This window comes from Silene latifolia, chromosome Y (assembly GCF_048544455.1).
Source record: "Silene latifolia isolate original U9 population chromosome Y, ASM4854445v1, whole genome shotgun sequence".
Lineage (NCBI taxonomy): Eukaryota > Viridiplantae > Streptophyta > Magnoliopsida > Caryophyllales > Caryophyllaceae > Silene > Silene latifolia.
Window position 1 is genome coordinate 395,104,292 of NC_133538.1, and position 54,132 is coordinate 395,158,423.

Here is a 54,132-nt window from a genome sequence, read left to right on the forward strand (position 1 = left end):
ACTCTAACTAGAATGTTTACAAGACCAAGTTTCCTCAAACTGATTCTTTAAAAGAATTCAGAAGGACAACTTATTGGTTCAAAAGATTCTAGATGAGAGAGTATAATACAATGAAGCAACAGTGGTTACGACTGTGACACTCGAAGACTTAGAAGATTTTTGCAAAGGAAAAGCTTTGAGTTCTTAAAAACTGATTTTGCAAAAACACTTTGATTTTTCAGGAAAAGTCTTACTTTCAAAATGAAGGGAAGTGTTCCTTTTAAAGAGGGAGCAAACAAGAGGAAGCAAGCTAGGGTTTGAAGTCAAGACTTTTGGTCATGTGACAAAAAGTGTTGACCTTCCCAAACTAGCACCAAAAGGGCTTCCTTCTAAGAAGCAAAAAGGAGAAAAGAAGACTTGTAATTATCCTTAAAAGGTCTTTGTATTTTTCAGAAACAAAGTGAAGAAAACATTCACAAGAGGACAACTCTTGAGTTTAGAAGGAAAAGGCCAAACTTTGTTTCACAAAAGCTAAAGGAAAGTTTTAGCATGAATGAGGAAAACTTTTGAAGTGCAAATTACAATATCTAAGACCAACCCTTCATATTTGCAAAAGATTAATCTGAAAACCTTCTTTCAAAACCAACGCAAGAAAATACCATTTTGAATAAAAAGGAGGATTTCGAAATTGAAAGATTTCTTCAAGTGTTACAGACCAAAAGTGACAGTCAATCATACTGTTACCAGCGAGTATAACAGTAGGCTTGACTGTTACCATTGCAAGTATTTTACTCTAACCTTTACATTAGTTGTCACAAACGACTCTAAATCTTAGGTATCAAACGTTCGAAGATTCTTGATTAAGACTTGGAATTGATCGATTAATCCTGAAATGGGAAACTAAGAAAACACATGTTACATGGGCATGTCATCATCAATTAAGTGAACCCAACAAAAATCAACCTCAATATAAACAAAGATTTCGCCCAGCAATAATACCATTACGAAAACCCAATTAAAGCTATTCACCATCCATCAATCAAAATCGCACAACTCTAAACCCTAATTTCAATTTACCAACCCATTTAGTCCTCAATTTATCAAATTTTACCAAAGTTGAACACTACCCAAATTACAAAATCTACCAAGTACTCCTCAATTTACTAAACGACCAACCAAGAACAGCCCTAATTTTTTGAAATCATTGCCAAACTTCTATGAACCACTTATTGGTAGTCGAAAAGGAGGTGTAGATCTAGGCCAGCATGTGGTTTTTGGAGGGTTTTGTCCACTTGTTGGTGGTCGAAAAGGTGGTGTCGGTGGCTGTGAGTACTCGTAAAGAGGAGAATGTGAGTGTTGGTGGTGGACTCGCATTGTCAATGGCGATGGTTTAGTGCAGTGTTCGTGTCGGTGGTGTAGCTTGTTGGTTGTGGGATCGAGAAGAGGTTGGGTGGTATGTGTACTGGTTTTTTTTAGGGAATATATGTTTTTTGTTAGTAAAAGTAATAATTATAATATCTTTTTTCCATTTATTTTTTAAAAAAGAGAGTAATAAATAACCTGATTATCAGGTAGCAGGATAAGTAGTCTAATTTAAGAACATCATAGTTAAAGTTAGGTTTATTATCAGTTAAAACATTGTTCAGATTATTATGAGAAAGGGAGACCTAATTTGGATTATTCATGTGAAATAACCCTAATATTACCACTAAACTTAGTTATTTTCTTGAGAAAGTCATTGTTGACATAAATGAGCTTATCCATACAAGAAGAAAATCATCAATCTTAACAAGGTATTATGCTCCTCCACTTTTGATTATTTTTTCCACATATTTAATGTAAAAGTTAAAACAAAAAGAATGGTTCTTCACATGACATTTGTATTTTAATAAGCTTGTATCATCATCTGATTGTTATGTTGGGTAAGTCTTTTTCACCACCTTTTAATTTAACCGTAGCTTATAAAAAGCAATCAAATCAATACATATATATAAAGCAGAAACTTTTCAAGCGATATTAGAGAGTCCAACTTTTTTAGAAATCCTATAATTTAAAAAAAAAATTAATAAATTATCCTAACAAGAGTAAATTTCTAAAAAAAATATTAAAATTATAAAATTATCCTAATAAGACTAGATTTATTAAAAACAAAACAAATTGTATTTAATTTTATATCCTTATATAAGTAAATCAAATTTATTAAATCACACGCATATATATAGAGTTTAGTGAGTATAAATTAAGTAATTGTAAGTAACAACTTCTCATTCTATCTTAAGTTAAAAATGACTAACATGTTATTAAATGTATCCTAATAATAGTAAGATTTCTAAAAAATATACTTCCTCCATTCAAATCCACACTACCTATTTGTGTTTTGCACAAATATTAAGAAGCGTGGGGTTGGGTGGAATATATTGTAAATAAGTAATGAGGTATGGTGTAAATAAGTGGGGTATGAGTGGAAAATGGTGGAGTTTGATGTAAAAGTAGTGGGGTATGATTGACAAATATTGTAAATAAGTAATGAGGTAGGAGGACAAAATGGTCATTTGTCATTTTTTTTTTAGGAAATAGGTAGAGTGGAGTTGAATGGATGAAAAAGGAAATATGGTAGAGTGGAGTTGAATGGAGGAAGTATAACTTAATAAAAGTAGATTTCTTAAGAACAAAACAAATTTAATTTAATTTTATCTTAATCTAACTAGATTAAATTTATTAAATCACATACATATATATATAGAGTTTAGTGAGTATAAATTTATAAGTAATTTTAACTTTAACTTCACATTCTATCTTAAGTTGAAAATGAACTAGACCCCCATAACTTTGTGCAATTGTAAAATTAACCCCCGTAACTTTCCATTGGAGTGATTAAGCCCCATAACTTGCATAATAAGTGAAATTAAACCTTTATTAAATCTCACGAGAAATTGAATTTATCATATCACAAAAGTAAAAATGGTTACGTTCTTATGAAAAATACGAAATAAAAGTTTAAAAAAATTAATCAAAAATCTCACCAAAATATCATTATATACCAACAACTATACCAACAAGTATACATACTCCCTCCATACCACACCAATGGTAACATTGTCTTTTTCACATTTGTCGAGACACGTTTTGCAACGTAAATATATTTTGTTACACGTTATTAAAAATAATAAAAATTTGACATTCTTATAGCATTCATGACGATAAATAAAACAAGATCTCACATGACTATATTTTGTCTTATAGATTTAGAATAAGATCGAAGATTTCCTACGAATATGAATAGTGGCAAAACGGTCAATGTTACCATTGGTCTGGTATGGAGGGAGTATAACATACTAAAATCATACTTATTACATACTAAACCATTTTTTACATATGTATGTAAATCAGTATGATTTTTTTAGGAAAAAAACAATTAACAACTTTATGTGTAAACTTTTTTTAATTGTTGAAAAATAGAAAAATTTGAATACTTTTTAACCCTTTTATTATATTTTTTTATATTTTTTTGTCATGAAAATCTTTTATTTCGACCTCTGATTTTAACACAACTACTTAACAAAATATTTTGCAATTGAAATTTTTTTACAAAAATTTGAAAAATATGTACTTTATATAAAAATAATAAATTGTTTGCTTTTCGTAAAATATTTTTAATTTTATTTAATTTAATTTATGCTATTTTTTTTATTAATTTTAGAAATTTTATTTCGTATTTTTCATAAGAACCTAAGTATTTTTCCTTTTATGATATGATAAATTGAATTTCTGATTTTGATAAAGGGGTTTACTTTCACTTACGATGTAAGTTAATGGGCCTAATCACTCCAATTGAAAGTTATGGGGTTAATTTCACAATTGCATAAAGTTATGGGGGGTCAATCACCACTTCTCTTGAAAATTTCACAATAAAGTGCATACACAATGAAGTTAATATAACTCATATTGCCAGTTAATTAATCCTATAATCAATTTTTTTAATAATATTAATCTAGATCTAATCGGATTTACAAGTAGTGCCTACTATCCATTCTAAACTCTAAAAACATTTACTCCCTCCCTGGTCAATAGTTTACATTATCCTTTTTTGAGTGTTCCGGTCAATAGTTTACATTTCTATTTTGGGTATGTTTTATACTCTCTACTTTCTTTAAAAAATATTAAAATCAATTCCCCTCTCTTTGTACCTTGGTCTTTGTGTATTTATATGAAACATATGTAAACATTTTATTGAGACAAATGTAATATTTAGTTATTGGAGTATTTGGTTATTCTCTAAGATATAAAGATACATCTATGTACTAGACATGCAACTTTAATGACTCATATCTTCATACATGTACACGGGGATAGTGATGGGTTCTCAGATACAAAATTTATTTCGTGTTTAAGCGAGACAATATCCATTGATGTAAAACTTCGCCATGACGATAAATAGAGGCAAAGGAGCAGTTACTTAAACATGTTGAAATTTATATGTTGGAACTCGGATTTTAGTCATGGTTAGCTTTAAGTAACAACGTCAAAAACAACATCACCAAGGGATGAATGCTCTACATTGATGATAGGAAACAAGTATACCTGTGCCACGCGAAAGATATTGTTTACAAAGAAATTTTCACATATCTACCAATTAGGTGTCATATTATATATTTTGCATGAAGTTTATAGGGAATTACCAGTCTTAATTGTAAATTATGAAAACAAATTTTATTGGTTAAAGATATAACAAATTCTCCAAACATGCTACATATATGATTGGGATACATGTTGTTTTGTGTACCACCATTCAGCTTTTACACCGTCTTATGCTTACAGAGTCGAATATATGGGTAGATGTTGTAGGTTAATCTAATTTGCGAATCACATAAAGGTTAACTTTAGTTATCACATATTTATTTTGGAGGAACTAAACCACATTTTTGGCAATACCGTTTTATGTTAACTAAAAACAGATGGTGTCTACAACAATAAAAATAGGTAACTACATAATTGAATAATACAACTGTCTCTTTGGATGTTATACAACTGATATAATTAATACCAAAGAGAGTACCTTTTACGTTATAGGGACTGAAGATCCACCAGTCTAAACCAACCCAAAGTTTTGTGCGTTCGAATTTTTTACATAGTTCGACTTTTTTTTTATTAATCAATTTAGTTGACTTTTGCTACCAAACCATGACAATGTAAACCAACGTTTACAATATGTTGTTCAACAAATTCTTGGAACATTCAACATGCATATTGTTAAAGATAATCCTATTGGGAGCCCCGTGCATCGCACGGGCTTTCCAACTAGTTTACATAATATGTATGCTTAGTAATTAAGTTGGCGAATCAATTATTTAGGCAATAGGTAGCATCGTAGCAGGTATAACACATAAATAGCATAACATACCGTTGAATTTGGACTTCTATTAGTCGGTTTTCTTATTTATGAAAACGGGTTAAATGCGACCTGTAAAGCCCACTACAGTTATATGATCCATTGGGCCTAGGTCTGTCTCAGTCAGTACGGTTAAGTACATAGTATGATGGTACTCATAAGTGTAGGGCCGCATTTATTATACGATGGGCGGCTGATTGGGGGGGGGGCAAATACGGTTCAAATACGATTCTATTATGGCATTTGGTCTCTCTTCCTGTCTAGAATACCTCTAACCTATATAAATAGGTTATTGGGTTGACATGCCCCATTGATTGTCAACATAAGGAAAACCTAGAAGAGGGAGGAGAAGATCCTAGTATACTAATCATCTTATTACTTATTATTATTATACGCTCCAGGCGATCTGACTGTTGCTTCCGCTAAAAGTATATACCCTGTACAATGATCCTATTAATTTATCTTACATGTGGTATCAGAGCAGGATTGTATTAGGGTTTATACAAACAATATTTTTCATCGGATTAACGATAAGAAAAGTACCGTCATGATCTGATATTACATTCGCTATCATATGTCCATGTTTTGCTGCGTCCATGTTTTGCTAGAAACAATGATTGACTTTATTACGGCTTGATGATGTGCTATCTACCTTGCTTGACTTTATGAAAGAAACAATCATTGGCTTTATTGTTTTATGGAGTATTTTAGTTTTTTGTCTTTTACTAAAAGGTTGAGATATTGATTAAGCAATTTTGATCAAGGTTTTTTCCTTTTGACGTGCTTGACAATCATGTTGACCGCGTGAAGGGATTCTGCATATTCATGTTCACAGTTCATTAAGTTCTAAACGTAGTGCACCCATTGTCAATTTTCAAGCAACATATATATAACCAGACAGTAGTTGTTTTAAACATTCGTATGTTGTTAGTATGAAGGTGAACATATGCATTGTTTGATGGTCCATGGCTTATAGCAACGCTATTGTTTATTATAATGGTATACTAGTATGTCAGCAAGAAACTAAACAAAATTGTAAATAGCATGGGTATAATATAGGGTTATTTTACAGGAATAATCCAAACTATCGCTCACCTGCTTATAATAATCCGAACTACATTTTAACTCAAAATAATCCCATATATAAGTACCTTATTCTTAAAATAGACTAAGTAACACAATGGTAAAATTGTTTTGTTGGGAGCAAATAAGTGCGGATCCAATAGTATCCTTGTTGCGGAAGCACTTGCTTTAAAAGAAGGTATTTTAGCAGCTAAATACTTAGGAATCTCGAAGTTAATTGTGGAGGGTGACAACTTATGTGTTATTAACTCGATTCGAGGTACTTGGCAAATTCCGTGGGAAATTTCTAGTATTATCAAGGATGTGAAATTAGACCTTCATTTTTTCGATGAAGTGATAATTAAACATTGCTTTCGTGAAGCCAACAAGGTTGCTGACTTCATGGCTTCGGTTGGACATTCATGTCCAACTCTTTCGAGGTGGTTTGATAGCCGGTGGCTTCAACTTACCTCCCTCATTCGAAAGGATGAGATAGGTTGGTCCTACTCTAGAGGATCAACCTAGTTTTCTTACCTAATCAAAAAAAAAAAAAAAAAAAAAAAAAAAAAAAAAAAGGTAATTTTTTTTCTTTTTTCTTTTTTTTAACACTCATATAATAACCTCCCCTTATTTCCATCAATTCATATATCATATCATCCTCTTCAATTTACAGCACCAATCTCTTCCCTCCATTAACACTACATAATAAACCACCACATAAACCCCTCAGGCGGCTTCACCTCCACCAATCTCACCACCAAGCTCTTCCCGTCAACTCCAGCAAGTCAATAGCTACAACCAACTCTCACATAAAATAAAAGAAACAATGGAAAAGGAAGCATTTTTCTCATGGTCGATAAATGACGATGTACTGATTGTTGTTGTGAATTGCAAGGGTAGTATGGTCAGAAGACAAGTATCCCCATTCCCTGAAAATTAATCTACTATACCAAACCATCATATGTATATATTATGACGATTGGGATAATAATTCATCTATCTATCCATAACCCCAACTTGATTCTCCTACCTTTTTATTTAATTTCCTCACTTCCACTATTTCTAGACAATTCATAACAAAAACACCTCCAATTTCTTTTATCAAACATACCTCCAATGATGTCGAAAATGAGCAAAAGTTTTGTGTAGCACAGTTGCGTAGGGCTTTGAGGTGGTATAAAATGGAGGTGATTTAATTTGGGTGATTAAGAAAAAAAAAAGCAGTAAAAAAAAAGGTGTTTTAATGGTGAATGTAAATTTGAGGAAGAAGGAGCCTTCATTATTTAAGAACGAGGAAAAAAATTAAGAAATAGAACTTTGAAAATGGAGAAAGAAAAAAAAGGAGGAACTTAAAAGGACGTTAAAAAATGGTGAAGGAAGAAGAAGATTTGGGAGAATTTACAGTAGATCTATAGGATGGAAAAGAAACAAAAAATGGGGTCCAGTACATTATCACCTGATGTATTACCGGTTGTATCAGGTACAAATTAGGCCGAGTTCAATGTAGGACACATGTGGCAATACTTGAGATTTTTCTGAGTTAATTATTAGTATGAATTAATATGAGAAGTTGGGGTATAGTTTGAATTATTCTCATAAAATAATCCTATAATATATGGATACTGTTCCGGTTAATTATTTTAATTTGAGGTGGTTGGTTTGGCCAAAGCGGGCTATCTACTAATATTTAAAATAACTCATAAGGATTTCGGAATGTTTGTGCTTCTTAAATTAGTTTCTATAATTTCCTGCCCAAAGGGGAAAGTTGTATAAGTTAATTTAAGTAAGTGGTTGAGTAAATACAAATGTAATAATTTGATTTCCTTGAAATTTATCTGCCCAAAGGTGATTTATTTTTGAGAAATTTCTTTGTCTATTTATTTAAAGGTAGTTATTATGTCTTGTGTATTCTGCCCAAAGGGGAATGCATAAGGTATAATATGATTCCTGTTGGAGGTAGTTATTGTGTTTTGTGTATTCTGCCCAAAGGTGAATGCATAAAATATAATATGAATTCCTGTGAGAATATTGCGACTCCCCTAGCATATTCTTGTATAAAGTTATAAAGAAAGTATACCTATATCATGCTAATATTAGCCTTGATCTATTATTTCAGTCAACAAATTTTCTTTGAGCAATGAAATTTGTGCTATTAAGAGTATAAATGAGAATATTTTTGTTAAGTGGAAAGTGATATTAAGTTGGTCATTGGTTTATTTGATTAATATATGTATATATCGACTTAACTGGGCACAAACCTCTTGCACTCGTACATGAGAGTACTCAAACTTAAAATGACTATCACCTTTATAGGTGGGAATTGCTACATGAATTGTGTATGTTGATATTGAAGAATTCGATGTCTGGGAATTTCAAGGTTTTCTAATGGGATTCAATCTGTTTTGATGCTAAAGAATTTAAAAAAAAAAAAAAAAAGTCTGAAAATTGGGGAATTGATGGACTGTCTCATTAATTTAAATCATGTATGATGTGATTAGTAGTATTGAAGTGCATATCATCTTACTAAAGACAAAGTACCCGTTGTTAAGTTTATTCCTTGTCGGTTAAATTCTTAATTCTCTTCCCGGAAAGGAGTCACTTCAAAATAGCTTACTGCCCCAAACTGATACATGGACCGACAAGGACTTATTGTATATGAGTGAGTATTGAAAAAGAAAAGGAGGTAAAGTAAGAAATAGTGAACTTATTCATTAAGCAACTTTTTTCGAAGGGGAAGTCAGATAACATTTATACAAGAATACTTGTAAAAGGTCTTGAGGTTAAGACTTAAGAGTAATAAAGAATCTAGTATTACTACTGGAGTTACTTGTTGGTTTTGCGACCAGACGGACCATAAATTGAGAAAGTGTTTAAAATACAAAATCTAGTTAGCAAGGATAATAAAGACATGTAATTTATTGGCCTCAGTTTGTTTTGAATCGTGTTTAGTAGATGTGTCACCTCATTCTTGATGGTTAGATAGTGGTTCATTTGTTTATGAAAAGTATTTTTCTTAAAGGGTTCCAAAACAAATAAACATCACGTGAGGTTATAGTCAGCGTGTTTGAAATGAATGGAGGGAAACTTGATGTGGATTTCATAAGAACCATTATCTTAAAGCTTAGTTCAAGTTTTTTATTTGACTCTAGAAAATATTATTTATGTGTCGTTTATGAGACGAAATTTGATTTCTATTTCGTAATTTGACATGTGTGGATTTCGTTTGGTCACTTAAAATTAAAAGGTTGAATTATTTTATAACTCTCATATGATTGGAAATTCTTTCTTTTGTGATGATTTGTATTAACTGGATTGGACTTGATTCTGGTGATGTTTTCTTGAATGTTGAGAGTCTTGGAACCAAAAGAATATTGACCTACAAAAATTTATAATTTTATAGCATAAGAGACTTAGTTAGATATCTAAAGAGCGTATTCATGGACTTGTCAAATGTGACTGAAAGATGAGACCGAGTTGGAAAGTTGTTATGTCAAATTAAAAATGGTGATTCGTGGTTGTATATGAGTTTTTTTGTTTTATACTTATTGTTGGACAATATATGATTCCTACTCTTCTTGAACAAAACGATGTGACTTAGCGTTGTAATTTTACTTATAAAGATATGGTGAGGAGTTTGATTCGAGATACAAATTAACAGTTTATAGCTAAAGTAAAGCTTTTATATCTGCCTTATATTATCTTGAACCCAATACCTACCTGGCAACTTTAACTTGTTTTTTTTTAGTGTCATTTGAATTATGGATGAAAAAAAAATCGAGTTTGAACAGTTTAGGGTGTGGGATTGTCAGTTAAGTTGAGAATCTATAGTCATAATCCTTCTGGAAAATTTTGATCCCAAAACCACTCCTAAAATTCTGTGTTACTTATCCTATATAGATTTTAAAGATTAAGATTTGTAGAGTATATAACAGTTAAATTTTCTAGAGAATGGTTTAGAAACTTGTTGTTGTAATAGAAGACCCGTTTGTCTCATCATGAGTTTGTTAGTCTTTTATTTATGCATTAGAAAAATATATATTCTTCTTTTTCTAATGGGGGAAATATGATGACAATAATGTTATTTCACAATAATGCTATTTCACACAACCCGTATGTTGTTGTATATTTTAAAGTGTTTTCAAAAAGGCATTAAGCATTTAACTATGGTAATTTTGTTGCCTATATCGGGGAAGTTGATTATGACTTGAGTGAAATATTTAAGATTATAACATAAAAACAAGGTATTTATTTTGTGCAAGCAGATAAATGAAAAGAGGTTATATATGTATGATGAGATGCAATCGATAAGACACATAATAAATTTTAGGAGTTAATTGTTACTCCAATGAGTTTTGTTTTTTAATCCATTCGGGTGTAAAGTGAATCTCTAAAATAAAGTTGGACTTTGAAGGTGTTGTTAAGAAACCTAAGGAGAGATTTGTGACAAAGGGTTATACTAAAAGAGAAGGTGTGAATTTCAATGAAACAGTTTCACCTATTACTTCAAATGATTCTTAGGTCTTTCATTGTTCATGAATCATGATTTAACGTTATACTAAAATGGATATTCTCATTGTTCTTTTTTGAATGATTTTGTTGAGAAGGTTAAAGAACATATGGTATGTAAATTGAAGAAATCAATTTATGAATTGAAACAAGTTTCTTGTCAGTGGTATATGAAGTTTTATAAGTTTGTGAAGTCTTATAGACTTGTTGAAAATATTAATGATATTTGCATATATTACAAGATCAGTGGGAGGATATTGAATTGATATTCCTTGTTTTTTATGTTGATGATCTTTCCCTTTGTAGTAATGATCTTGGTTTGTTGCATGACACAAAAGCAAATCTTTTCATTGTCTTCGTCATGAACGATTTGGGGGAAGAATGTTTTGTGCATGGTATTAAGATTGTGTGTGACATGTCTAACAGAATGTTAGGATTATCTCAAGGGAGAAATGTTGAGTAAACCTGGTGTAACTCTCATGTCTGAAAGTGATAATTTAAGGAAGAATGAATGTCATCCTTAAAGTAGACTTGATGAGAACACTATGTAGGATATTCCTTATGATAGTGTTGTTGGTAATTTGATGTATGCTTGGAGGTTATGTTTGATGATATGAAATCCGGTATAGGATTCAGTTTTATGTTAGCTGTTGGTGCTATATCTTGAAAGTGTGTCAAACATAATGTGATGTCCAGCTGTCCACCTATATTAAGGAGACAAAGATTATAGCTTGCTATATTATATAACTGCTCATTATGCTAAGGATATGAGATATTGTGAAATATGACAAATCTAAGTTTTTGATTTGAAAATTCACAAAGTTAAAGAATGGGTAGAACTTGGAAATATCGAGTTTGTATCTCTTTTAATAAGCAGATGATTGCGGACCCATTGACTAAAGCACTAATGGTTATTGAGTTTTGAAAAGTATGTTAAAGATATGAGTTTTATGATGCATTGAATTAGTGGGAGTTGTAATTGAGATATTTTGGTACTTAAGGTACTACATGCTTTCAGTGATAAGGTTGGTGTTTTAATTCTCAATAAGTGTATGCATGTTAAATAAAGCTTAATGCATGTATGATTATTATTATTATTCAATTTGTGTCTCGTTAAGAGATGTTCTTCATTAAAGCTTTTGCCCTTTAGTGGGTGGATTTATCCTGAAATGGATATTGGCTGTTGAGCCATTGCCAGTTGTGGTTTATTTGCCCATTAGTGGGTGGAGTTATCCTTTAATGGATGTTGGCTGTTTAGCCATTGCCTGTTTTGGTGTATTTACCCTTTAATGGGTGATTTAATCTCTAATGAGTATAAATATACCTTTAAGTGATATTTACTTTTTAAGGTAATTAAGGGGAATACTTCTTTAGAAGTGGGTCTCAATTGAGACTGTGACCGAATGTGGTTAAGCATGCTCATCTTAAAGTTTGGATCTATTATGCTAAAACCACACTACACTTTGTCACACTTGGGACTCATGTCGGTAAGCTTTTGGTGTTATGATCATGGAAGGTCTTGTATGACTTTAATTGTACTATGTCCGCTATGATTCACATTAAATTGCTTATTGGACCGAGTTCTGTTGATTGAGATGTTTTTAATGGCCATGTTGTTCAACCCGAGAGTCGTTTTACAAAATAAAAGTTTTCGAAATATTTTTGAAACAAAACGTTCTTAATAAAACCAACTAATGTCGCCCAAGTGGGAGAATGTTGGATTTGGACTTCCATTAGTCGGTTTTCTTATTTATGAAAACGGGTTGAATGCGACCGATAAAGCCCACTACAGTTATATGATCCATTGGGTCTAGGTTTGTCTCAGTCAGTACGGTTAAGTACATAGTATGATGGTACTGATAAGTGTAGGGCCTGTTTATTATACAGTGGGCAGCCTGATTGGGGGGGGGGGGGCAAATACAGTTCTATTATGGCTAGGTGTCTCTTCCTGTCTAGAATACCTCTAACCTATATAAATAGGTTATTTGGTTGACATGCCCCATTGATTGTCAACATAAGGAAAACCTAGAAGAGGGAGGAGGAGATCCTAGTATACTAATCATCTTATTACTTATTATTATTATACGCTCCAGGCGATCTGACTGTACTGTAGGCACGAAAAATTTATTAAAGTGCCGAATAAATAAAATAAATTAATTATTTTTAGTTAATACCAAATTTTAACTTAATTTAATTAATTTGTCCCGATTAAATGAAATGTCGGTCGATTCAGATTACAAAAAGAGTTATTCGGATCACTAAACCCGGAAAGAATCAAACTTGGGCCAAGGTTGCTAATAAACCCACAAATGGGTCTGTGACCACCAAAGTCCAACAAGGAGATTTGAAACTCTATAAATAGAGCTCTCCTCATTCATTCAAAGGGTTGAAAAATTCATAATTGCAAAGGAGCTAGAGAGAACAAGGTACAAATTCCTACAAATCCTCTCTGTCAAAAATCATTGCAAGCAGTCAACAAGCACATCAAATCGTGCCGCCTGCGTTAAAGATTCAATCACAAATTCAAAACTTCAAGAGAGATTCAAGTCATCGCGACCGTCTCAAGAAATCAAATCTACATCGCGTGTAGAGCAATAAAATTTGTCTACACGCGCACCCTCACGTGTACCCCGTACACGTACCCCTTACGGCATAATAGAATCAAAGGATACATTAGAGATTGTACACGTACTTTTGATATTTATTAATAAAATTTAATTATTTCCTTGTTTTGTATTTCAGTTATCGCAATACAAAATTTGCTGTTACAAATTTTGGTGAACCCGACGTGAAAATCTCTACCTCTCATCTCTACTGCTGTTTTATTCAAGTCTACCAAAACAAGAAGATGTCTACCAAGCAAAGCATCTCCTCCAGTCCATCGAAGAAGACCTACGCAGATATCCTGCAGGGTACCCCCATTGCTGCTACCTCCCCTGCTACGCAGTCAATTGGCATCTCCACAAGAGGAATGGCGAAGAAGGTCACTGTCAATGCTTCGCTTGCCGCGTCTACGCTCTGCACACGTCCCAACTAGGCCGCGCAAGTTCTCTGTCGCCTCCATAGCTGCTGCCGCTACAGCGCTCCTGGCCGCCTCTTCTCCTTCACGCGAAGAGACTAGAAGTGTTAAGGTTGACAAGAAGGCTTCTCCTTGCAAACCCAAAGCATCGCCGAAGAAGAAAGAAACCTCAACTCCTAACGTTGCTTCAGACATGATGATAAGTGGCGATACTCTTGAGGATCGAATGCAGAAAATGAATGATCTCCTTGAAAAGATGATGAAGGAGAATGAAGAAAAGAACAAGAAAATTGATGAGCTCCAAAAAGAGGTGGTGACACTCCGTGACAGGAAGGCCGAGAGCGAGCATGGTGACACCGATAGGGATGTTGATAGCGATAGAGAAGTTGGCGAGGATAGGGAAAATCCAAAGAATGAGATCAGCAACTTCACTGAAGAGAAGCTGCAGGAGTTAATAGCCAAGACGATCAAGTGTCAGTTGGATGATAGCTCGACAAGTAGTGGACGCTACATCAAGCCTTACACTAAGAGGATTGACAGTCTGCGCATGCCATCTGGTTATCAGCCTCCAAAATTTCAACAGTTCGACGGGAAGGGGAACCCAAAGCAACACATCGCCCACTTCGTCGAGACATGCAACAATGCTTTGGAACGAGAAGGTGATCGTTTGGTGAAGCGATTCGTTCGTTCGCTCAAAGGGATCGCGTTCGACGGTACACGATCTGGACTCGAGTCAATTGACAGCTGGGGTCACATGGAAGATGAATTCCTCAACAGATTCTACAAAGACACCGGGCGTGTCGTCGGCATGAGCGAATTGACAAAGACAACTCAATAGCAAGATGAGTCCGTCGTCGATTACATCAACAGTGGCGTGCGCCGAGTCCGAATGCAAGGATCACTTAAGTGAAGCGTCGGCGATTGAAATGTGCGTCAACGGGATGAAATGGGACATTCTTTACATCCTGAAAGGGATCATGCCAAAGAGCTTCCAAGACCTGGCTACCCGCGCCCATGACATGGAGATCACAATCAAAGAACATGGTAGTGCTCGACCAAGTTCTTCTAAGGTGCCAAGTGAAAAGAAGGAGTTCAAGAAAACTGATAAGAACTCCAAATCGTCGACAAAGGAAACAATGGTCGTCGAAACCAGCAGTGCACCTGTGAAAATATCGTCAAAGCCTAACTATGAAAAGAAGAAAGAGTCATTCTCTTACAACTACCAAAACGAGACAAGCCTACATTAAAAGAGTTGCAGGTTAAGAAATACCCATTCCCAGATTCTGACTTGTCTGGAATGTTCGATGACCTCTTAGAGAAGAAGGTTGTACAATTGCCAGAGTCCAAGCGCCCTGAGCAAGCAAACAAGACAAACGATCCCAACTACTATCGTTATCACAGGCTGGTGAGTCACCCTATTGAAAAGTGTATAACACTCAAGGAGAAGATCATGAAGCTCTCCAAGGAAGGGAAGATCATTCTTGACTTGGATGACACAGTAAGCACAAATCAAACTACTGTAGTCTTGGAGCAACATGACGAGCCAATTATACGACAAAGACAGTGTGTCTATATATTGCAGTTCGGGAGTTTTGAGCCTGTGGCATTACGGATCCAAGGGTCATTGTCGTCACTACCTCCATTGCCATTGGAAGAAAGACTACCTCCTCAGGATAAGAATGAGGAAAAGAAGCATGAAGATGACGATGAAGGTTGGACTTTGGTTACGCGCAAGAAGTCAAAGAAACAAACAAGGCAGACAGTGCAACCTGTTCATCGTCGAAGAAAACAATCAAAGAAGACGAAACCTCGCAAGACGAAAGGAAAGAGAAAGTCCAAAACAGTGGTCAAACCACATGTCTTGCCTATCGATATACTTGAGCAAGAACCACCGAGTCCCGTCACCTTAAAAGAATTCTTCCCACAAGACTTCTTAAACAAGGTTACCGTGTGCACCGTCTCAGCTATGGAAGGTGGTGATGATAAAAAGAAGATAGAGGAAGGAGGCCCAAATGATGCGGTATTGCCACAACAGTTGCATTCTGAAAAGGAGAACGAAATAGTGGCTGCTCTTGACGCCCTTCCTACAAACATGGGATGGAAGCAAATCTTTCATCTACCTAAAGAGAAGCGTCATCTGATAATTCAAGGACTTGAGAAGCCCGAGTTGTATGCGGGCAAGATGAAAAAAAAAATTGAGCCTCTTGAGCAATCAACTGGATGTGTCTCCTGCAACGCAGCCTTGAGTTTTCAGATGAGGATTTACTTCTTGGATCCAAACCTCACAACAGGCCACTTTATGTGTCCGGGTACATCCGGGGGCAAAAGGTCAAGCGCATCTTAATAGATGGAGGCTCAGGAGTCAATCTCATGCCAAAAGCCACTATGAACGAATTAGGGATCACGATGGATGATCTCTCCAGTAGTCGAACAATGATTCATGGTTTCAACTTGAATGGGGAGCGTGCGGTTGGCATGATCCGTGTAAACCTTACCATGGGTGATCTTTATTCCGACACATTGTTCCATGTCATGGATTGCAAGACATCGTTCAAACTATTGCTGGGACGACCTTGGAAGCACGAGAATGGAGTTGTCGCCTCAACCCTCCATCAATGCTTGAAATATTATCGTGGTGGCGAAAGGAAAATAGACGGAGACGCCAAACCTTTCTCTAAGGTCGACTCTTTCTTCGCTGATGCAAAATTCTTTGAAGAAAATGGTACTTCCAGTGAGTTCATGCCAACCACCATCTCTTTAACAGGAAAAGGAGGTAAGCGGGAAAAGAACATCATCAAAGAAGATGAAGCTGCAAGTCCTGCTAAAGAAAATGATGTTAAGAAAGATGTAGACAAGGTCAACAAAACAGCTACTCCTGTTGCGTCACCCGAGAAGCAAGAGACGCCACAGAAAACTACACCACCAGTACTACGCTACATCCCGAAGTCTCGCCGCAAAGATGGGGAGAGTCCTTTTGCAGAGTGTCTAACACCAAAGATAGAGCCTAAGGATAAAAAGTCAAGTCTGGTGTTCAAGCAGGAATGGGTAGCCAAAGTCGTTACACCTCTACCAAGTTCATCTCAAACGAAGATTGTGTGACCTCCTCCGAATGGTTTCGTCTGTTCATCCAGTCAATCAACAAATGAAGAAAACAAGGGGATATTTGATTCCAATGCTTACAAGCTACTGGCAAAGGCGGGATATGACTTTACAAATCCGACTCCTCTTGGCAAAGTTATAAAAGTTGAGCCGTACGGTCTTAACAAAGCGCAACATGAAGTATTCAAGCAAGATGGGAGCTTCATGGTGACCAGGGCGGGCTCGGATATGAGTCTCTGCGCTGTGAAGATTGGTGCTCGTAGAAAAGGGGCTACTGCATCTTCTCAGCACATCACAGTAGAAGAGGTCGAAGAAAATGAAGAAGGAGAGGAAAAGATGCATCCATCTTCAGTCTTCGATCGAATAAGTCCACTTGCAGAGAAGTGTCGTCCTTCTATATTTACAAGGTTAGGGAGACCAAATGCTTCAACCAAACACATTTCTGTCTTTGCTACGCTTGGCAATCAAGGAGAAAGTAAGGTAAAAGTGTCAACACCTTCGTTGCACATAAACAATAAGGGCGCAATACATGAACGCTTGGGCGGTCCATCAAAAACAGTCTTCAGTCGACTAGGGGCTCTCAAGAGGAATAGTGGTGAGGGTCGTCCTCTCTCAACTTCTGCAACACAAAATGAAGAAGAAGTAAGAGTAAGCGATGATTTGAGAAGTGCAATACCATCTCGCATAAAGCGTATGCAAGTAGTGGATATCATCCAGCATGAGCCACTCAAAGCAATGAGGTGCGTACTAGTTCTCATAGGCCAGTAAAAAAATGTTGAGCCTATTCCTTCATCTTCACGTCCTTCTGGTGTAAAGAAGCCAGGAGATTTAGAAGTTACAACGTCGTCATATCACATCACAGTAGAAGAGATACCTGATGAGAATGAAGAAGTTGAGGCCGATGAGGCCCCGGAAACACTTGAAGACGGGGGGCAATCGACTGTGGATGAACTCAAGGAGCTCAACTTGGGAACTACGGAAGATCCTCGCCCCATTTATATTAGTGCTCTGCTGACTAAAGAAGAAGAAGAGGAGTACTACAAGTTATTGGTCGAGTACAAGGATGTCTTCTCTTGGAGCTATAAAGAGATGCCTGGACTCAGCCCAAAAATTGCAGTTCATCGTCTAGCAATCAAGAAAGGCACCAGTCCCAAAAAGCAACCTCAACGTCGTTTCAGGCCGGAGCTTGTACCTGAAATTGAAAAGGAAGTCAATAAACTCATTGAAGCAGGTTTCATTCGAGAAGTCAAATATTCTACCTGGATAGCAAACATTGTCCCAGTCAGAAAGAAGAATGGACAACTGCGCATATGTGTCGACTTCAGAGACCTTAATGATGCATGCCCGAAGGATGACTTCCTTTTGTCAGTTACAGAGTTGATGATTGACGCAACCACTGGTCATGAAGCCCTCTCATTCATGGATTGTACTGCTGGTTACAATCAAATACATATGGCACCAAGATCAAGAAGCAACGAGTTTTGAACCCCAAAAGGGATCTTCGCTACACGTCATGCCGTTTGGATTGAAGAATGCTGGCGCTACGTACCAACGCGCAATGCAAAAGATCTTTGATGACATGCTACATAAAACAATAGAGTGTTATGTTGATGACGTGGTTGTCAAATCAAAGAAAAGAGAAGACCATATCAAAGACCTTCGAACCGTCTTTGAAAGACTTAGAAAATGTCAACTCAAGATGAATCCACTCAAGTGCGCATTTGGAGTCACATCTGGGAAGTTCTTAGGTTTTGTGGTCAGGCATAGAGGCATTGAAATTGACCAAACAAAAATCAAAGCTATCAACGAAATGCCGGAACCAAAGACATTGAAAGAGTTGCGCGGATTGCAAGGACGTTTGGCATACATCCGGAGGTTCATCTCTAACTTAGCCGGGCGTTGCCAGCCGTTCAGCCATCTCATGAAAAAGGATGCTCCATTTCAATGGGATTAAAAATGCAAAAATGCTTTTGATAGCATCAAGAAGTACTTGGCAGTAGCCGCCCGATCTTTGGGGCACCAATTCCGGGAAGGCCACTTCTCCTCTACATTGCAAAGACAAAGAACGCTCACCGGGGCAATGTGTGCTCAAGAAATTGAAGACCGCAAGGAGAGAGCACTCTACTACTTGAGTCGTACCTTGGTTGGAGCTGAGTTGAATTACGCGCCCATAGAGAAGATATTTCTTGCTTTGGTGTTCGCCATCCAGAAGTTGAGGCACTACATGCAGGTGCATACCATACATGTGGTCTCAAAAGCTGATCCAATCAAGTACATACTCTCAAGACCAGTCTTGTCTGGAAGACTTGCGAAATGGGCAATGTTGCTTAAGCGATGACTTGGTGTTCGTGCCTCAAAAGGTCAGTGAAAGGTCAAGCTATCGCCGACTTCTTTGCTGATCATCCAGTGCCAGCAGAGTGGGAAATTTCAGATGACCTCCCAGGAGAAGAAATTTTCTATGTGGACGTCTTACCTCCATGGCAAATGTACTTTGACGGTGCTGCAAGGCAAGATGGAGCTGGAGCTGGAGTTGTATTCGTAACTCCACAAAATCATCTTATGCCATATGCCTTTACACTCACTCAGTTGTGTACAAATAATATGGCAGAATACCAAGCTCTCATACTCGGTCTTCAAATGGCGATCGAAATAGGTGTCAGGGATATGGACATATATGGAGACTCAAAGCTGGTGGTCAACCAAGTCCTTGGTGAATATGAAGTGAAAAAGGAAGACTTGATTCCCTACCATCAACAGGCATTACAACTGCTGAATCAACTTGACGACATCCATGTTGGTCATGTGCCAAGGAGTGCTAATAAGTTGGCTGACGCGCTTGCTAATCTTGCAGCCACTTTGGCACTGGGGACAGAAGAGTCTATGAAAGTCCCAGTCTGCAATCGTTGGGTAGTATCATCGCTTGAAGGAGAAAAAAATGTAGACACAACCAACATGATATGCGTCTACACAGTTGATGAAGATGACTGGAATCAACCTATCATTGATTTTTTGGACCACAAAAAACTACCCGATGATCCCAGACACAAGGTAGAAATACGTCGACGTGCTCCAAAGTTCATTCACTATAAAGGGACACTCTACAGACGTTCTTTCTCAGGCCAATGGTTGAGGTGTCTAAGCAAGGACGAAGCTACTGAAGCAATGCATGAAGCTCATTCTGGCATTTGTGGTGCTCATAAATCTGGGCCTAAACTTCATGATCGTGTAAAAAGAATGGGGTACTACTGGCCAACCATGGTGCAAGATTGTATGGACTTTGCGAAAAAATGTGAACCCTGTCAGTTCTACGCAAACTTCATACACCAACCGCCGGAGCCGTTACATCCTACTGTTTCTTCATGGCCCTTTGAAGCTTGGGGACTTGATGTTGTGGGACCTCTTACTCCAAAGGCCTCAAATGGACACGAGTATATTCTCGCTGCCACTGACTACTTCTCAAAATGGGCAGAAGCCATCACACTACGGGAAGTGAAGAAAGAAAATGTTGTGGACTTCATTAGAACCCAAATCATCTACAGATATGGTGTACCTCAACGTATCACAACTGACAATGGGAAATAATTTTTCAACCATCTGATGACAAGTCTGGGAGAAAAATTCAAGTTCAAACATTACAAGTCATCCATGTACAATGCCTCTGCAAATGGTTTGGCTGAAGCCTTTAATAAAACTCTTTGCAACTTGTTGAGAAAAGTAGTAGCAAAGTCAAAGCGAGATTGGCATGAAAGAATTGGTGAGGCGTTGTGGGCATATCGTACCACATACAAAACACCTACTCAGGCAACCCCGAACGCGTTGGTGTATGGAGTGGAGGCCGTGTTGCCTTTGGAGTTGCAGATCTCTTCCTTACGCATTGCTATTCAGGAGGGACTCACAGATGATGAGAATGACAAATTGCGATTAGCAGAGTTTGAAGCTCTCAATGAAAAGAGATTAGAGGCTCAACAAAAGCTCCAATGCTATCAAGCAAGGTTGTCACGCGCATTCAACAAAAAGGTGCGCCCTCGTTCTTTCCAAGTAGGAGACCTCGTCCTTGCGATACGAAGACCAATCATCACCTCTCACAAGCCAGTTGGCAAGTTCACCTCTACGTGGGATGGTCCATACGTGGTACAGGAGGTCTATACAAATGGTGCTTACAAAATCGTGGATGAAGACGGCATTCGGGTAGGCCCAATCAATGGGAAGTTTTTGAAGCGTTACTATTCTTAAATCCCAACAGTGAAGGCTCCTAAACAAGAGCGTAAACTGCAAGTCCAAGCTCTTAAGCAAGAGGTTAAAGTGTATACAAAAAAAAAAAAAAAAAAATCTCCAAAAAAAAAAAAAGAAAAAAGAAAAAAAAAATACTCTTTTCTTCGTTTATGAACTACGTCGGCTTGATCTTGTGAAATACACTTTGTGCTTCACAAGTACATAGGCAACTTGGGTGAACATGTAGCTCAAGTGCAGCCACACCTCCAAACAAAAAAAAAATTCCCTCTCTTGAACTACGTTGGCTTGATCTTGCAAGTTGTCATCCTGGTAGCTTTGCGAGTACGTAGGCAGTTTGAGCAAACACTTTGTTCAAGTGCAGCCACACCAAAAAAACAATTAACAATAAAAAAATTGCTCCTGGCCCGCAAGAGCTTAAACTGTGTACGGCTAAAATTACAGTCAATCATCAACCAAGTTTGTAAAAGACCAAGACCATGTTAATCGATGATGAATTTCGCTTGAGCTGGGTTTTCACACTCTTTGCTTTACGGTTAGTCTTGGATGGCTCTTAAAAAAAAAAAGAGGTCACATCGCTTGAGCAGGTTCATTGCAAGTTGCAGCCCTGCAAAAAGGACAAATACAAGTAAATATAAAGAATATGTGGAGATCTTTTACAAGTTTAAGAGACATCAAATCAAGAAGTGTATTCATCCGGCATGTCTCAAGGGGAGTGGGTAATGAAATAATAGTCTTCATAAAGAGGTTCATTGCATGAGTCTTCAAAACTGTGTCGCGATGACCTGAATGGGATCACCCTGACACAACCTGTCACGATGACCCAAAAATGGGTTCACCCTAATAGGCAATAAGTCTTCAAAACTGTGTCGCGATGACCCGAATGGGTTCACCCTGACACAACCTGTCACGATGACCCAAAAATGGGTTCACCCTAACAGGCAATAAGTCTTCAAAACTGTGTCGCCATGACCCGAATGGGTTCACCCTGACACAACCTGTCGCGATGACCCAAATGGATTCACCCTAACAGGAAATAAGTCTTCAAAAGTGTGTCGCGATGACCCGAATGGGTTCACCCTGACGCAACCTGTCGCGATGACCCAAAATGGGTTCACCCTAACAGGCAATAAGTCTTCAAATGTGTGTCGCGATGACCCGAATGGGTTCACCCTAACACAACCTGTAGCGATGACCCAAAATGGTTCACCCTAACAAGTAATAAGTCTTCATCTTGTCGCGATAACCCAAAATAGGTTCACCCTGACAAATAATAAGTCTTCACGCACTCTGTCGCAATGATCCAAAACGGGTTTACCCTGACAACTCAATTGAAGATTGGAATAATTCGTCTGAAATAATAAATCTTTGGTGGTGAACAAATAAAATTGACTTGCATGATAATGTTGACAAGTGAAGTCGCTTGGCCAGAAAGAGGGAACATGATCCCTGGATCTACAAACAGAAACCGGACAAGATTTATTTGATGTACGAAAATAAAGAGGAAAATAGGAAGGATACAAGGAGATGATAAACACTCTTGTAGTCAAATATGAGGCTGCAAAATCCACGATGCACAAATCAATAAGAAGAATTAGTATTCACATGGTTCTAATTAAAAGGAATGAAGTGCGCTAAAAATCCGCTGTCAAAGCAAATTGGCAAAGAAAAATAGTGCACTTAATTATTTTATTCATAGGAAAAAAAAAGCAAGGCCATGTCCCTTTCGTAACCAAGTTCATCCCTGCCAACAATTTACGTTTCTTTAGAACTCGAGACAGCCATACATAATAAATCAAAGGTCAAAAAAAAAAAATCCTTAGTCCAAACTCCAAAGTCAGACGAGATGAAAGCTAAATCAAGATGTAATTTGGGGTTGATATTCATAAAGCTATCAGCGTATTCGAGTCTGTTCGTGTTGAGCTAGGCTTGAAATTCAGGCTAGTATTCATCGGGTCGAGATTTTCAGGTTGGAATGCAAATATCAACATCAAAACAATTAAGAAAAGGTATTCATCCTATTTTGACCAGATTTAAAAGATTGTCGCAAGCATCGAAGATTTGAAGCGGGTTCCGGGCATCGTCTGCTGAACAATAATATACATGGCCATAAATCCGTATCCCAGGCAAGAATCCAGATTAGTCATGAGAAGTTTCTTACCTGGTATTCGATTATCGCCCAACGCCACAAAACGCGAAAGCACGACGGACGTACTTAACTGCGTGAAAAAGAAATATATGCTGTAAATTGAAGAAGAGAAGAGATTTACATTGGTACAAGCACAAAATACTAAAATATATCACTATGTGCAGCCATGAAGTAATCAAAATTACACAAATTATGCGTTGTTACTTGTGGTTTGATAATCCAGAGGGTAACGCCATGACAAGATAATAAGGGATGAAATACAGAGTATACCTTTCCTCTTCTGAATCCCGAGTCCGGTGATGTTTTGATGAGCATAAGAGTTGTCGAGTATATATAGGCAAGGGGGTTGACTCTAACCCTACCTCTAGCAAAAAAGCTTGCGGCCGAGCGAATAGAAGCGAATGAAATAAGGAAAGCCCGTTGACAAAATTTGCCTTTTCTAAGTGGTTCATCCGAAAATAAATACGGAGCCAATATGGGAAAGTTTGGAGTAGGTCTCTCATAAGGGGTTATCTTACCAGGTGATATAACGGACAAAAGTGTTATTTATCATCAAAGCGGTCATTAGTCGCTCGTCAAGTCAGATAATGACAGGGTGACGTTAAAAAAACTACCCTTACGACGAGTGTGGGTGACTCGACTTCCAAGTCAAACACAAATTCACCCGCCAAGTTAGATAATGACAGGGTGACATTACAAGATATAAGGTTATCCTTACGACAAGTTAGGGTGCTCATCATCGACTTCCAAGTCAAAGCAAAATGTATCGAGACCACGCCACGTCAAGACACCAAAAAAGGCGCACGTGACAAAGTCCCGAGAGGGCAATTTGTAGGCACGGAAAATTTATTAAAGTGCCGAATAAATAAAATAAATTAATTATTTTGAGTTAATACCAAATTTTAACTTAATTTAATTAATTTGTCCCGATTAAATGAAATGTGGGTCGATTCAGATTACAAAAAGAGTTATTCGGATCACTAAACCCGGAAAGAATCAAACTTGGGCCAAAATTGCTAATAAACCCACAAATTGGTCTGTGACCGCCAAAGTCCAACAAGGAGATTTGAAACTCTATAAATAGAGCTCTCCTCATTCATTCAAAGGGTTAAAAAATTCATAATTGCAAAGGAGCTAGAGAGAACAAGGTACAAATTCCTACAAATCCTCTCTGTCAAAAATCATTGCAAGCAGTCAACAAGCACATCAAATCGTGCCGCCTGCATTGAAGATTCAATCACAAATTCAAACCTTCAAGAGAGATTCAAGTCATCGCGACCCTTTCAAGAAATCAAATCTACATCGCGTGTAGAGCAATAAAATTTGTAACAGCAAAAAGTCTTTAGAGATGGATTAAGTCTCAAACGACACCGTCTTCCTACTACCAAATTGTAGGTAGATGGAATAAGTCACAAAACGACCCCATCATCTCCCTACGGGATTAAGTCGATAAGACCCTCGTAGTACTATCAAAACCCTAAATCCCTTAGAGATGGAATCAAGAGAGTTACGGAAATTGTAACCCTTAATCTTTCAATAATAAAACTCTTGTTTTCCGTATTATTTTTGTGCCTCTTTATTTATTATTGCAGGTTCAATTTTTATGGTTTACAAATTCATTTGTAGACACCGAAATTTTATATTTTGGTATCTATTTATTTTAACAAAAGTCTTTAGTATTTAGAGATAATTATCAATAAATATTGTGATAATATCTTAGATATTTTAGAAATCTTTATCTTGCCCTCTAAGTCAGCTACAACTATAAATACAGCTACAATATCTAGGGTTAGAAGGGGAGCAGATGGATTAAGTCTCAAACGACACCGTCTTCCTACTACCAAATTGTAGGTAGATGGAATAAGTCACAAAACGACCCCATCATCTCCCTACGGGATTAAGTCGATAAGACCCTCGTAGTACTATCAAAACCCTAAATCCCTTAGAGATGGAATCAAGAGAGTTACGGAAATTGTAACCCTTAATCTTTCAATAATAAAACTCTTGTTTTCCGTATTATTTTTGTGCCTCTCTATTTATTATTGCAGGTTCAATTTTTATGGTTTACAAATTGGCACGCTCGGTGGGACGATTTTCGCTCTTCATCTCCATTCTCCAAAGGTCAAATTCAGTAGCAAATTCGAGACCAAGTTGCAACCGACATTAAAGTCTCTACAACCAGTCTCGAGGGGGCATTTGTAGACACCGAAATTTTATATTTTGGTATCTATTTATTTTAACAAAAGTCTTTAGTATTTAGAGATAATTATCAATAAATATTGTGATAATATCTTAGATATTTTAGAAATCTTTATCTTGCCCTCTAAGTCAAGTACAACTATAAATACAGCTACAATATCTAGGGTTAGAAGGGGAGCACATGGATTAAGTCTCAAACGACACCGTCTTCCTACTACCAAATTGTATGTAGATGGAATAAGTCACAAAACGACCCCATCATCTCCCTACGGGATTAAGTCGATAAGACCCTCGTAGTACTATCAAAACCCTAAATCCCTTAGAGATGAAATCAAGAGAGTTACGGAAATTGTAACCCTTAATCTTTCAATAATAAAACTCTTGTTTTCCGTATTATTTTTGTGCCTCTTTATTTATTATTGCAGGTTCAATTTTTATGGTTTACATATACCCTGTACAATGATCCTATTAATTTATCTTACACATACTTTATATTGGTGGTTCACAGGAAAAAAGAAAATGGATACTGCAATGAGCTTAGATATATCGAATTGGGTAAATAACATACATTATCAATCTATGAAACACGACACAGATGTTGTTGATTACAATACTCCAAAGTTGAATATGCAATTTGTGAATGAAGAAGTTGCGTACACCTTTTACAACGAGTATGCAAGGAGAATAGGGTTTGGGATACATAAAGAATATCGGAACATAAGTAAGAAAGATGGAGTATTAACTTCAAGGAGATTTTCCTGTCACAAAGAGGGTCAACGCACAGTGGATAAAAGAGATCATCTCATCAAAGACGGCAGAGCCAAAACAAGAACAGAATGTCAAATGCTATTCCTATTGTTATGCCACAAACTTTCCATGGTTTGTGCACTTGGCATATAAGACAAAATGCATTAAGGCATGTGCACCATTCATATCAGGAAAATCCAGATTTTTCTCAAGATTTTGAGGCATGTATTGATGTATACGAGAAAGAAGAAGAGTTTTTACTTGCTTGGGATGCTTTACTCAAGAAACATGACGTGCCTAGTAAATCATGGCTCCCCACAATATTTGAAGTCAAGGAAAAATGGGCATGAGCTTATGTTAACAAAACATTTACAGCCGGTATGCGATCCACTCAACTAAGCGAAAGTCTCAATTCTGATTTGAAAAGATATTTGAAGTCCGATTTAAACTTAGTAGATTTTTTCACTCACTTCGAAAGAGTTGTCAATAGCAAGCGCTATAATGAGTCGATAGCTGAACACGACTCAATACATAAACTTCCAAGATTGAAAATGAAGAAGGCCCCAATATGCTTGTACAAGCTGGAAATCTTTACACCCCAAAAATATTTGATGAATTTCAAGAGGATTATGAAGAGCAATTAGGTGCTTACATAAAAAATCAAGAAGAAGATCAGTCTATGCATATGTACACTATTGCAAATGTCAATGAGACCAAGGAAAGATTAGTAGCAATCCAGCAATCATTCTATGCAAACTGTTTACTGTGATTGTCGCAAGTTCGAGACTCATGGAATCCTTTGTAGCCATGCTTTAAAAGTATTAGACATAATGAATATCAAGTTGATCCAGAACACTACATACTTAATAGATGGACAAGAGATGCAAGACATGGATACAAAGAAGTAGATGAACACCATAAGGAAATAGATGTGAAAGCTCATTTTACAAATCGGTACAAGGAGTTGTGCCATCGTATTGAAAATATAGTAAATAGGGCATGTGAATCCCATGAAACATACAACTTCGTGTCTAAGGTTTGTGAAGAGTCTGCGAAGATTATTGAGCAATTACTAGCTAAAAGACAGTGCCCGAGCGAACATGTCAACGAGTTATGTCATGTATCAATATCAATGACAAGCGAAGAACTCGAAAGAAATGTGGATGCAAATAATCATAGTGGTTCTCCAAAGGGCATAAAAAAGAGACAATGCCACTACAAAGGAAGAAGTTGCCCGAAAAGTTGGGTAGAGAAAAGCAATCGGAAGGCAAATACAAAGTCGAAAAGACAAAAAAAAATGCCATAGATGCCATTGTATTACTTTGTTTCTTTCTACAATATATGAATGTGCATAAGCTGATGTTCTAATTTTGTTAATTTCTTTTCGTTTCAATACGCCAAATAAGACCTTCAATAACGGTCGGATAATGCAATTACCGTTATTAAATAGAAACACGAAACCGTTATTGCAACGACTGTTGTTAAATATATACCATAGTTGTACAAACACGCGACCGTTATATAACATCAATAACGGATCTATAATACCGTTATCACAACTCAAGAACCGTTATAAAACTGTTGTTAAATATGTTTATGGCAATGGGTATACTTTTAAGAAACCGTTATTAAATCTAATAACGGTTTCAAATCCGCTGTCCTAGTTTACTATTGACAACGGTTTTTTTTGTTCCAAAACCGTTTTTAAATATTATATATGATAACGGTTCATTTCGTTATCTTATTTAATTAAATGTCAAAATTTAACAACGGTTTTACTGCGTGCAAAATCGTTGTTATATTTATCTATTGACAACGTATGTAACCGTTATCTATTTTTATTGATGAAACTCTGACAACGGTTCTGCTTAAATACACCGTTGTAAAAGTTTTGAATTCGACAACGGTTATCGTTCGTTATATTATATTTTTGGCGGTTTGGATGGAAGGGAAAATATGTCAACGGTTATTTATCTAAATAAAACCATTGTCAAATAATTGTTTACAACGGGTTGTTTTAAACTGTTATTGTTGAAATGCTATTTTTTCAGCAGCGTTTCTAGCAGCTGCTGAAAAATAACATTCCAGCAGTTGTGCACTACAAAAATTCAATCCTGCATCAAAATATTATACCCCGTGATCAATTTAACCCAGTTTAAAAACAGTACAAACAGGAGGATCAAAAGCCAATACACATCCTCAAAAAAACAACAGAAGCAAATAATACACAACGACTCTATATATACACACGTACATAAAGCATGAGCAAACTATTTAGACTCCGCTAATGAAACAACATAACTAGCCCACATATTTCTCAACTGGGTGATGTCCTCTGTCGAATATTCTGGGGCTTTGTTGAATATTAGTGAAGATTACAATTCAAAATATACATAATAAAAATAGATATAATACATGGAATTATACAGAATTGAACTCAATTTACGTCTGAAATAGTTTTTAAATCACACTAACCCGTATCGGAATGGTAGAAAGTTTTCCGTTGATAACCTCCCACATGGATTGACAAACGTAAAAGGCGCATTGTTTGTCGTTTGGTGCTTTAGGAGACTATTATATAAATCACACACAAATCAGCTGAATTAGATAATCAACCTCTCGCATAAACATAAATTAAATGATACGAGTAATTATTAAGAATACACTTACTAATGGCGTGATAAAATTGGGAACAATGTTGCTTTCATATTTCCCAAGTGGACATAATCTTTTTTTTTTGCTTCAAAAACACTAATTCATAAATATAAACACATGCCATTATTATTTGCATATATATGGCTCAAGTCATACAATAACAAATGACATTATTGAAGGTTGTAAACTTACTCAGTTATTATCTTTACACAACTGTTAGAGGGTTTGCCTTTGTGAGAGTCAATCCAGTACACTGTTTTTGTTTCCACTTGGATTGCCAATAGCACCCAATGCTTCCTATTCAATTTGGGATATTGAACTGTTAGTTTATTTACACGCATGTAAGCATGTTAATAATAAATTTATAAAACCGTGATTCATTACAATAATCACGTACTGTAATACTCCATATTTTATAACTATATAAATAATATTATATTGTATTTTATACGAATTATGTATGAGACGGAATAATGAAATAATAATAATAATAATAATAATAATAATAATAATAATAATAATAATAATAATAATAATAATTATTTATTATTATTATTATTATTATTATTATTATTATTATTATTATTATTATTATTATTATTATTATTATTATTATTATTATTATTATTATTATTATTATTATTATTATTATTATTATTATTATTATTATTATTATTATTATTATTATTATTATTATTATAGGATGGTAATGATAATTAATAAAAATAATAATAAGTTATAATGATAATAATAATAATACGATATACTATACATGTGTACAAATACTTATACCATACTAACTACCCATATACATATACCCCTCACCTTATCCACCCATCACCATTCCAAACACAATCCTCATTCTATCCTAACAAAATCCACACAAATCCTTAGAGAGAAAGAAGAGACAAAAGGGAAATAAGGAAAATGGAGATTTTGTCTCTCCGCCTCGAGATCGTAAGGTAAACCGTCTTAAACTAGGATTTATATTATTTAATTTACACCGTTGACTCACCCGTGACTTGGACCCACCGTGTGACCCCACCCTAGACCCGCCGGTGACCGCCTGAAATGAGGTTTGACCGAGAAATTAGGACTCTTATGGGCTGTTTTGTGCGACCGTCTTAAGACGGATTTTTGACCCATCTTTATTGACTATCTTGGGCTGATCTTGGATGGGTTTTGTCGAGGGTTGAGTGGAGTTTGTAGTGGTGGTCATGGGTGGTTGATGGGGTGGCGTTAAGTGGTAGAAAATTGGGGTCCAAGAGGGCCATACGGGTTGACTTTGTGGGTTGTGTTTGTTGTTATTGTGGTGGATGTCAGTTATTATGGTGGGTGTTGCCGGGGTTGTGGGCTGGTGGTTGGGTCCACTGTGGTCAGAGGATGCCACGATGGTGGCGGTCTTGGTGGTGTTTGTGTGTGTGGGGTGCGAGTTGTGTCGGGTGTGTGTGTTGTTGTAGTTACGGTTGTGTGGTGGTGGTTGGGTACGATGATTAGTGGTGGTAATGGTGGTTGGCAGCCCGTGAATAAGGTGGTTGTGGTGGCTAGGGTGAGGTGGTACATGGTGGGCTAGGGCGGTAATATGGGCCGAGTCTTGTGAAGGGTTTTGGGTAGTTTTGAAACGAGTTTTATTTAATTAATTAATTCGTATTTAATTTAATTAGATTAGTTAGTAATTAAAATATATTTAATTACTTTATTTAGGTGACGGTTTTTGTGGAAGATTATTTTATTCGGATTGCTTATGGAGATTTTCTAAAAGGTAGGTTTATCTTACCCAGTTTTAATAATTTCTCTAATTGTTAAATGAGTCATAAGTCATTCATTTGTATTGAGTGAGTCGGTAATTGGAATGTTATATGGTATCTTGCATTTATTGTACTGTCTTGTACGTCGGAAGACTTGATGGCCTACTTGTTGTTATGGAGACGTGAGGCGGTTGGGAGACCATCTCACGCTCGGGTCGCCTCTTGAAGTTTCCCACTCCAAGAGGGATGTGCACATTAATGGTTTGAGTTACGGAGGGACTCGTGTGCTTAAGACACAACGTCTGGCAGGGGATCCGGTTGGCTTCCGGTCCCGGTACGTCTGGGCGTGTCCCGGTTCTTGTTTGTGGTTGCGGGTATGTATGGACGTGTCCTAATACCAGTGTGGCTGTCGGTATGTATGGGCGTGTCCCGGTACCGTGGTGGTGGTTGTTTGATAGCGGTTCATTCATATCATAGTCATGTTGCATGTTCACACACTCGAGTCATGTCACAATTTATTTATTGGAACTGACGTTTGGTGTGTCTATGTAATGGTCACCTATTTTCGGGCTGGCTTGTGTCGATCCATATGACATTTCCGATCATATGGGGAGCAGGTTAAGTACAAGTTTTGCTTGTTGACGTGATCGGGATTTGGGCCGCGCTTAGACTTGGAGTCGAGTACTTGGATATTTGATAGATAGCATAGACAGTAGTCATGTGTTCTATTCCTTTATTTATTCATCCATGTTTTATAATCACTAAACTTGTTGTTTATATTAAATGTTTCTTGATTGTATCTCTTATTTACCGCCTCGGGAAACCGAGATGGTAACGTCTCCCAATTACCTTGGCTGGGTAAGAAGGGGGTGTTACAAAGTGGTATCAGAGCGACGATTTTGGAACCTAAACCAATGAACCAAAATGAATTTAGGAGCGTCTAATAAAATGAACCCGACATGAGTACAATTGGAGGTCGGTTTTGGGTGAGAAGGATCCCTCATTTCAAAACTAGAACCTCTTGTTTCGGTTGGTCACGTGGGTGGTAACGAGTCGGGAATCGTAACGTAGTATGTTGCATGATTATATGCGTGATATGAATTTTTTTTAGTATCTTACATGATTTACTTACTCAAATGAAATGTTGTGTGATTACATGTAGTTTTGATCATGGTTAAGTACCTTGCATGATATCTTGGTCCATTTGATGCATGATAATATATAAAATGTGGCGTGATACATGTTTATTATAACAATCGATCGGTTTCTTGCGTGATTAATACTGTGTAATCTAGGTTGGATATTCGTTAAGTGTTTGGACTTATGGATAGTGAACGAAGTTTGAATTGCATGCTAAAGGATATCGTTAATGACCATGACTTGGGAAACTTTGATGGGCAGATAATCGAGATATATGATAATAGATTTAGTATTATCAAGTTGGGTTTTCGCGGTCATGAGAGTAAGGGTGTGGCATGTAATGCTTGAGGGTTCAACCATATTGTCGAGGTAGTTGATCCTTCGTGTTATAGAGTTTAGCCGTTTAAAGGGGAAGTAGGTGTGTATAAGTGTGAAAATGACTACGTGAGACTTGATCCTATGAGTGGTAATATATACGTTGTTGGTAAACTTGACTCCCAAACGTCAGGAAAAGCGTCCATAGTATACATCGTGATCTTGTGGTAGTGTCCATTTGGGTGATTATGTTGTCATTATTCCTTGAGAGTAATGAGTAGGTAGGGTTGTGTCCATGAGATAGTATAAGTGTTGTGGCTACCGATGTGACTATTATGGTTGTTGATGACGGTATGGTGATACCGTCGTCGAGTATGGGGAGAAAACAGAACGGTTGCGAAAAGAATTATGAAATAGTAGGTTTGTATCGGTAGTATGTCACATATGTTTTTATCTTAGTTGTGTAATGATGATGGCCATAGGGCCGCTTAAATTCGGTTATTTAAGGGTATGTTAGTCACCATCGGAGTCTATTAGTATTTATATGATGAAATCGGAAGTTTGGAACCGAGTGAAAGTGAAAACAATCTGCCCCAGGTGACACTCAACCGAGTGCACCATGCACTCGACCGAGTGGTCACCTACTCTGTAACACCCGTGAATTTTCCATTTTAGCATTTATAATTTAATTAACTCTTTTATTACTTCATTTATATTTTTAAATTTCTTAATTTGATTAATTTCATTTTAAGTATGATTTTTATAAGGATTATATGTTTAAAGTTTAGTTTATATAAAAATGTGTATATTTACTCGAATAGTAGTAATAGTGATAATAATAATTATAATTTCCGTCTTAAGTTATAGTAGATTTAAGACTTATTTTCGTCTAGCAAAAGACCGTCACATTTCTCATGTGAGACTAATTTAATCCGGCCCAACCAAAACTCGACAACACATACACCACTCACTTACTCTATAATTAAATTAATTACTTTATTCCCTCATTGTACCGTCCCTACCTCTTCTTCCTTTTCTTTTTTTTTTTCAAACAATAGCAGCAATGCACAGTAACAACCAAAACAACACTATCGCCATTAACATCCAACCTTCAACCGTAGATTTCTCCTCCATTTCTCAACTGTTTCCTTTGATTTTTGCGCCATTCTCTTCCTCTTTCCGTCCTTCAACTTTCAAGCTAAGAAAGTCCCACCCTTGTGGAAGTTTATTCCTTCGGCCATCTTACAAAGTTTCGTTTTTTAGCTTAGTCATCCCGTTTTCTTGCTCCTAGGTGAAGTATTTGAGAACCCGGAGGAAAACTCGTGCTTTGTGGACAGTTTACTTGAAGAATAAAGAGCTTTCGAGGTAACAGTGATAGGTTACTCGACAAAGTGTCGAAATTTCGTCTTATATGTCGTTTTTCATGCTCTTATGTGTTAAAGATTGGGTCTTTATGCTTTTCTCACTTGTATGCTTAAATTTATCGTGTCAAATCCCGTCTTAAACCGTGTCCTCACTGGTGTCGAAATATAGCTCAAATGGACTGTAAAAACGTGAATACAGGGGACTGTTGTGAGACGGTTTAGTACTCGTTTTTGGTCTACGGTTGGTTGGTGGTTCAAGCCAATTCTCTTACTTCTGTCTCAAGTGTATATCCAAGTATGATACGGGTCCTTCTTATGGTTAATTTCCGTCTTGTATCATGCTTAAAATTTCGTCTTAAGAGGGTCTCAAAAATGGGGTGAAAACCGTAAGTGAAGGGGTTGCATAGGACGTTTTGTGTGTGATTTGGATGTCGATTTTGTTGCTAGTTCAAGTCATTTGTTAGCTCCTATATTGGGTACATACATATGTGTGTAATGGGTTGGTTGTATGTGAGAAATTTCACCCTTTTTACGCTTAAAATTTCGTCTTAAGACGGTCACAAAAGAACTTTATAAATCGTGAAAATGGGGCCTTGTCGAGCAGTTTTCGCGGGCTGTTTTGACGGGTTTCTTTATGCTAAATTAAACCAACTCTCTTGCTATTGACTCAAGTACATGTACATGTTTGGATTGGGTTTTTTGTTCACGTGAAATCCGTCTTGGTTTGGCCTAGGAAACCGTCCTAAGACGGCTGGAAAAGAAGGAAGCACTGCGTTTTGCTGGACTGGTGAATGCTGCGTTTTTCTTCGCCTTTGGTTGCATTGTTGGCTGCCTGGTACTGTTTGTACAGGCGCTATGGCCAGGCCTTGCAGGCCGTGGCTGAGCCATGTTGAGTGTGCGTCCAGGCCGTGGCTAGCGAGCACTTTGGATTAGTAGTCTATCTAGTAGGATTGCTTAGACTCACCCTTTATCGTCTTGTCATTCGAGGGATATATTTTTCCCCATCTTTGACTATCACATTTGTATAAACTGAATTTTATTTCCGCATACTTTATCTTGTTGTAAGTTTTATTGAACCCACGCTTTAAACTTTAAAAAGTTTCAAAAATTTCCTAAAATTCCGCACTTTTCTTATTGTGTTTGCTTAGCGATTTTGCGGAGGTTTACAGTTGGTATCAGAGCCTATGTTGCTCCCAACACACGCACGTGAACCCCAAACTTAAATTTTGAACTTGACCTTGAATAATAAGTGAGATATGGGTAGAAATAAGGATCTAAGTTGATAGTCTCTTTGTGTATGCTTCGTGGTAGGTTCTAACATGTTTGTTGATTGTCAATTAATGATTTTTGTACCCTTGGATCTATAACCGGGATCTTACCTATTTGGCGATCAAGACATGGTGCCTATTATCGGGAATTGAAGATTTGTTCAACCTTTGAAGAATGTTTCTACCTTCCCGAAGATTCCTTCCTCTCTTAGAGTACCTTGTCTTATCCCTTTATCTTTGTGCTTCTTTATCTTTCGCAACTCCTCTCTCATATATTGGAAATTGCCTTTATATCTTTTATTCTTATAAGACCCCTCATGAACACCTTCATCCTTGTCTTATGGAATGTTAACCTTGGTTCAAAAATTTGACTTTTGAGGAGATTGTTTGTGGTTGACCCATAACCCTGGTTTTGAGAGGTTGTGCTGCTAGAAAGGCTTAGGTAGTGTGGTGAGACATACCTTGGTGATTCTTTTACCTAGTTTCTTGATATAAAGTGAGTATAATTGATTGGTGGGATTATGTGTGTTAAGTGTGAGTTGCCTATGTTACTAAGATTATGGAACTTGACTTTATTAATCGTATTTGGGATTTGAAAGCTTAGTAGGTTGAGCGTTGTTACTTTAGGAGTAAACATGGGGTAAGGTTATGATGCGAGCTTGAAAGAAAACCCTTTTAGGATGTTGATGACCATACATAGATTGATGTTATCTTTTGAAGTTTGTTGGGTATGAGTATAGCTTTGTTAGTAGCTTTTATCTTGTTTTGTGGAAGTCGTTGTGGATGTTTAATGATTGGGAATTGTTGAATCACAAGTGTGGTGAAGTACTTAGTTTCATGGAGTAGCTTGGATGTAAAGTGATGTAAGTTATTTTAAGGAAATCCTTGGAGGTAATGTGGTTGTGAGATTTATTTTAATAGGAAGTTTTCGGAACCGTTTAGGATGATGTTATTATTTTGAGTATCTGGCGTTTCCTTGTTGTCTAATTTCCCTTTTTCTTTGACCATACGCGTTACCGTTCATTCCTCTCTTTCTCGCTTCGTCGTGCTCCTCCTTTAAGTTTGATGATGGTAACTTATAAAACTCTATCTTTGACATCCTTGTTGACCTGACTTCGACTCCTACCCCTAAGAAGTTCGTCATAGCTCTTTTGTTGGTTAAGTTTAGATCCTTTTAGCATACGTTGTATATATGATGTCTCAGCTACTTTTCACTACGTACAATTTCTAACAATTTCAATCTACCATTTTTGGTTCGTTATTAAAAATTTATGTTACCTTTACAAAACTTTACCTATTTTAAAGGTTTGAAAATGAAAAATTTGATTTAGTTCCCTTTTTGTTCGCCGAGTGTAAACTTCTTTATCATGATTTTTGATTGCTAAACCTGAGTTACTTTTAATTTTGCCCAATTTCTAACTAATTTTGATCTATTTATGATTTCCTTGTCAAAATTTAATGTTATATTTTGGAGAACTTGAATCCTTTTAGAGTTTAAAAATGAATCTTTTAATTTTCATTTGGTTTTAACGTCGATGGGGTGTTAGGACTCGTTATTAAAGGTGTCTAATAACTTGTCCTACGCTTATCGGCGAATGATTTTGTTTTGAACCTTTCTTTGACTTAGAAAGTTAGCGCTCTTGTGTGCACGACAAGAGCAATTTCATTCCATGAAGGAGACTTATACTTTTGAAAACTCTTCATAAACGTTTTTGGAAGTATTTTGATTTTGGATTTCTGCGAATGATTTGGTATTTGACCTTGTCTTTGATTTGGAATGTGATGATCTTGAATGCGCAACAAGAACATTTCCGTTCCTTTGACGAGTATCTGTTGTTGTTGGAAAATTCTACTTGAAACTTTTGAAGGAATTTTAGTTCTTAAAATAAGTAACCTTTTAATGTTTTGGTTGCCAATTTCAAAAGTTCGGCTTTATCTTTATAACCTTTCATTTTGTACTTTCAAGTTTCGAGGACGAAACTTTTTAAAAGGTAGGGTGATTGTAACACCCGCGAATTTTCCATTTTAGCATTTATAATTTAATTAACTCTTTTATTACTTCATTTATATTTTTAAATTTCTTAATTTGATTAATTTCATTTTAAGTATGATTTTTATAACGATTATATGTTTAAAGTTTAGTTTATATAAAAATGTATATATTTAGTCGGATAGTAATAATAGTGATAGTAATAATTATAATTTCCGTCTTAAGTTATAGTAGATTTAAGACGTATTTCCGTCTAGCAGACCGTCACATTTCTCATGTGAGACTAATTTAATCCGGACCAGCCAAAAATCGACAACACATACACCACTCACTTACTCCATATTTAAATTAATTACTTTATTCCCTCATTGTACCGTCCCTACCTCCTCTTCCTTTCCTTTTTTTTTCGCAGCAATGCACAGTAACAACCAAAACAACACCATCGCCATTAACATCCAACCTTCAACCATAGATTTCTCCTCCATTTCTCTACCGTTTAATTTTATTTTTACGCCATTCTCTTCCCCTTTCCGTCCTTCAACTTTCTAGGTAAGAAAGTCCCACCCTTGTAGAAGTTTATTCCTTCGGCCATCTTATAAAGTTTCGTTTTTTTAGCTTAGTCATCCCGTTTTCTTGCTCCTAGGTGAAGGATTTGAAGACCCAGAGGAAAACTCGTGCTTTGTGGACCGTTTACTTGAAGAATAAAGAGCTTTCGAGGTAACAGTGATAGGTTACTCGACAAAGTGTCAAAATTTCGTCTTATATGTCGTTTTTCATGCTCTTATGTGTTAAAGAATGGGTCTTTATGCTTTTCTCACTTGTATGCTTAAATTTATCGTGTCAAATCCCGTCTTAAACCGTGTCCTCACTGGTGTCGAAATATAGCTCAAATGGACTGTAAAAACGTGAATACAGGGGACTGCTGTGAGACGGTTTTGTATTCGTTTTTGGTCTATGGTTGGTTGATGTTTCGAGCCAACTCTCTTACTTTCGTCTCAAGTGTATATCCAAGTATGATACGGGTCCTTCGTATGGTTAATTTCCGTCTTGTATCATGCTTAAAATTTTGTCTTAAGACGGTCTCAAAAATGGGGTGAAAACCGTGAGTGAAGGGGCTGCAAAGGACGTTTTGGGTGCGATTTGGATGTCGATTTTGTTGCTAGTTTGAGTCATTTGTTAGCTCCTATCTTGGATACATATACATGTGTGTAATGGGTTGGTTGTATGTTAAAAATTTCACTCTTTTTACGCTTAAAATTTCGTCTTAAGACGGTCACAAAAGAACTTTATAAATCGTAAAAATGGACCTTGTCGAGCAGTTTTCGCGGGCTGTTTTGATGGGTTTCTTTATGCTAAATTGAACCAAACCTCTTTCTATTGACTCAAGTACATGTACATGTTTGGATTAGGTCTTTTGTTCGGGTGAAATTCATCTTGGTTTAACCTAGGAAACCGTCCTAAGACGGCTGGACAAGAAGGAAGCACTGCGTTTTTGCTGGACTGGTGAATGCTGCGTTTTTCTTCGCCTTTGGCTGCATTGTTGGCTGCCTTGTACTGTTTTTGCAGGGGCTGTGGCCAGGCCTTGCAGGCCGTGGCTGAGCCATGTCGGGTGTGCGGCCAGGCCGTGGCTGGGCAGGTGCCGGTCATGGCTAGGTCGTAGCCTCGGTTAGATTAATTTTTGACCGTGAAATGCATGTATTCGCGCTTGATTTATTTAAATTTCGTCTCGTGGTTTATGTAACGTAATTTGTTAAATATCATTCATTTATATATCTTTGTCACATGATTTATATTTGTGGAATTCATTATTTAATTATATCATTTATATAAGAAATGACATGTTTTCATTTTAAGACGAGTCCAATTTAATTATTTATGCTTTGTAAGTAATAAATGGTCTATCTTAAATTTGAGTCATTTATAATTCAATTCTTGTTTTTCTCTTTATAAAATGGCTTATTTCCATTTATTTATACTTTCATTCAAGTGACGAGTATTTATGAAATGAGTTACTAATTCATGTTTACGAGCATAAATGGGTTTGGAATGTCTTGCTTGGATTGTTATTTGTCCATTACATCTATTCTTCCCATGTGTGTTTGATTTGTTGGGCTCATTAAGTTTTATTTGATGGGTTTGTCATGTTTATTGGTTGGGCTCATTAGGTTTTATTGGTTGGGCTTATCATGTTTATTGGTTAGGCCAAGCTTATATTCTGGAGTGGGCTCATGAATGAGTCACATGTGCTTGGTTACATTTTATTCCGTAATTTTTCATAACGTAAATTGTTTATTACCGCTTGTTATATTTTATTTAACCGGCATGTTTATTTATGAAGTGAGACATTTATTAGTATAATACAAGTATGAAAGATTTATTATAAATAATTACTTGTAAAGAGTCGTATTCTTGTAGAAATGCCATAATACTATCCTATATGCTTGATATACATTTACGCCCTACTTGTGCTGTTCTGCCAAGTGCGGTTTTGGCTACTTGTGCTGTTCTGGCAAGTACGATTTTGGTCACTTGTGTTGTTCTGGCAAGTGCGGCTTTGGCTACTTGTGTTGTTCTGGCAAGTACGATTTTGGTCACTTGTGTTGTTCTGGCATGTGTGGTTTTGGCTACTTGTACTATTCTGGCAAGTACGATTTTGGTCACTTGTGCTGTTCTGGCAAGTGCGGTTTTGGCTACTTGTGCTGTTCTGGCAAGTACGGTTTTGGTCACTTGTGTTGTTCTGGCAAATGAGTTTTATCTTAGTCTTTTCCGGGGAAAATTTAGTCTAAGAGTAGTAAACGTCTTGCTTGGTTATGGTCGTTTGCATATGTGTTTCTACACGAGAGTTTACGTCTTATGTGTTTGAATATAAGAGTGTTGGTCCTATCGAATACTAGAGGTGAGATGCAAGCCTTCTAGTTGCGATATGATGACCGGGATTGATGTTCCCATCCGTTGTTATAGTGAGATGCAAGCCATAAGTATGAATGTGACATTAGTAGCCACGTCCCGTGCAATGTTTGTTAAGAGGTTTTTAAAGTAATGGTTATGGTTTCCATTCAGGTATTTTGTATTGGTTGATCCCTTACTCATCTACTTCTTATGATTCGAATTATAATCTCATATCTATGTCATATTTCCTTGAAATGCGTGCTTTTATCTAAATGACTGTATTCTTGTCTTTCATATTATTTAATTATCTCACATGAATAGTGGAGTCTTTATTATGCTAATATTGACCTATCTTGTTCCATCTCATTTGGTTGTCATGTTTAAATATAGATTATGATGTTTATGACATTTGTAATTATCTTACATGATTTACCTATTTGAGTTCCTTGTTATGTTTGTTTCGACAATTTGTGGTTAGAAGAACCTTGAGTTACTCCCCACTGATTGTGACTTTCATGTTTACATGAATGATAGGTTTGTGAAGAGGCATTTGTGAGGTTTAAACGTGTGAGCTAGCGAGCACCTTGGATTAGTAGTATATCTAGTAGGATTGCTTAGACTCACCCTTTATCGTCTTGTTATTCGAGGGATATATTTTCCCCCATCTTTGACTATCACGTTTGTATAAACTTAATTTTATTTCTGCATACTTTATCTTGTTGTAAGTTTTATTGAACCCACGCTTTAAACTTTAAAAGTGTCAAAAATTTCCTAGAATTCCGCACTTTTCTTATTGTGTTTGCTTAGCGATTTTTCGGGGGTTCATAGTTGGTATCAGAGCCTATGTTGCTTCCGACGCACGTACGTGTACCCCAAACTTAAGTTTTGAACTTGACCTTGAATAATAAGTGAGAGATGGGTAGAAATAAGGACCTAAGTTGGTAGTCTCTTTGTGTATGCTTCGTGGTAGGTTCTAACATATTTGTTGATTGTAAATTAATGATTTTTGTACCCTTGGATCTATAAACGTGAGCTTACCCATGTGGCGATCAAGACTTGGTGCCTATTGTCGGGAATTGAAGATTTGTTTTGTAACACCCCTATACACCAAGTGCCTTACCAGGACCACCTAATGCATGGGAATGCTACCATCTCGGTTACCCGAGGCAATGTATATCAAAAGGACCATAAAAGAACGTACTTTATTAAATAAGTTTAAAGCAATACATGTCCAAACCAAAACTGTCAAATGAAAATACAACTGTTTCAAAAAGCTAAACCAACTAAAGTAAACAATTGTTTAAAGACACAACGGAAGACTTCTAAACATTTCGTGGTGACTCAACCCAGCTATCCCATGCACGTCCCTCTCATACCTACTCAATAACTGCTCACCATCCCCGAATGGATCACCACAGTTTTCAAAACATTTAAACGGGGTCAGTTATTGATAACACAAAACACAATATATAAGATATAACACACACATTACCCAAACTCCGTCACAACTCCACACACCTCACTACACACTAAAGTGTGTAGTCCTGCCAGAATACCCATCGCAACAGATATTCCACACTGCCAATGGGGGACCGCAGCCGTACCCACCTAATCCCCGCTCATCTCATCCGAGCGATAACCCATGTTCATTAATGTGCACATCCCCTTCTGTGGCGGGTTCCACAGAGGGCGAATCAAGGGCGTGAAGCCACTCCCGTAAGTGACTCCACTCAGCCGAGGGCGCACCTCGCGAACCATATACAATTACACAATCAATTATGCAACAACAACTCCAACACAAAACCAACATATTATAGATCAACAATAAACATAACCACCATCAACAATTATGTAACCAATAACCAAGTAGGGAAACCCTACCTGGAATAAGCAAACACGAGATCATCACAAAGCAGCTAATCAATATCGCTCCTCTACGAAACCTCCTCCTATAATAACATAACATACAATTACCATCTAATACAACATTATACTCCCAAAACCCCCAATTTACCCAATTAGGGTTTTAAACAAAATCAACGAAACGGTATAAAAATCATGCAAGGAACTTACCCACGACACGACGAACTCAACGGTGTAAAGAACACGACGATCCGACAACCTTAGCCTTTGGGATTTGATAGTAACGCGAAGAACAAAAGCAACGTAACTGTTTTCTCTCTTGAAAGGTTTTTAGAAAAGATAAAAGTGATTAAGAAAGTGACGGAAAGCTTTAAATATTAATCACGCGTTACAAACAAAACCCGGCTAGAACAACCCGCAAAACCAACTTACTCGATCGAGTGACCCTTACTCGATCGAGTCCCCAAATTACTCTATCGAGTACCCTTGAGCAGAACGCTGTTTCGTAAACCAAACATACTTACTCGACAGAGTAAGCCCCACTCGATAGAGTACCCATAGACATAGAAAACCGTAATATTACATGTTCAATCTTTGAAGAATGTTTCGACCTTCCCGAAGATTTCTTCCTCTCTTAGAGTACCTTGTCTTATCCCTTTATCTTTGTGCTACTTTACCTTTCGCAACTCCTCTCTCATATCTTGGAAATTGCCTTTGTACCTTTTATTTTTATAAGACCCCTCATGGACACCTTCATCCTTATCTTATGGAATGTTAACCTGTAGATACCTCGTTTCTGCATCTCCCGCCAAACACCTAGTGATGATTGGGCCGCATGTTTAGCATATGTCGCGATTTTATGACGTTTCGTAAATAGGTTAATAAAAGGTAACTCAAAAACTTGTATCTACCTCATGGTTGTCACCTAGGTGTCATTACGGTCGTTTTGGCAGTAATTAGTGTACATTTGGAGTTCGGGTCAAAAACCGTCTTCATTTCCTAAAACCGTCAAATCTTGAGTCAAAGCAATGTGCTTGTCTACCTAAGGTTAGGATGTCATAAAATGTTGAGATTATATCTCATTTTGAGTCACATGTCATTTCATTAGGCTAAACTTAAAGTTTACATTACAAAATATGCATTTCATTTAGTTAAAATGACAACCCTACATTTAGGCCTGGTTTACAAGGTCATGACGACTTTTTTGGGTCAGGCCTATTTCACAGAAATTTCTAGATCTTTCTTTTAGTTTTCAACGCCACCAAAATCACCTTAATCCGAGTCTTGTAGAGAAAGTTATGCCTAAAATACGACATGCTGTCAAACGCGCTTTCTTGCGCAGAAGGAACCCGCTGAGGAAAGGACGCAACAAGTGTTGCGCCTCTTCCAAGGGACACAGCACTTGCTACGCCTTTTCCTCAAGGTTTTCTCTTTGTCCAAGTTTCCGTGTTTAACCTAAGTCGGTTATTTCCGGATCTTTCTCTCCTTTCCTAATCCCTCCGTGTGATTAGTATAAATAGAGACCTTCGGTCTCACATATTTCTCACGCGAGTGTCCGCCCTTCTCTTCTCCCTTTGCATTCTAGACCACGCTCTTGCTTTTTGGCGTCTACGTGCTTGAACTTTTGACCACGTAAGCTCGGATCCTTCCGAGTACCAGCCTCGTTTTGCATGACCGACCAATTTGACCAACTCCACTACACTATAATCAATTAATCAATTCAATTTGCTTTTAAATCCTTTTTCAAGGGCACTTTCATATTTGCATTATAGATCGAGTTGAGTTACCACTAAAAATCGATTTAGTTAAATCTCGCGACGCTAACATGTAAGTCTGAGGGTGTAAAATCCCAATTTTATTTAATGTATTTTATTTAACGTATTTATTTTCTGTATTATATTTAATGTAAGAATTTATGTCATAAGCATGCTCGAAACCATCTTTTAAAATCACCTTTTTTAAAACCCTTTTAACGGAAATAACACAGATCTGACGTGGGGAAGAATCGCATCAACTGATGCGCCTTCTGGAAAGGGCGCAAGATCTGCGCCTCTTTCGAGGGCCTTTTCGATTGATGCACTTATTCTTCTTCCTCGGGTTTTTGTTCCTTTCGTCTTTTATTTTTCTTTCTTCTTTCTTTCCCTTATTTCACCTAATAATTTTCAAATTAGTTTTTATGAATCCTTTTCAATAATTTTCGATTTAAATCCCTTATAATTAATATTTGCGGGTTTTCGCCACAAATTCAAACTCGGATTTTAGAGACTCGATTCGTTCATATCAAGTCCCTTGATTTCGTCTTTGATACATGTTTTAAATCTGTTTTCTTCATCAATTCGTAATCTTTTGTTTCCACCATTAACTTCAAGTTTGTAAATAAATCAATTCCAACATCGTAAATAATATCTAACTTATAATAATTCGTTTTAAATTGTTTTCTTTCACTTCATGACGATCCCAGATGCATGTAAATCAATTAATCACTTCTACTCGAGTTACCAATCAATAAATCAATGTAAATTAACCAACGAACATTAAAAAACCGCGAGTCTGACTTTTACAGTCAGAACCCAACTCAAGAACAGACGCAGGAAGTGCTGTTCTGAGGTGGTTTCTGCCTCTGAACTCTTCTCGTTTTGAACTCTTCTCGTTTTGACGTAAGTGTATTTTTATTAAAATATCGTGGGCCCGCGTCCACAGATTGGCGACTCCGCTGAGGATAATACACTTACGTGTAGCCAAAAGGGTGAAACTTGAACAAGGTTAGGGAATAGTTTATACAAGACAATTGTCTGTTTTCATAACTCGGTCTTCCTAGATCGTTTCATTCGGCCTTCCTAGGCCCAACCCAACCCATTCGACCAATCGTCCCATCTAAACGGTCCTAATTTTTATTTGGGGCTAAGGATGGATAGCGATTGACGTCATCCATACCATGGTACTTACTCTTGTTTGTATCAATGACTTTCACTACTTGAGGAAATGGACTAGGAATCGGCCTTACTCTTGTTTGGTACGAGCCTCTCCACAGACCCCGGGTTTGATTGTTCGGTATGGCAACCCACCCTTTAAATCAAAACCCTTTTAAATGCACTCAGCATCCCGTTATAATGCCTGTATATATGTTTGTATCATATGTGATCACCATTTTGTAAACAAAACCATTTTGTAAAATAAAAATCCTTTTCAAAATATAAATATTTTCAAAATAGCTATAAATATTTTCAAAATAGCGCAAAATAAGCCTAAACTCTGTCCATATGTCGAGTCAAATTTCGGGCCTAAAACCCATTTTAAAACCAAATACAAAAAAAAACGTAAAAACAAAAAAGAAACCCAAAAAAAAAATCAAAAAAAAACCAAAATATTTTCAAACCATGTAAATGTAAGTATGTAAATTCAATTGGGCTAAGTTAGCATCAAAGTTCAAACCGACTATGTCCTAGTCGGAACTCGGTCGGGTCATAAACTCGTCTTCCTTCACATTTTGGGTCTTTTCAAATTCAAGTCAAGTCCTAAGGCGTCACGCCATCATTTTGGACCCCCTATCCCAATTCAGTTAGGATCTAAACATTTTCGACACCTCGAGTCACACGTTCCGAGGCTCAACACACGAGTCTTAATGAGCCTCATATTTGAGTCTAAACTACAACAGTCTTCTTAACACCTATAAGCAAACCTCGAGTCAAGTCTGTCTTAAACACACGTCTTAGAATCAACACGTGTCATCAATCCCGTCAATAAGGTCAACCACATAAATGTCACTCCGTCAAAGTCAACACTCGAGTCTGAATTAAAGTCAAGCACCGTGAATTCAAACACGAGAAGTCGCTCACGACATTTCATGAATTCACAAGCCAAGCCTAGATTTGTCATCTTGTCCATTCCTTTATTTATTTCCTTAGTATGCGTGATCCAATGTCGAATAGAGTTGTAATGCGCGTCATTTCTGTCGACTAGGAATCCAGCAAAATCCGTCGATCAGCAAGGTCACGAAGCAGCTCAAGCCACAATCATCGTGTCTCTCCAAGACGTTTATGCCATGGTCCTAGGAGTTCAAGCTACAGTGGAAAATTTGAGCATTCGCGTCCTCACTCTCGAGAATGGAATGGTGGAAAAGAACATGCCACCTAGAGAAACCTCTAGTCTAGGTCGTACAAAGCTTACCTCTTACAATAGCTATCGTCCTAGAAAACCGAAAACAGTTGAAAGGAAACCTGGGAGGCATCAAAGGGTGCTTACCTATTTAGGCATGTCTTATGCCGATGCTTTGAAGAGACTCTCTGCCCAAGGCAAGCTACATCCAATAGGACCGACTCCGGATCCACCTTTAGAGAAATAGATGAACCTCTGGAAGGGCAACAAATACTGCTTATATCACCAAGGTAGAGGCCATGATATTGAAGAGTGTTTTCTCTTGAAACACACCATCCAAGATATGATCGAAGAAGGCAAGCTCGCTAAGCCACCTTCTTTCGCGTAATCTAAGAAAATCAACCCTCTTGGGTCTAATATCATTAAACATGACGAAGAATCATCTCTAGACTGTTCTCATCTCCTCAATCCTTGTGACGATGAAGAAATCAATGTCTTCGAAGACGACAATATCCAAAATGGAATGCTCATGCTTTCCATGGCCTTCAACAATAAATTTTCAAAAATAGAAGGAGCCATTGATAATCTAAACTCTCGACTTTCCAATATGGAGAACCAGTTTGCTGAAATGAGTAAGAAGCTTGATGCCCAACCTCTCAAGATGAAGAATGTCCAGACAAACTCTCAACTTGACAGTCCTAAGGAGAAATCAAAAAGCGAGCAATCTATTCCTAGTTATTCTCATCCAGGAATCAAAATCATAAAAGGCAACCTCATGGAGCCTTCGTCAATGAAATTAAACAACTCTCCCAGGTCATTCACAAATCTAGGAATACCTTATGCCCTAGCCTTGAACAAATTATCCTCTTTAGGTCTTCTTCAACCAATAGGACCTACACCAGATCCAGAAAAGAAATCTAAATTGTGGGATGGCAATTCATATTGTCAATACCATAGGGGTAGGGGGCATGGTACCGAAGATTGTTATAAGCTCAAGCATGTTATACAAGATAGGATTGAGGATGGTAGGATTTCTGTCTCACTCCTGAAATGTTTGGGTACAGAAGTTAAGAGATCTTATAGGGAGTTCAATATCACAGATGATCAAAAAGATGAATGACCCACCAATCATTTGGTGAAAAGAAGAAAAATAGATTCACAAATACCCGACCAGTCGAAGGAGGCGACATTGGTTGAGGGCGTTATTGACTGTCTACAACCAGTTTACACCTCTCATTTGAAAGGTGGCATCAAAACCGTCGAAAACTTATCGGCATAGATTGTTCGTATCAATGAAGTCATCCAAGGAGGTTCACCGTCCGTATCTACACCCAACAATCAAACAATATACATTACCGACGTAAAGGTTATAGAACCTTCACCAGAAAGAGGAACTCAGCATTCAAGGTCATACTCCAATTCAGGCATGCCGTATACGGTAGCCTTTAAAAGACTCTTTGACAAAGGACTGATCCAACCAATCGGTCTAACCCCAGAACCTAAGTATGAGACGAGAGGTCGCTTCTGGGACGGTTCCCAATATTGCTTATTCCATAGGGGTAATGGACACGACACTGAAGAATGTTCCAAACTCAAATATACCATCCACTATATGCTCGATCGCGGTAAGATATCTTTATCGACCCTCGATCCGTTAAGAGAAAAGAATGACCCTCATGGGTGTCTTACTCTTCAAAGACAGGAAGATCTCTTGGGCCTTTACCATTCTAGTATTCCCAATGATGAGGACGAGGTGTTCAAATGGGTGAATGCTCAAAGACAGATACCGCAACCAATTGCTGGAAGAGAAAATGCTCAAGCGTGGGTCGATGATTACGAGTCTAGATCTAAGATCACGTCAAAGTCCGAGTCCGAGTCCGAGTCCGAGTCTTAGGCTTTCTATCTCATATTTGTTCTAGTATCTTTCTTCTCGTCCATTTCCATTCCTAGTGACAACCTAGGGGCTGTCCCACGAGTCACGTGTCTTCTCGAGTCTATGTCAAATACATACATTATTCATTTCAATAAAAGTACAATTTTCCATCCACATATTCTATCATATCTCTTCCTTTCCCCTTTTCCTGTGACAACAAGAATTGATTTGAGACATTTTTTTTAAATGAGCAATTAACAACACATGTTAGTCAATGTGAGTGCACTTAGATGATGTTCCATTCCAAGTTGTAAAGGACCTGAAACTTCGTGTTCTTTTTTTACCTATTCCATGTCTGGCAATAGAAACCTTATTATATCCTAGTTTAAAATGAGCATATCTCAAGAGATTCTAGGACGAATCCAGACCATCTCCCTTGTTAACAATCCATGACGGAAGGCAAGCCCATTCCCCACAATACACAACCCTGTTCCTAAAGACCAACCCCTTTCACACCAAAGGCGCTAGTTTGACCCAAATCCATGGTAACAAGCAGATCCAAGACGATACGGGCCATGATCAAAGACAAAGGCTCAAGAGAAATGACCAAAGTCAATATCTAGGGCCGCAGTTATGCCCGTAATCAAAGATAGAAGACTCAAAAGAAGAAGGCTCAATCAAGCAAGCCAATATCCAAAGTTAAAGTCATCCTCAAAAACCTGATCAAGAATCTGAGCAAAAAGCCAATATATTCTTCTAGACCGAGAATCTGAGTCTGGATCAAGAACGAGTATGAAATCAAATACGGAATACTGCTGAAGTCTATATAGAATCAGGACATCGATGAAGATGGTCAGCTAGCACCCTCATTTAGCCTTTCACACATCACACACCCTAAGTCCTTCTCGAGACCGTTACCAGGGAGATAGTTAGGAATTTTGAGAATCCTCTAAAGCTTGTCAAATATACCCATCCTTTAGGGCCAAGATATGGAAATTTGAACCCACATCATTTTAACCTACCTTTATGTGCTCAGGCTACATCAAGACAAGAGATTCCATTTCCAAGCCACATTACAAGACATAACCCCATTAAGCCTTAACTCCACAAAATCAAGCTCCAGAGATTTGTTTCATCAAAGCCTCTTATTACCGAGCTCCACATTCCAAATATCCAATCCAGTTTCACCTTGACCCATACACGGAGTCTTAAAATACTTTGCTACTCAGAACAGGATATACCCATATTCATACTTAGGGTCCACTAAGTGTGCTCACATGACAAGGAAATTTTTACAAAATTAATTATACCTCTTTGGTTTATGATCAGAAGGAGTTATCTTAAATCGATTCTTCGAGTCACCAAAGGAATATACCCTTGTGACCCATACACTTTAAGGTCGTGACAACATAAGCTTAGGCACACACCTGAACTACGAGCATGGTTTGATTTCACCTTTTCAGGTGGATACGTAGGCAGTCCTTTCTTACACAAGAAGGATACAACCACAACACCCAAATAAAGTTAGCCAAACCTCAGAACTACGATCTGGTTTGATTTCACTTCACGTGAATACGTAGGCAGTCCTCAAGGACACAACCATCCTAATTAACAACTTTTAACCACCTCACTCAACCATCCCAACTTTCAACCTCTATTTCAACCTTCCAACCTCAATTAACATCCGTTCCACAACCAACACCTCTATACTGGGGGCTCCTTATTGTCGCACAGCCTCTTTTTTTACCAAAGTCCAGAGTCATCTTCTCATCCTGGGGGCTTCTCTTCCAAGATGCCACCCTTCCTTTATTCCTCTAAGTCTAGCTAGTACTCGGTCTGGACAATGACAAAGATCTTAGATCAATTCTCCAAGTCATCGTGCCTCAAGAGGGGTCTCTTTTACAGCAAACGGTGGTGAAAGATGTCCAAGTAGACAGTTGATCCATGGCTCATGCCTTGCTTTTATATGCCATCATTCTTCTACCTTTGGAACTGATACGCATTGTCACCCACACTTGGCTAGGGGTTGCGCATACTTAAACAAAGTCTGTCAAAGTCATCCCTGTGTCGCGTCAAATCTAAGTTAGTGTCGCGTCAGTCAAACCTAAGTCTACATTTCGCGTCACGTCCATATAAGGTCTGTGTCATGACAAGTCCTATGTTTAAAGACCATTGAGTGTGCATAACGCATTACAAACGACAAATTTATTTGAACAAGTTTTAAACGGCTTTTAAAAAGAAACGACTTTTGGAAAGCCTATGTGTTTCCTCATTCGAGGTCCATGTGATAATCGCTTACGTGCATATATTAGATTGCATTCTTATATGGCTACTAACCATGCAGGTAAGTATCAGAAGCAGTACTTTATCAAGACCTCGCTTGCCATAACGAGCGAATATTCTTTGACAGGTGTTTCGACACACCTCTATTCTGTTCCCCCAGCGAGAGTACACGGATAGACATTTCCTCTCGAGACATGGAGATCAGTTCCCGATTACACTCCCCCAGCGAGAGTACACGGACAGACATTCCCTCTTGAGACATGGAGATCAGTTTCCGATTATGTTCCCCCATCGAGAGTACACAGACAGACATTCCCTCTCGAGACATGGAGATCAGTTCCCGATTATGTTCCCCCAGCGAGAGTTCACGACAGGCAATCTTCCCTCTCAATACGTGGAGATCAACATCAACCCCAAGACTTATCAAAGTTTATTTGAAGACAACCCAAGCAGATTCCACCCAGCAGTTTCTATCGACGTCCTGCTACCCTTGACATTTTTGTTTCCTCATAGAGTTCGGCAAAGGTGTCATTCTCCACAACTTCCCAAACCATAGCCTCCTTCCTTAGGTTCGTAAACTCAAAGTTAGGATTCTTACCCCTAGATTCTTAGATCCCAATATGGCTTCCTTTAGTTTCATAAGCCTTTAAGCTCCCACACGAACGTCCTTAGGTTCATAAACCCATACATCCTTTTGGAGTTCTCATACCTCAGAAAGCTTAAATGCACGCGTTTGAAACAAGAATTAGTAACCCATTAGTTCCTAAACTTAACCCTAGGATCCCAAATCCTCTTAGGTTCACAAGCCTTTAATTTCTCATACCAGCCTGTCCTTTCCTTTTAGGTTCATATACCCAAGTTCACACGCCTAGCTCTTTAGGTTCCCAAACTCCCTAGAGTTCGCATACTTATACCTATTCCTTTAGGGATCACCTTTTCCTTTTAGGATCATATTCCTTTAGGATCACCTTTTCCTTTTAGGATCATATTCCTTTAGGATCACCTTTTCCTTTTAAGATCATATTCCTTTAGGATCACCTTTTCTTTTTAGGATCATATTCCTTTATTAGGATCATCACCTTTCCTTAGAGTTCCTACACTCAAACCTTGATTACCCCTTAAGTTGAACTTATATTTGGCCTCCTTCCCGTCGATGCTTTCCTTTAGGGTCCCACACCCTAGCACAATCCTTATATATCTTACCCTTAGCTCCTATGCTTACCCTTAGCTCCTACGCTTACCCTTAGCTCCTACGCTTACCCTTAGCTCTTATGCACCACCAGAAGCATCTCAAGAAAGAAATCTCAGGTATGGTCTCTTCTTATGGCTGGCGAGCTTCCTTACGTAGTCTAATGGACTTTAAACGACCCTCCCCGATAGTCGACAGACTCTAAAATGTTCCCGACGACAGGTCTTTCGTTCAGTCCCCATAAACCGCCTCGCATCGCCATAGTCGTCAGGTTGTAATCTTCGATTGACCTGAGGCTATACTTTCACTTTCGCATTGTCCAAGCCTCAGTCAAAGTGGGGGCTCTGTAGATACCTCGTTTCTGCACCTCCCGCCAAACACCCGGTGATGATTGGGCTGCATGTTTAGCATATGTCACGATTTTATGATGTTTTGTAAATCGGTTAATAAAAGGTAACTTAAAAACTTGTGTCTACCTCATGGTTGTCATCTAGGTGTCATTACGGTCGTTTTGGCAGTAATTAGAGTACATTTGGAGTTCGGGTCAAAAACCGTCTTCATTTCCTAAAACCGTCAAATCCTGAGTCAAAGCAATGTGCTTGTCTACCTAAGGTTAGGATGTCATAAAATGTTGAGATTATATCTCATTTTGAGTCACATGTCATTTCATTAGGCTAAACTTAAAGTTTACATTACAAAATGTGCATTTCATTTAGTTAAAATGACAACCCTATATTTAGGCCCGTTTTACGAGGTCATAACGACTTTTTTGGGTCAGGCCTATTTCACAAAAAGTTCTAGATCTTTCTTTTAGCTTTCCAAGGCCACTGAAATCACCTTAATCCGAGTCCTGTAGAGAAAGTTATTCCTAAAATACGACAGGCTGTCAAACGCGCTTCCTTGCGCAGGAGGAACCCGCTGAGGAAAGGACGCAGCAAGTTCTGCGCCTCTTCCAAGGGACGCAGCACTTGCTGCGCCTTTTCCTCAAGGTTTTCTCTTTGTCCAAGTTTCCGTGTTTAACCTAAGTCGGTTATTTCCGGATCTTTCTCTCCTTTCCTAATCCCTCCGTGTGATTAGTATAAATAGAGACCTACGGTCTCACATATTTCTCACGCGAGTGTCCGCCCTTCTCTTCTCACTTTGAATTCTAGACCACGCTCTTGCTTTTTGGCATCTACGTGCTTGAACTTTCGACCACGTAAGCTCGGATCCTTTCGAGTACCAGCCTCGTTTTGCATGACCAACCAATTTGACCAACTCCACTACACCATAATTAATTAATCAATTCAATTTGCTTTTAAATCCTTTTTCAAGGGCACTTTCATATTTGCATTATAGATCGAATCGAGTTACCACTAAAAACCGATTTAGTTAAATCTCGCGACGCTAACATGTAAGTATGAGGGTGTAAAATCCCAATTTTATTTAATGTATTTTATTTAACGTATTTATTTTCTGTATTATAATTAATGTAAGAATTTATGTCATAAGCATGCTCGAAACCGTCTTTTAAAATCACCTTTTTTAAAACCCTTTTAACGGAAATAACACAGATCTGACGTGGGGAAGAATCGCATCAACTGATGCGCCTTCTGGAAAGGGCGCAGCATCTGCTGCGCCTCTTCCAGGGGCTGCTTTCAGTTGATGCACTTCTTCTTCTTCCTCGGGTTTTTCTTTCTTCGTTCTTTCCCTTATTTCACCTAATTATTTTCAAATTAGTTTTTATGAATCCTTTTCAATAATTTTCGACTTAAATCCCTTATAATTAATATTTGCGGGTTTTCGTCACAAATTCAAACTCGGCTTTTAGAGACTCGATTCGTTCATATCAAATCCCTTGATTTCGTCTTTGATACATGTTTTAAATCTGTTTTCTTCATCAATTCGTAATCTTTTGTTTCCACCATTAACTTCAAGTTTGTAAATAAATCAATTCCAACATCGTAAATAATATCTAACTTATAATAATTCGTTTTAAATTGTTTTCTTTCACTTCATGACGATCCCAGATGCATGTAAATCAATTAATCACTTCTACTCGAGTTACCAATCAATAAATCAATGTAAATTAACCAACGAACATTAAAAAACCGCGAGTCTGACTTTCACAGTCAGAACCCAACTCAAGAACAGACGCGGAAGTGTTTGCGCCTCTTCCGAGGACGCGCAGATCTTTGCGCCCCGTTTCGAGGTGGTTTCTGCCTCTGAACTCTTCCGTTTTGACGTAGGGTTTCTAATTAGGATTTTAATTAACCATTATTCTTATTATCACCATAATTTCCATATTTCCATATTTCCCTTATTTTCCAAATTTCCTTATTTTCCAAATTCCATATTTTCCATATTTTCCTTATTTTCCTTATTTTCTAAATTTCCAAATTTCCAAATTTTCCTTTTCTTCAAATTTCCTTATTTTCCAATTTTCCTAATTTAAATCAATTTCCATATTTTTTCCAATTTTCTAATTTTCATTTATTCTTTTATTTTATTTCTAAAACTCTTTTGGGCATGTTTATGACGTAAATTCAAGTTTATCAATTGTAATTTATTTCTTTATTTTGTATTCGTATTTATTATGTATGATTTATTTACTTGGCATTCACATGTAATTAATCTAACATTCACTTCGACCCAAATTTATGTGCTAATTATTTGTTCACCGACTTAGTTAATTCTCACATGCTAGGATTAATCTAATGGATGTTGCATTGCATGCATATAAACCTTCAATATATCGAGTATAGACAATTTCCCTAATCATTAGTAGAGGCCGCTATCGAGGCGGGCGGGGTTAGGTGTTCGATCAAAAGAGCTTCCTAATACGTACCCTCACCCCTTACTCCAGATCTCTGTGAACATCCGTGTTCATTGGCATCCACGAGAGTCATTCTAGACACAGAATGCTAAGGGTAACAAGTTCTTGGTGTTCATGTCACTACTTTGTGTCTTGACATGGCACGAGATATTCGAACGATTTCCAATTTTCCACAATAAATTGGTGGCGACTCCACAAATGCAAACGCTTGTTCCCAAGCGCCCCCGTGGCCCATTGTCCACATAACCTTGGTTCAAAAATTTGAC

General features: G+C 37.4%; 2 protein-coding genes across 2 annotated transcripts; both read left to right on the forward strand.

Annotated features, from left to right (window-relative positions):
* Window positions 1-19,388: 19,388 nt before the first annotated feature.
* Window positions 19,389-21,287, forward strand: LOC141632120 (uncharacterized). Its single transcript, XM_074444697.1, has 2 exons — window positions 19,389-20,352; window positions 20,953-21,287. The coding sequence occupies exons 1-2, from the start codon at window positions 19,389-19,391 to the stop codon at window positions 21,285-21,287; spliced, it is 1,299 nt and encodes a 432-aa protein (XP_074300798.1).
* A 5,660-nt stretch (window positions 21,288-26,947) lies between these two features.
* On the forward strand, window positions 26,948-38,519 carry LOC141632121 (uncharacterized). Its single transcript, XM_074444698.1, has 4 exons — window positions 26,948-27,144; window positions 27,250-27,646; window positions 37,503-37,576; window positions 38,426-38,519. The coding sequence occupies exons 1-4, from the start codon at window positions 26,948-26,950 to the stop codon at window positions 38,517-38,519; spliced, it is 762 nt and encodes a 253-aa protein (XP_074300799.1).
* The last annotated feature ends 15,613 nt before the right edge of the window (window positions 38,520-54,132 follow it).

What these genes read in the sequence shown, in the direction of transcription:
- LOC141632120 (XM_074444697.1), top strand. Translation starts at nt 19,389, where the DNA reads ATGACTTGGTGTTCGTGCCTCAAAAGGTCAGTGAAAGGTCAAGCTATC. An exon ending in TGCGAAAAAATGTGAACCCT is followed by an intron (nt 20,353 to 20,952) that starts GTCAGTTCTACG and finishes AGGGACTCACAG; the next exon opens with ATGATGAGAATGACAAATTG.
- LOC141632121 (XM_074444698.1), top strand. Translation starts at nt 26,948, where the DNA reads ATGCTTGTACAAGCTGGAAATCTTTACACCCCAAAAATATTTGATGAA. An exon ending in TAGAGAAAAGCAATCGGAAG is followed by an intron (nt 27,647 to 37,502) that starts GCAAATACAAAG and finishes TCTTGCTCCTAG; the next exon opens with GTGAAGGATTTGAAGACCCA. An exon ending in AAGAATAAAGAGCTTTCGAG is followed by an intron (nt 37,577 to 38,425) that starts GTAACAGTGATA and finishes CTGTTTTTGCAG; the next exon opens with GGGCTGTGGCCAGGCCTTGC.